Source organism: Nycticebus coucang, chromosome X, assembly GCF_027406575.1.
Source record: "Nycticebus coucang isolate mNycCou1 chromosome X, mNycCou1.pri, whole genome shotgun sequence".
NCBI classification, from domain to species: Eukaryota; Metazoa; Chordata; class Mammalia; order Primates; family Lorisidae; genus Nycticebus; species Nycticebus coucang.
Window position 1 is genome coordinate 7,330,751 of NC_069804.1, and position 72,089 is coordinate 7,402,839.

The following is a 72,089-nucleotide window of genomic DNA, read 5'->3' on the forward strand; positions in this document are numbered from 1 at the left end:
TCTGATATCCAGATAAATAAATGTGCACCTCATTTCGGTGGAAACTTCAGTTTCCCATCAAATATTCCTATAGATTCTGAGGCCAGACTGAGACTCTCTGGGCCATCACCTGCCACCCCTCACTCTGAGTCCCTGCTCTGTGCTTGTTTTACTGTGTGTGGGACCCTGTTATCATCACTGGGCTCAAATCCCACCATCTTCCAGGGACACTGCCCCTCTCCCCATTCCCAAAGCACCTCTAACCCAACCCTGTCACATCTAACAGAGCTTGCTAAAGATTTACAGATTTTTTTTTTTTTTTTTTTTTTGTGGTTTTTGGCCGGGGCTGGGTTTGAACCCGCCACCTCCGGCATATGGGACCAGCGCCCTACTCACTGAGCCACAGGCGCAGATTTTTTTAAACGGGAATGGTAGCATAGAATTTTAAAATTACTTAAAACTGAGTATCAGGCACAAGCATACTGATAACCTACCAACCATTCTCCCCCAGAGAACTCCTTTTTAGAATCTTTCCATATTTTTGGACCCTGGCCTTCCTCTACAAAGAATCTTTCATTCATCCAGCAAGTCTCTATTGGAAGCTTCCATGCCTGCCAAGGCTTGCCTCCAGGTGCCAGAGACTCAGCAGCACACAGAACAGGAAAAAAACCTCCACCCGCCGTCAGGAAGTTACATCATCTATATCCCTTCCTTTCTGAGTCTCAGATCTTCTAAAGCCCCAGGACCAAAAAGACCAAACAGACATGATAAAAAATTCACGAGCATTTCTCTCTCCCATTGTTATAACCTCCCCCTTTCAATCTAGGCAAAGGGATTTACTTTTCACAACCGACAGAGAAATTTTGTTATGGGTTTTCCTAAATAAAAGGGAAGCTTCCATCTCAGTATAGATTTATCCCTAAAATGCCAAAATGATTCTAGTCAAATTTTTAAATCCATGTTTCCTTCTCTCCACATTTGCCTTTTTAAAAAGTCTGCTCAATTCAAATTGTTCCTTCATTATAATGATAGTAATTGTCACTAAAAATATGTCTCTATCTGTTATGAAATATGGAATGTCCTACAAATATTGCTTAGTATTGAAGGGGGAGGGGGAAGCCCAAAATTCATATAGGTATGAATTTAGATTACACAAATTCACAACTTTAATTCCTAAGTTAACTGAGGCAAGACTATGTCTAAATGATGATTTTGTGCCCCTTTGCCAATGAAAATCATTAAAATAAGCCAGCAAAGGAAATAGAAATATGGCAAACCTTTGTAAGTGGACCACTTAAATGTTGGTAACAGACTGGTCAACATACGGAACAAAGCTCGCTGTACTAATACGTACATGTGGTGAGTGTCTGATCTATGAAAATTAGGTCAACTTAAGCAGGTGATCAGCTATAGAGGTTCTACTGTAATATATTACCATAATACTCTCATATTGACTCCTCACCATCCACATGACACCACAAGGCATGCTTTAGGGAAACCAGATGGGAAAGTGCCCTTGGCCCTATTTATAGACCCATTTCATCCATCTTCAGAGACAAGCTTCTTGGAAGAGTCATCATTGCAAGTCTTAATTTCCTCCCGTCCCATTTCTTCTCCATCTGTTGGCATCTGGCTTTAACTTCAACCACACTATTAACATTGCTTCTGTCAACACTATTGCTTTGCAGCCGGTACTGGAGCCGCCGGCTGCAGCCGCCAGCCACCATCCTTGCAGCGGAGGCTCCCGTCCAGAAGGAGAGTTAAAGAACAGAAATTTAGCAAGTAACCTCGTGGATTAGAGCTGCACCAAGAGAGAAGGTTGAAGAACAGACATCAACCCTGCTGAGGTGAGATGCAACCACAAGGATACAAACGAAAGGTACAAAATCCATCACCAAGCAACGGGAGTCCCCTCCCCCATGAGAACAGCTCGGAGTGCCCCACAAACAAACGAACAGAGTTCAAAGGTCCTCCTACTACACTCCACAGGAGAGCCCCTCTAAAAACTGGACCTACCTCCCCTACTAGGGTGCCATGACATTGTCCTGCCAGGCATAAAACTGTATAAAACTGTATATATTCTCTACCTGCAACTCTGAGCTCCCAGCACTCCCCTCCACTCTCACTCTGAGGTCTGGAGGCCTATCCCCCAGGAGTCCAGATTCTTGGGTGATTTCTTGAGGGGTGTGGACAGGGCCTCAACTGCAGCTGGTCAGTGCTGACTCTACGGCACGGAAGTGAGGACAGGATGGTCAGTTGAGAGGGAACCACACTGGAGCAGCGGTGCCACGAGGCGCAGAGCAGCAGCCGTAAGCCACACCCCCTGTCTCCCTGGGCAACCAGAGGAGGCTGGTCATCTAGTCAGGTGGCAACCACCATGGAACAAATCTGGGATGGAAATGCAGGCCCCGTGAGTAAAGGGTTTGCCTGAGGTGGTGCTGGCCTGGGTGAAATCAAAACAGCTTCTCTTCTGCAGCGGAATTTAGCAGGGACAGAAACAAATTCCCGCAAAGTAGTTTTGTTCTGTTCTATCAGTAACATCAAACAGTGGCCAGGCTGGAACTGAGTGAACACCCCCAGCCTCCATCAAGCGCCCGAGGTTGTCAGGCCTCACCTCCCCCTGCTAGATAGAGGCAGAGCACAGAGGCCTGGCTGAGCAGAAATAGATTTACTTGTGATTCAAGCAGGTGCAAACCCTTGGCGTATCTGTTCATAACAGGCAACTGAGTCACAGCCCTGCGGGGCTATCAGTGACTGGGTGTGACAGAGGTGCAAGGTGGGAAGGAGGCATCAACCTTCCCAGACTGATCTATTTTCTGGGTGGGTCCTCCTGACTCCACGGAGCACTGGGATACCTCAAAGGCAGTCCTAAGAGGGAAATTTATAGCACTGCAAGCCTTCCTCAAGAGAACGGAAAGAGAGGAAGTTAACAACTTAATGGGACATCTCAAGCAACTAGAAAAGGAAGAACATTCCAACCCCAAAGATCACCTCTCAGTCTACACAAGGATCACCTCTCCAATCTACACAAAGATCACCTCCCCGATCTACACAAAGATCACCTCTCCTATCTGCACAAACATCACCTCTCCAATCTGCACAACATCACCTCTTCAATCTACACAAGGATCACCTCTCCAATCTACACAAAGATCACCTCCCCAATCTACACAAAGATCACCTCTCCTATCTGCAAAAACATCACCTCTCCAATCTGCACAACATCACCTCTTCAATCTACACAAGGATCACCTCTCCAATCTACACAAAGATCACCTCTCCGATCTGCACAAACATCACCAGTCAGGACATATTTTTACTTCATAAGCCCAGTTGAATAGTTTCTAACCAGCCTTCTAGACCTCGTTCACATGACTAAGTAATATGAATCAATTTGAAAATATTTTATCCGTAAAATATTTTTGGATGGTTACAAGCATCTCTGAGTTCACAAAAGCTCTTCGATCTCCACTTTAGGATCTATTTTGTATAGTTTCTAATTAACCTGGAGGTAGAATTCCATATTCCTTGAATTCTGAGGGTTTGAGCTGTTAGTAACTGACCAAAGATTATCAAATCCATAAAAAAGATATGCCATTCAAAATGCCCTTCAACTAGGAGACTGACATTTCTTTAACTTTCTAATTCATTAAATGTGGAGGTGTCTACAGTGTGAAAGGGGAGCAGTGTCAGGAGCCAGTGGAGGACTCTGCCTGGTTCACTGGCTCCAATCTTCACAAACATCACCTCTCCAATCTGCAGAAACATCACCTCTCCAATCTACACAAACATCACCTCTCCAATCTGCACAAACATCACCTCTCCAATCTACATAAACATCACCTCTCCAATCTGCACAAAGATCACCTCTCCAATCTGCACAAACATCACCTCTCCAATCTGCACAAACATTACCTCTCCAATCTGCACAAAGATCACCTCTCCAATCTACACAAACATCACCTCTCCATCTGCACAAACATCACCTCTCCAATCTACACAGACATCACCTCTCCAATCTGCACAAAGATCACCTCTCCAATCTGCACAGACATCACCTCTCCAATCTGCACAAAGATCACCTCTCCAATCTACGCAGACATCACCTCTCCATCTGCACAAAGATCACCTCTCCAATCTGCACAAACATCACCTCTCCAATCTGCACAGACATCACCTCTCCAATCTGCACAAAGATCACCTCTCCAATCTACGCAGACATCACCTCTCCATCTGCACAAAGATCACCTCTCCAATCTGCACAAACATCACCTCTCCGATCTGCACAAACATCACCTCTCCAATCTACGCAGACATCACCTCTCCATCTGCACAAAGATCACCTCTCCAATCTGCACAAACATCACCTCTCCAATCTGCACAAAGATCACCTCTCCAATCTGCACAAACATCACCTCTCCGATCTGCACAAACATCACCTCTCCAGTCTGCACAAACATCACTTCTCCAATCTGGACAAATATCACCTCTCCAATCTGCACAAACATCACCTCTCCCTCCCTCCTGCACTCTGACAGGAAAAACCGATGTCCAGACTGTCTGCAAAGTATTGAAAATGCGAGCATGCACCCATGCTTTTTCTCCCACTAGGTTTCTCTGCCTCCCAGACAGCAGTGGTGTCCACAGTCCCCCAGTGGCTTCCTTCTTCTTTAACTCCATTCACACATGTATTCTACTTCAATGTCACTTCCAGCATTACCACTTATTCCCCTGGACTTGAGCAATGTAGCACCCAGAGTTTGAAAAAAGCTATAAGTTTCAACTACACGTCCCTCTGTGTGACTCATGCTATGCTATGCAATTTATATTGGTCTGTCATCCCAATGACATTAAGTTCCCTGCCTTGAGGGGAGCCTCTCTCATGCTGTGTGCATCAGAAACAACTAAGTAGTCCAGGAGGAAGGAAGTGTGTAAATTACTCACATACCTATTAGTTAACAGAGGTTATTTTTACATTTAGAAATATTGCAACATATGGAGTGCTGGCTTTCTGTGATGATAATTGGACTTGGAATAGCTTAGGAAAATATCTCAGTGTAATTAATCCGTCCATACAGAGGGGTGACCAACCGCGTGTCATTGTGGGCAGTGCTCATAGGACAGGATAATCCAAGAAGGATGGCAGTGTCACCTTGTTAATCAGTAGAGACAAAGCATCAAGGGCTCGCTCATTCGGCAAAGCCCCAACACGTGCCTCTTTGCCAAGGAATCCCTGTCACCTTCATCCCCTCAAAAGACAAAGCCAGATGCCCCTAACATACTCTGTGACCAGAAATCCAGGTCTGCTCTGCAACTGGGCATTTTCAGGGATCATCTTCACGGCCTTCTCCTTTCCTTAACTGCCTCATATTTTTTTTAATTTGTTTAAAATAGCACAAATTTATGGAAACTGGAAAAATACCAAAAAGTAGAGAAATTCTGATAATAAATATTCACACCATTAGTGTTTGCATATAGTTGATCCTTGCTATGAATATTTTTATGTATGATAATCACACGGCATATTCGAAATTGCACACACTTCTAAAAATTACCATCTATAATGTGATAAATGATAAGCTTATTGTTACATTTAATTCCCCAAAAGAGAAAAATTAAAGAAAAAAAGGACGAAATGAATGTATGCAGAATGATTTCAAGTATGAAAACGGTCATTCTGTGCAAGGGATGATTTTGCCCCCAGGGGACATTTGGTAAGAGACAAATTTGGCTGTCCTAGCTGGGGATGGGACACTGCTAGCACCTCAAGCTGGACACTCCGGACGCTGCTTCACAGCCCCTCACAGCAAAGAACCGTCTCCTTCCAAAGTCTCCAGCACCGAGGTGATAAAATGCTATCAGGTACCATCCCAGAAACCAGGCTAAGCCACACTCTCAGGGGTGAGGAAATGCCCTATGTTGGCCTGGCGTTAATGGTTCGCACGCTCTCTCTTTCTGCTTCAATGTTTCCGATAATGCCTTTATACCCTTCATCTCCCTTCCCTGTGTCTCAGGCTTCTGGAAGGTGTGGAGAGGATGACATTGTTTTTGTGGTTGGGTAGCCATTCCCTACCTTGTCATTTCCCCTTCCCTCCAGCCCTGGGCAGGGATAAGCTTCAGCTGGGATCCTACATCCAAACCCGTTTGCTCAGAGCACAACTTCCCGAGACAGCACGGTGGGGCCGAGGATGGGTGTCCTGGCAGAACACCTGTCTGGAGGGCCTCTCGTGGAACCACTCAGGAGGGAGAGATTGTCCTTTTCTTGCAGACTTAGAATTTGGAAAAAATGAAGCCTGAGAGGAACGTACCTAGAGATGATGCCAGTGCAAAGGCAGAGAGTGGGCCTGGGAACACTGTGTCCCCAGATGTGGCTGTCCCTGCTGCCTGTGCCCTGCTGAACACCTCAGTGTTCAGAAAGAATCAATGAAACCTCTTTCAGCTGCAGACATTGCGTCACAGGTTTCTGTCACTTTCCATTGAGGGCTCCAGTGGCTGTCGGTCTTCAGGACTCCATGACTTCTGCTGTCTCATGTCTGCAGCCTCTTTCTCAATGTATCGCACATGAATTTCTCAACCATGTCTCACGGTGCCAGCTGTCGCCAGATATAAAGGGTGGATGACAGGCAGAAATGCGACTCAACCTCACAGGTTCCTCTCCTCTTCCTGTCCCATCCTCCTGACTTGGGTGGGTGCCCCAGGCAGGAATTATGAGAAGGATGACCACCTCCGGCTTCCCCCAAGGGCTGTGGGCACAACAGGTGATCCAAGGCACCTCCAAGTCAGTGCCGATCTGTCAGCTGCAACAAGTCCTGCAGCTGGGGTCAGGGGAATAAACCGGGACTGGATGGTTTATTCAGGCAGGGCTCCTGCCCTCCACCTTTTCTGAATCCCCACATAGGGCTCCTGGCCTCCACTTTTTCTGGGTCCCCACATATCTATGGATACTTTTACCCAGAATTTACATATGGAAAAGTCAATTCATTTGATTGAAAAAAAAAATGTGTTGGTTTGAAACACCAAAACAGAAATCCACTCAGCAACCAGTATTTCAAGTTCACTGTAAACACTTGAACATGACTCACGCCTGGGCCTTCTAGAGCAGGGGTCGGTCCCCAGCCTTTCTGGCACCAGGGAGTAGTTTCTGGGAACACAGTTTTTCCACGTGATGGTGGTGAGGGGCTAAAGTGGACTTAGATTCTCATAAGGAGCAGACAACCTAGATCCCTCCTGTGCTCAGTGTACAGTAGGGTTTGCGCTCCTGTGAGAAGCTGATCCGGCAGGAGGCAGAGGGGCGGCTGTAAATACCGAAGAAGGTTTGCTCACTCACCCACCACTCACCTCCTGCTGCGTAGCCCAGTCTCTAGCAGGCCATTGACCAGCACCAGTCTGTAGGGTGGGGATTACAGACCACAGCTTTTCAGGGATGGATTGCTGAGAGGTCAGAGCCATGACCTGGCCCTTGTATCTGCACCACACCACTGACTCCCGGCCTTCTGGTCAACCTGGACACCCTGTGCACACAGCAGGGAACATTATTTCCAACCTTTTCTCAGTCCTTTCACACCAAAAGTTATGACTGCACTTCCTAATGTTGCTCCTGGATTTTCCACAGACCGTGTTTCCCTGTCTGGGTAGCTTTGCTCATCTGTGACTCACTCTTACCCTTCAACACAGTTCACTTTCCTTGCACTGAATCAAAGTGAACTTTTCCTACAGACACTCTCTGTAGGTCACTTTTAGCAGCATATCATTTTCTCACAGTCCTATTCAGAAATAAAATATATATGCAAATAAGTCTGCCTATCCCCAACAATTGCTTTTTCCCCAAAAGTTATCTGATTCCTCAATTTCCACCCTCTTGAGGGACTCAGTAAATAATGGGAAAGTGAAGATTTTATTTTTTTTCTCTGCTAAACATCACTATCAATTAACTTTTTTCTTGCTCTTCTATAAAAAGTGCTAGCTAGAATCTCTAATCAGGAAGTTAACATCCAAGGAGTGGCTTAAAGTAATGAGTGATAAAAACGCAGAGGAATATGTCATTTCTAAGTGAGTTTTCTACATTGTTTATTTCCAGAGTCAAAGGCTAGGCCGTGTTTCCCAGTCTTTGGTGATAAGAAATGGCTACCAGGAAAAGCAGTGTCACCCAGGAAATGACCAGCATACATTGCAAGACTGCGCTGAGGACAGTGATGTGGGGACCAGAGGTTTCAGGGTGGTGATTAGTATGCAAGCCCTGGTTCTCCAATCTGAGAACTAGTAACTACTGATTTTGAACATATTTTTATAGAAGCCATCTCAAATATAGTTCCACAAAAAATGCTTTGTTTGAATTGCCTTAACATTGTGAATTGTGTTCACTTGATGAGAGCTCGTGAGGAGATTAAAGAATAATGATACTCTAAAAATACCAATGATTTGCACATTCTTTTCCTTCTCAGAGCAATTGGATTTATTACACATTTTTATCCACTTGTCAGGTGTGGAGAAAGCGGTTTGCGTGAACTCTGCAAGTGCTATTGTGCTTTCAAAATAACACGATCAAACCACAATCTAAATTTATAAATCGAGCCACGCTGAGCGTGTTCTCAATCAGACAATGAAGTCCCTTCTTCCTTGGAATCAAAGGATCACTTTATATGCTGTAAGTTTGCTCATCAGCTTGCATTTCAGCCTTTCAGCAAATGGGATTGTGGCGAGGATCTTGGGCCAAGCGCTTTGGAGAATAGAATACATTCCGTGCATCTGAATATATGGATTGCCCCCTGTCACTGAAGAACAGTCTCAGCTGGACATTTCATCAACAGCACAAAGGCTTTCTCCCTTGTCACAAATCTTCTTAAATTTCTTCTAAATATAAACACATAGTAATAAATGAAAAGAACAAATGTGTATGTATGTGTGCATGCATGTGTGTGTGTAATCCCCAGTAGACAGTCCACAGATTGAATTCATGTGCAAAGTACAGAAAGCATCCTCATCTTTAAATACTGGAAAAACATGGGCGGCACCTGTGGCTCAAGGAGTAGGGCACTGGTCCCATATGCTGGAGGTGGTGGGTTCAAACCCAGCCCCAGCCAAAGAAAAAAAATACGGGAAAAACAGGGAAAAGTTACATAAGCTATTTATGCAACACGGCTCTCAGAATGGGTGACTGAAGTGCCACTGTTCACAGGACCCAAAAGGTGAGTCTCAATAGATTAGCCATTTATGAGAAGCTAACTTTATAGCACAGTCCTTTTCTGTAAGATTAGCTTTTTCTTTAGATTCTAAGAAAAAGGGATAATAATACTTGTGCCCAGGTGTGACGTTCAAGATACTTAGCCGTCATGTGGTACAGGTGCCACCCAAGGAGAAAGGGCGCTGATGACCCACCTTGCTGTACATGCTACCATGGAGCCAGCCACATGCAAGGTACATCAGGTGGCAACTGCCCTGCCTAGTGCACAGGACAGCAAGGTCAGAGGATCAGAAGGAGCAGGAGAACACAGGATGCATCCAGAAAATGTCAGCGTGAGCCAAAGCAAGTTCCCGGATGCAGCATGGCTATAAGCAATCGTGTGCATTGCTCCAGAGAGTCCCCCCAAATATAATGCTCACTACCTATGAAATAGTGTCTACTCGACACTAAATCATCTGGAAATGGGTCCTTCTCCTGACTCTTCACTTAAATCCAAATGGTAGAAACAGACAGAAACCTTCCATCACAGACACAAAAACCACAGTCAGAGATTCAAGGAGGGAAAAAGAGATGTTAGTCAACATGCAGCTTTGGCAGACGGGCCATTCACAGCAATCAGAAGGAAGGTGATTGGAGAATCACTTCTCTTCTTTCTTTCCCACAGCTACAGGGCCCTTCTTTAACCCCTGGGGAGTTAGGAGAGAACTGGGTCAGATCGCTGCAAGTGTACTTGGCTCTCATGTGGTGTAGTTTACGTTAGCACAGAACTGGGTGAGAGTTAGGACAGAACTGGGAGTTAGGATAGAACGGGGTGACATCTCTACAAGTATATTTGGCTCTCATTCAGTGCAGCTTACATTAAAAGGAAATTGTTGGGAGAATGAAGATATCCAATTTCATCTCAATCCCTCTATCAAGAGATTCTTCACTGAGCCGCTCTCAAAACCAAGAACTCCTGATGTGCACACATTTTACTTGATTTTTCAGGAATTTGGAATAACTGGTTTCAGCGATACATACCTATTAAATAACGCATTTTGTCTGCAATCCCATTTTCCAAAAGGAAATGCCAGGGCCTGTGGCTGCTGCAGTTGTCTCAATGGTGACCCAGTCCAGGCTGCCCCAGTTGCCATGGAGACAGCAACGATCTTGGATTGAGTTTGGGGCTGTGAGGCTCGTGAGCAGACAGCAGCTGCAGGAGTCAGAGCCCACTGCCACAGGGACTCTGCAGCTGTCAAAGCAGAGATCTTAAAGGGGGCAGGGGAGAGAGGACGTTTTTTTGGGGGGGGGCGGAAGGGGTTATTGAAATAAGAAAGAAAAACAAGCAATGGGAGAGGGACAGCCCTAAATGCCCTTGGAGTGCTGAATGAGTCCTCCATGGCTGACAGCAGCGTAAATCATCTCCAATTATTTGGAAATCAATCCCAGCATGACTTTAGTTGAAGAACATTACTTGATGAGTTCTCCCCATCTGAATATCTGTGGTTATCAGGTGAACTGAGAACAGAGAGATGGAACACAGGTCAGAGGTCCTAGGAGATAAATGTGTACCCCTCCCCCCACACATGGCTGTAAAAAAAAAAAACAGGCAATAGCATTTTTCTAATTGTTTTTAAACCTTTCTGCAAAAGCTCTATGTCTGTAAGTGCTGGCTGATGATAATTGCCTGTGACCAATTATTTTCTACCGCAAAAATAGTTAATACATTTCAGAGGTTTTAAAAAATTATTTAACATCAGAGAGGAGAGGCGCATGCTACAAGTGGAGTCTTTTGTGCAGCTCTATGATGGTGGTAGGTTTTTTACACACTAATAGAACATATTATTTATTTATTTATTGCAGTTGTTGGCCAGGGCCGGGTTTGAACCCACCACCTCCAGGATATGGGGCCAGCGCCCTACTCCTTTGAGCCACAGGCGCCGCCCCCACTAATAGAACATTTTAAGAAACAAGCTGGGAAATGATTCACCAAGCCACCCTCCTGTTGTTTAAAACAGCACTGAGAATTCAAAAGTTGAACTCTTGAGGCCTCTACTAAAAAATTTTCTTCTGTTTTTTGGCTGGAAGAGTTGTGAACTGATAGGAAGACATGTTGTCATGTGCTAGGCTTTTAAAAAAATCTTTAATTAAAAAGAAAAAATCCAAGCAAGTGGCTTTCCAAGCATGAGGTCGGAGATTGAGGGTGTCCTGGTTGGCAAACGGCCACACCATCAAATCGCTGCTGGGAGCCGGGCTGCTTCGGGCATTGTTTTGGGTTGAATTGACAACACAGCATAGCTCCTAAAATTTTTCCTGACTCAAGTTAAGGAAAGGGTCTTTGTACATAAGGCAGGGAAATCACAAAGCCAGAGACCCATTTCACGGTCTTCCCGTCTAGTTAATGCTGAATGACAAGTGGCCCTTGACTGAGATGAGTTTGAACTATGCAGGTGCACTTAGGCACACCTGTTTCCCATCTCTGCCAGGCCTGAGACAGCAAGACCAGCCCCCTCTTCCCCTCCTCCTCAACCTGCTCAACATAAAAGGCCATGAGGGTGAAGATGGCCATAAAGACCCACTCCCACTTAATGAATAGTAAACATACGTTCTTCTGCTCATGATTTTCTTACTAACATTTGCTCTTTAACTTATCTTATTATGAGAACACAGCCCACATACCATAACATGTAAATGTGTGTATGTCACTAATAAGGCTTCCCGTCAATAATAGGCAATTACTAGCTACATTTTGGGGGAATAAGAGCTTATACACAGACTTTCAACTATGCGGGGACTTGGCACCCCCAACTCTTGCACTGTTCAAGGGTCAGTGTAATATGCTGTGGTCTCTTTGACACCTTGTCAAAGGTGTTACGAAGCCTCTACAAATTAGTAGCAATGAACTAGAGCTGGGGAAGGAAAGAACAAAAACTGAACCAGTTCTCTTGTCTCAGACAGCCAGGGATAAAATTTGGTTTGAGTCATTAAAGTGGGTGTTTGGAAAGAAATCCAGCTGCCCTGTTATTAGCAATAGAAAGGCTTGGAATTGTAGAATGTCAGATCTGAGAAAAGACCTCAGAGGCAAAACGTACCGTTCCTTATTGGTGCACAGATGGCAAAGTTAAAACTCAGCCCACTGAAGTGACTTTCTCCAAAACCGTTGCCGTCTAGTCACCGTAAAGCAATGTGTGTTTTCCCGGCATGGTAGAAAAAAGACCAGCTCTTCATGCCCTCAAGACTCGCTGCCCTTGCCTGATGGGGACTCCATGGAGAAACACCTTCTGCCTGCTGTGGGGCCAGGGTGCTGCTCCTGAGGATTGAGCAAAGTGGAACACAGAATGGCAACCCAAGGAGCAAAGTTTTGCCTCTGTTTTTACTAAGCAAAAATCTACTTGAAAGATTAGTGCTTACCTGAATTAGAAATAGTGGACAGGCTCGGCACCCGTAGCTCAGTGAGTACGGCACGGGCCATATACACCGAGGTTGACGGGTTCAAACCCAGCCTGGGCCTGCTAAACAACAATGACAACTGCAACAAAAAATAGCTGGGCATTGTGGTGGGTGCCTGCAGTCCCAGCTACTTGGGAGACTAAAGCAAGAGAATGGCTTAAGCCCAAGAGTTTGAGGTTGCTGTGAGCTGTGACATGATAGCACTCTACAGAGGGTGACAAAGTGAGACTCTGTCTCCATAAAAAAAAAAAAAATAGTGGACAATTATAATTATTGAAATTTTCCTACTCAACGCTCCACACCAGCTCATCAGCATGAATTAACAAGCTGCTTTTCATATAAGTCCTCAATGAAATGCATTTATTGTACCACTTTAACCAAATCATGGATTTTAATCACCCACCCAGGAATAGAGTGTATACTGCAGTCCCCTCACATCATTTTACTGTGATTCTTATTACTTACCAGTTATTGGGCTCTTGACAGACCCCAGACAGGATTTCTCTGCCTTTCTCCTCTTTCCTGCCCACTTTTCTGTCTATGTCCTTGACTTATTTCCCTGGAAACTGGATTCATTGCCAATAATACCGTCCTAATCATTTTTCTTCATGAGCCCATGGCTTCACCATCCAATTTCTTTTTCAAATCCCTCCCCAGTGATGCTTTACTCCCCCACATCCACTTCTGGAACCTTCCTCCTTCTTGGTCTGTGAATGAACTAATAAGGGCAAGCTTTTGGAAGAGCCCTTCAGTTCTGTACTTAGACCATAAGATAGTGGTTAAGGAGAGCATCACAATAATACAAATTTAAAAATAGCCAGGTTGTAAAGTAGCATTTTTTTTTTTTTTGCAGTTTTTGGCCAGGGCTGGGTTTGAACTCACCACCTCCAGTATATGGGGTCAGTGCTGTACTCCTTTGAGCCACAGGGGCCACCCCAAAGTAGCATCTTTAAATATTTAAACAAATGACTGGTGAGATCTTAGTTTGTTAAAGTCTTTTCAAGCCATTTGAGCACACTGGCCTTATGGCAATGTTTCTGAGACAGAAAATAAAAAAAATTTTTTTATAGGGTCTTCCTTTAATAGAAGTTTTGTTGTTGGTGTTTGGGGGGGAGGAATTATGTCCTCAAAAATTGCTATAAATGCTGTTCTAGGATTTCTCTTTTTCCTTGAGATCAAAATAAATATGGCAATGTCTACATTTGCCAGAAAACGTGTAGTATTTTCCCTCAGGTTTTGAAACCCTTGAAAACCCCTGTAACCTGCTGGGTTTTTTTATAGTAATTGAATCAGGGCTTAGAGAAAAATGAGAAAAAAAAAAAAAAAAAGAAAGCATATAACACAAGCTAAGGAGTCCACAGCCGTGTTGTACAGTTTTTCCAAATACTCAGTTTTTCTCCCTGGTATAAACATGACCTTTGTCATGAAATTGAACAAATGCTTTTCTAAATTTGTCTCTGAGGAGCAAACCCACACTGCACATCACGGAACATTTTATCCTTCAAAGATCGGCTGAAAGCTCTAAATTACTCATTGTGTGGCTTACCCAGAGAAACTCATTGTTAGTTAATTGGAGATAACGTGGCCTTCTTCTCTGACGCAGATATATTGAAATTGCTGGTTATTTCTGTAGTTAATGTCTTCTGAAAAAAAAAATGCTTGGTCATAAGATTTATCTTCTTATGATAAAAAATAAGACAGCACAAAATAAATACTCAGTTTGGAGATAAGAGGACACCAGATACTGAAGAGAACTATATTTCTGAAAAACTTGCAACCTGTCAGCTCTTTAAAATGACATAGGACCCCGTCATATTCAAGAAGAATACTTCAATTGGTTGGCCCCTACAGGGCTGCAATTTGGGTGTGGCAAGTGCTTAGGGTGCAAAATGCAAGGGGCTGATCAAGGTGAGAGCTTCACTAGTGTCACCTGGCCATGACCACAGATGGACAAACCATCTATATGCCCTAAAATGCCATCTCATTTCATTTAAAAGGAGTCACTAAGCCTTCTTACTTATTTGAGGACTTCTCTCCTATAATTATATTTATTTTGCTCCCTGGAACTCTTATTCAATCTGTTATAGCTTAAAACACAGGCGACAAAATCCTACAGATCGTGGGCTCTCTGGAGAGTATCCTGAGGACATAAAAACCATTGAGATATGGCCACAACATGCGGGGCCTAGACTCTAATATGCACGTACAGAGGAGATGTGATTTGTTCCTTCTAAGGAAAACCCCATGTGGACACTCCCTTCAACCCCCTACAGGGCACAGCTACTGTGGCCATGGCCTATTTCATTGATGGAATGAGCATTTTTCTTAAAGCATCTCATGACAGTTATCTCAGCAAATACAGGTTATTTTTGATACTTTTCCAGATAGTGGACACCATAAAAATTCACAGGAAAAAGTAAATGAATGAACAGATGAGACAGGAAGGTACTTCAGGCAGGAGCTTGGTGGAGCAGTGCAGTGCTGTTCAAAACAGTATTATCCAACGGCATAGAATACACTAAACACCCACAATCCTAAAGTTTAAATGGATCCACATTTAAAAAGTAAACAAAAAAGTGCAGCTACTTTTAATGATACATTGTACTTAATCCCACATCTCCACTATATGATCACTCCAATGTGTAATCAATATAAAAAGTTGAGGATGAGACAGTTACCATTTCTTTTGCAGTAAGTCTTTGAAACCCATGCGTGTTTTTAGCGCTTACATCCCACCTGCATTTGGACTCAGCCCTTCTCAAGCATTCGATAGCCCCACAGGGCTGGTGGCTAGCATGCTGGGCAGAACAGGGGTGGAAGGCATCCGCTCCGCCGCCTTCTGCATCTACTCCAAACTCACTGTGTGAACTTGGCCCAGCCACTTCACCTTTTTGAGCTCAGTGTGCCTCACCCGAGTCCAGAGAGGTGAACGACATCTGCGTCCCGCATGGGAAGGGGCGATTCTGAAGACATCAGTCTTAGAGCAAAGAGACCAGCGTTCTACACACACCTGCTTGTGTCAACAAGTGAAATCACACTGACTATCGTCCTGAAAAGGCCGATTTGGAAGTATCTCCCCACACTCCACAAGGACAGAAATACAGCTCTAGACGATTGCTAAGGCTATTCAAATTCCCACGTTTTGTTTTCTTAGTTGTTGTTGTTTCACAATACCAGGAATGGAAGCTGAAATAAAGTAAGAGCGCACACATCAGTCACTCCACAGGGACCGGCGTGACCACTGCACTCAGATGGTAGGAGCCCAGGCCCCCTTCTGCACTGTTGAGAGCTGACTGAAGAGTAGTCACGTCTTTAAACACAGAGGCACAAGTGTCACACACCCTGATGGGCTTTCAGCAAAGGTCAGCCCCACTGCTTTCAAGAAAAATGGGAAGGAGTCCACGTTTCCTTTCTTCTCCACATCAAAAGGTGTATAAAACATCCTTGATGCTCAGTGGCTGAGAAACTGTTTCTGTTAGTTTCTTTCATTGCTCTGGTTTAAGGTTCTCTTCTAAATTCCAAAGAAATCCATGAGTGAGTTAGAGGCAAGGGTTCCACGGTACAGGGCTGCGTGAGCCCCGCATCTGGCAGGGTGCCTGGCACCCAGCTGGCCCTCCATGGGTGCTTCTCACTGGCAGGAAGTAGCATCTCAATTCCCACCCGGGGTTTGCAGATATGTTAACTGCATGTGGCCAGTGCTAATAATAATACCGAAGCAGGGCTGCTGCAGGGGCTGGGCACAACCCTCCCTAGAGGAGGGGTGTGTGCTTGAGGTTTTCTCTGCTATTACCAGGTATGGGTCAAGGCTTGGAAGGCTGAAGGGAGCTGGGAAAATTCCAGAGGATGCTCCTGTACAGCCCACCTGGACTTCAGCACCTGGGAAGCTCCGAGATGGGAAACAGCTTGTGGCTCATTCCCCCCAAGGCCCAGGCCAGTCATTGTGGCACTTTTCCGCTACCTGAAAGAATGTCTTTCTGGACAGTTTATTTTATTTTAAAATCTTTCTATACATGTGCACATAAACCTTATATATATTTCCTCGTTGTTTCAGCAGGTCCTCTGTGTACATACTGGGCCTATTTTGCTTCACACTTTGGTCCTATACACATACATGCGTGCAGAATTTTGTCCTTGTTTTACTAAAATGGGGTACTATGTCCATCTTTCTGTTTCTGCTCTGCTTTGTAGAGATTCCTATGTGCCCATGGATATATAGGAATCATTGAGATTTCTTCTTCTGAAGGGCTGAAGGATATGCTGTGTGGCCACTATATCCTAATTACTCAACAAATCACCTGTCAAGGGTGTTGCCTTCATTCCCACCGTCCTGTCAGTGCGTATCCTGAAGCATCAGTCCTTACACACTGAGCTTCATTTCTTCAGGATGGATGGGATGGCTAGACCACAAAGTGTAGATGTTTATTAATTATTGATGTCGTCATATCCAAAAGCGCTATAAAACATGCAGGTTCCCGTCAGCAATATATGAAAATCCCATTTGTCCACATAGCTTCTAGTAACAGGTGCCATTCCTTTAATGTCATTTTATAATATTCCTGTACCAGGGGTAAATGTCAGGGGAGTGATAGGTACCCACAAGGTGTCCTGCTCTTTGAGGAAACCAGAAAGTTTTGCTTAACTGAGTCAAGTAGGAAGGGCACTCAGGGGATTCCGCAGACCTGGTTAGCGATTCATACTCTGCCACCCTGATCTGTGAACTGCAAGTATCCCATTACCTCACTGACCCTCTTTCTGCATTTTTTAAAAGGATATAAACACACGTGTACATACGTGCATTCTAATATCAAAGGTCTGACAAGTTATTGTGAACTCTCAGTGAAGTCAAAGGATAGTCGAATAAATACCAAAGACAATTTTCCCTAAGGGCGTTTGGTCAATCTTGTCCATTTAAGTTTTAGATTCTAGTTCTTCATAGGGTGCAGGAAGTAAAAACCAAAGCCAGGGAACGTGGGGTGTGAGAAATCTAACAGAGGACACTTCTGTGCCCCAGTCTGGGACTGCCAAACACCATACCGTCAGCGTAAGTTTGAGGGGAAACAGAGTCACACCAAGCCTCTTCCATAAAGGGACTACAGGGACACTTTCCTAGGCCTTAAGGAGAGCAGTGAAGGAATACAAATTTAAAAAGTCACAGCTACTTGGGAGGCTGAAGCAAGAGAATCACTTAAGCCCACGAGCTGAAGGTTGCCGTGACCTGTGATGCCACGGCACTCTCTACCAATGGTGACATGGTAAGTCTCTGTCTCAAAAAAAATAAAATAAAATAAAAAGTTACCAGAGTGTCCAACCTACAGCCTGTAGGCTACATGCTGATCCTGTGAGGATTTTTTTCTTTGCTTATCTGTGACGTCATATATCACCAAAAGTATGCATAGACCTTTTTTTGGCTTATCAGCTTTTGTTAGTGTTTGCATATTTAATGGGTGGCCCAATGCAACTCATTCTCTCAATTTGTGGCAGATGGAAAAAAAGGCTGGACATCCCCAGTTGTCACAGAAACCAGTCCACAGGTGCACCTGCAATCCAAATTCACATCCCTTAGGAAGTCCAAAGCTGTCAACTGAGTTCTATGCAATACCTCTAAAATGATTGTGGGGAACATCTCAGCTGTTTATTTCATTTCTAACCCATAAAAACTCTCATTCTTTTGTAAAATGCAATTAATAGTGAATTGTTCAAAACATGATATGAAAAAAACTAACATGGTACAATGATGCTGTAGCAATGCCAAGTCACTATAAACATTTTCCATTCTTAACATAAAAAGGGTTGCAAGCATTTTGCGCAGCAACACCTGGCCCCAAGTATTTATCAGAACAAGCACAAGTCCTCTCCACGAAACACACCTCCCTCTGAAGCCTTGGAGAATTCTCAAAATAATTGTACATGGAAAAAGCACTTTTCACCAGGAGAAGAAAATCGGTAAACAGACAGAGAAAACATGAGGGAGACTTAAAGAGACCAAAGCCAGATTTGTAAAGCCTTCAGATATTGGAATCATCAGACACGTTTAGTAAAGTCAGTGAGTAACGGCAGATGAACACAGCTGGAGAGAGACTCAGGTAACAGGAACACAGGGCAGATTGTATTCAGAAGGCAGCCCTGTGGGACAAAGTGATGAAAAGGAAATGAACAAAGACAAGGTTAGAGCCACAGAGATAAAGAAGGTGGACTGAATTGACTATGATGTTTTCTCAGAGTCCCAGAAGAAGGGAAGAAAGAGAATGGAGCGGGAGAAATAATTCAAAAGAGAAGATTTTTTTTTTTTTTTCGGAACATATAAAAGACATCAATCTATAAGCTCAAGAGTTTGAGCGAATCTCAAGGAATATTCGTAAGTAAAAATGCACACACCTAGGCAAATCATAATAAAATTTGAGAATACCAAAGAAAATGTTTGAAAGAGTAAAAAAAAAAAAAAAGAAATATTCTATTCTCAAAGGAGCAGCAGTCCAAGGGCAGATTTTCACCAGTAAAACCAGAAGGCAGGACGAAGGGTCTGGATCCAGCCACCAGCCTACAAACAAGCAGGCTCTGGAAACAGGTCCTCTTCCAGTGGGGCCTGGAAACTTTTTAGTCCAACACGTCGGTCGTAGTCCATGAGAGACCCAGAGCCAGAGAACACAGCTAAACTGCACTCCTGGAAATGGTAAGATCATCAGTGGTAATAACAAGATGATGAGTGTTCATTGCTTTCACCTGCTAAGTTGTGGAGCAAACTTCATGCTGCAAAACAGACCTGTGGCAATCAGCATCTGTTTCTTTGCCTGCCCGGCATGGAGTGGAGCTACTCTTCAGTTCTGTTCTTCAAAAGAGATCTCATAAGCCGAGTGACAAGAAGGCACCGATAATTCATACCCCAGCCCATTGTCAGTGGAGAAAGGAGAATGTGCCGTAATGCACTGGCTTGCTATGGCTGCAGCCCAAAGTACCCCAGCCAGAGACACCTCACAGAAAGGTGTTGTCTTACTGTTCTGGAGGCTGGGCTGGTTCCTTCCACGGCTGCGGGAGGATGGTCTACTCCAGGCCTTTCCTCCTGGTTCATACAAGGCCACTTTCTCTGGGTATCTCGCCCCCTCACTATCCCTCCTTACAGGCGTCTGTGTCTGAATGCCACACTGGGGTAGGACCCAGCTGGATGTCCTCACTTTAACCTGATATCCTCTGTAAGAACCCGGCCTTCTTATCTGCAGATCAGGTCACATTCTGATTCACTGGGGGTTAGGACTCAGACATGTGAATTTGTGAGAAGGGGACACAATTTACCCCACAGCACACAAGGAGGGAAAGAATAAAGTCACCAGATCTTCAGACAGAGACAACTGTGTTAGGAAACATAGGTTTGTTCCAGCTGCAAACAATTCCTGCACACCATTTCGCTCGATTCAAACTGAGGCTGGCACTCTAACACCCATTCATCTTGTCTATAGGTGACACAACTGTGGGGTCTGATATGGTCGAGGAGGGTTCTTTGTTATGGTTTGTGACTTTGTTATCAGTTTTAGAAAAACATAATGAAAACCAAAATGCTGCAAATATGTCAACTTGGCGTTGGGTGCCGCCGGCTCAGCGCCGTCCTGCACTAGTTCAGCCATGGCGTTGTTTATGGTGAACTTCTTCAAGCAGCCTCATAAATCACATCTAAGCTAATTAAAGTCCCAAATGGAAGTGATATCTCAGTTCTCCTGGAGCCCGGCTCGCCGCCAAATCTCTCCATAATGAAATATGAAGATAATAAAATTATTCTAAGGGTCACCGTCTTGTATACAACAGTAGAAATGGGAGCAGTGAAGCCGAGGGCCAGGCAAGATGTCCCTCCTGAACACGGCCCTCCAGCAGAATTAAGACCTCATTTCCCCCAGGGACAGAAATACAGGGATCCAGCCCATGTTTCAGAAACGGCTGCATTTCCATCACGTCTGGGGAGGCCGCTGTTCGCACACTGCTCAGATGGGTGACTGTGCATGTAGTTCACTGCACGCCCCACAGCCGATGCCCCCATAGAAACAAAGCCCTTTAAACCAAAGACTCAGGAACAAGCTGCAGAAGCCTTTGCTGCACAGGTCAGGCTTGCAATTTCCACTGGGCTGGAGTTTAGGGAATGAAACCAAATAACACATTCAGCCCATCAGAAAACACCATGAAAGGCTGGGCGCGGTGGCTCACGCCTGTAATCCCAGCACTCTGGGAGGCTGAGGCAGGTGGATCATTTGAGCTCAGGACTTGGAGACCAGCCTGAGTAAAAGCAAGACCCCGTCTCTACTAAAAATAAAAAAAAAACTAGCTGGGCGTTATGGCCGGCACCTGTAGTCCCAGCTACTTGGGTAGCTGAGGCAGGAGGATCATTTGAGCCCAAGAGTTTGAAGTTGCTGTGAGCTGTGATGCCACAGCACTCTACCCAGGGCACAGAGTGAGAGTCAGTTTCAGAAAAAAAAAAAAAAGAAAGAAAGAAAAGACCAGGGAAAGGATGAGAGAAATAGATGAAACAGGTTGTAAAATAACAGGACCCACTGAGTTCAGTGAATAACAAAAAGAAAAAACATGCAACATTGTCTGAAGATTATTAAAGACCTAAACAGGAGAGAAAAATAAAAACAATCAACAATAGCATGATTGCAGGCCAGGCAGCATATTGAAGCAATGAGCCTTCCAAGTAGCATGCATGTCACAAAAATGAAAGCTGTATTTAAAATCTAAGTTTCTTAGCTAACATCTGCCAGACTCCAGAGGACGGGCAGTGAAATAAATGAGGGGGGGGGGAGAACAGAAACAAAGGCAGGACGGGCCTTGGCTGGCAGAGAAAATTGTTCCATTGCTCTTCAAAGGAGCTGCCTGAGGTTTTGTTCTGTTCAATTCTGGGGTGTTCACTTAGTTCTCATTTGATGGCAAGAGAAAGCTGGTTTTATAAAGTATCCAGGATCAGCTCCTGAAAAAGAAATGACCAGCACATTTTAAACTCTGCTCCACCAACGAACTGTTGAGCTTCACCAAGGTTTCAAAAGGGGGTGTGGGGTGCTCTCCATAGCCGTCAAGACGACGTAAAAAATGTAAGTAAGCTGGTGAGAAAAATGAACACCGCTGCGTATCTCCACACAAGATGTACGATATTATAATGACAAAGAAGTTTTGCAAAATAAGATGATTCCAAACTTTCTTCATCCTTAAAACCCGTCTGTATTACTGCCTCACCATCACACACACAATCCAAAACTCTCTCCATTTGGGGGAGGGGCATGGCTAGGTAAGTTTCATTTTATATCCTTATATACGAGGAGAAAAACAGAAATTAACCTGCATAATCAGCAGATACTAACTACAGAGACATGAAATGCATTCTGGTTATGCTGAGAAGTGGCAATAATCCCTGAAGGAGACCGATCGATGAGCTGGGAGGCGTGTTGGTGACCCTCCCCTGCCCTGTGGACAGCTGAGCCAGGTCCTCCCACCAGGACATCCACTGAGCGCATAGTCAGTAAATATTTATGGAGAGCCTACTTTATGCCAAGCCGTGCCCAAACTATTGGGGCCACAGTCAGGAAAAAATAGTCAAAATTCTCTGCTCTCCTGCCATCCACATTCTAGCCACTGAAGCAGCCAAAGTAAACAAAATAGGTAAAATAATTTAGATGTCAATGTATTCGTAGCCTGTGGCTGCTGTAACAAATCAACGCAGACTTAGTATCTTATAACAACACAAATGTATTCGTGTAGCATTCTCCATGTCAAAGCTCCAAAATCAGCCTCGTGGGCTGAGTTCGGTGCCGGCAGGGCTGTGTTCGTCTGGAGGCTCTGGGGGAACCGCTTCCTTGCCCTTTTCTCCACGCTGCAGCCGGCACCACATCGGGAGGAGCCCGGCTCTCACCCTCACATCTCCTCTGGCTCCAGGCCTCCTACCTTCTTCTTCTTTTTTTTCTTTTCTTTAACATCTAGTTTGTGGTTGCACTGGGCCCATGTAGACAATCCAAGCTAATTTCCCCCACTTCCAGACCCTTAACTTAATCACACCCCAAATCTTCTTTTGCTGCATAAAGTATGTTTTCCCGGGCTCCAGGGAATAGGATATGGACGTCTTCGGGGGGCCTTCATCTGCCTGCCCAAGGGGACAAGTGCTCTGGAGGAAGTCAAATCAGGGACTCTGTCAGGCTCTAAAGAAATGTCAATTGTGTGTTTTCCTTGCCTTTCTAGAAGCTAGGACATAGAGGTGATGCATTTCCACCTAGTGGCTTCTGAGGCGAAGGTGTGGAGCGTGTCAGTGCAAGCAGGATGAGCTCCTAAAAGAAATTTTTCTTCCCTAGGAAAGACTATGATTGAGCTGAGAAATGTCTATCACCTGGTGACATCACAGCATGATGCATTACCTTTCTATTTTTAGATTTGTTTAGGTGCAGAAATACTTACCACTGTGTTACTGTTGCCTACGGAATTCAATATAGTCACCTGATGTGCAGCTTTCTAGCACAGAGCGATAACAGCTTAGGCATGTAACAGGCTGTACAATGATCATTTTCCCTAACAACGTGTTTCTCAGACCTTATCTGCATTCTGAAATGATGCATGACTATATACAGAGTGTTGGCAGCCGTCTTGTCACCATGAGGGAAAGCCTGGCAGTTCAGTCTTTTCTCTTCCCTGCTACACATTGGACAAAGAAAAGTTGTGTTGGGCCACACATTAAATACACAAACACCAAAGAAAGTTGACAATCAAAAACCTAAAAATAAATTTTAAAAAGGCCCATGCATAATTTTCAGGATATCGACCACCACACATAAGCAAAACATTCTTCACAGGATCCACATGAGGCCCACAAGCCACAGGTTGGACACCCATGGGAGTATCAGAGATGTCAATCCCAAGATGGTTTTGTCACCGAACTGACCATCCCTAGGACCACCACTTCTGGAATTATCATGTGAGATTTACAAAAACAAATAGTAAGCAATTAACTCACTCCATACCTGTGATCGAACAAAGCACAGATCACAAATGCAGCATTTGCTAGATGCGGAACCCAGAGATACAGACAGCCAACACTTTGTACTTGTGGGTTCCATGGGAGAATTGCAGGACTCAAGCTTGAAGAATTCGGGTATCCTGCAGGCCTTGGAACCAACTTTCTGTGGACACTGAGGGATGCTTACATTCTACTCCACATTACCGGAAGGCAGTGTGATTCTGCTGTTTGCCCGTAAAGGCACCTTGATTATTTAGAGCCAAACCTTGTACATTAACTGTTGGGTTTTCTTTTAAAAAGTGTTGTCTTGACAACACGGAGCCCGTTGCGGCTGCCTTAGGGAGAAAGCAAAGCAAGGACAGTGACTCCAGAACACACACTGTACCCCGGGTCTCACTGGCCCCTCACCCGCTCTGACCGTGTTACTGCGGCCGCTGCTATTCAGCATAGTCACCTGATATTCAGGTTTCTAGCCCGCTGACCACCCAAGGTCGACCACATATGAGCAGCCACAGACCTGTCTTGTGGGCCTGCCGTGGGAGCCTCGATTCACCAAGCTCCCTGCTGCGCTGCGATCTTTCCTCCACTTTCTGGGCACCTGGCAGTCCAGCTGGTAGTGGACAACTTCCAGAATGCCAGCATGTCACGACTTCATCATTTCTGAACATTGTTTTAGGAAAGGGTTGGTCCTCGAGCAGACTTTGTAATCCAACTGCCCAGATTGAAATCATTGCTTAATGACAGCACCCAGCTATTCCCCTTCCTAAGCGTCCGCTGGGGTAGATAGGAATTAAAGTCTCAGTGCAGATTCAGTGACCCAGTGAACACTGCTAACCCATGTTTCAGCACCTTCCTGTGCTTCATCCTTTCTTGTTCAGGAAGACCAGCCACAAGCTTGATTAAGAGTCTGCCTGTGACTTCCTCAGACACTCACTGTCTGGAGAGCCATGGCCCTTTGCTCTGTCTGCTCTGAAGAACTTAATTTCTTGAAATCACAGTGCACCATCACCTGACTTCAGTGTCTGCAAAAATTGCCGGCATTGTTTACTGCATTTTTCTGTTTCTTTGCAGACTCCACGGTAGGGGTGCAGACCTGCTAAAGCTCTGTACAGCTAGTGAAAAAGTATTGCCCATCTGCAGGATTGGGGCGAGGTCTTACTGCCGTTCCCTGTGATGGCCAACCCGTGTTACAAAGCCTGTCATCTGCGTCTCTGTGTGCCTCCTTCAATGACCCATTCGCGAGCCCCTCCAAGGGCAGACTGTCCCTGTGCTAGGTAACAATCTCAAGACTATTGGTGCAACTCTGCAGATGCTGAGCTTCAGGGACAGAGCTGCTTTACAGAGGTGAGCATCTCGCAATCTTAAACTGCATGAACGTACTGCTGCGTTACAGAAATGGAAGGGGTTTTCAATCTCCATCTCCTAGACAGGTCCTGGTTCACTGGGAGCTGAAAATCAATGTTCTGCTGCAGACAAACCCTCAATGGGCATAAACATACAGTCCTTGCCACACACCGGTGATGCCTTTGAATGATCCCTACTAATGATAGCATCTCTTCTCCACTAGCAGGTGGCACTGGCAGGTTCTGAATTCAGGGGAGGATACAGGGTTACTGAACCCAAGTGTACCTTGGAGGATAAGAACTGAGCATTTAGTAGAATAGGAGACATAGCCTTGGGTCTTATGAGGTGACAAAGTAGAACTAAAAGCCTAAAGGAACTGTCTGTTCATAAAAGATTGACTAGAAGAACTTCCCACAAAAGGAAAAATCCTATTATCTCTTCTGGAAACCCCTAGGTTGGGGGGATATTACTCCTATAAGACATCACGGTCAAAGTTTGGGTAACCTGTAAAGTGTGAGACTCCAAACACAAGAAAACTCATTCGTCGCAGCCCAGCAAATGCAAAAATCACTCCATAACATCACTCCTAAGAGGAGAGAACCCAAACAGAAAAATACCAGCCCTACTGCAGATAAGCTCAAGATAAAAAATATAAAGGCACACAGTGAAAGAAGCCAGTGTGAAAGGGACAACTGGCCCCCTGAAAACCCGAGGTAATCACTTAATATGTAATAGATATTTTAAGTTCTTTTTTTGTTTGTTTGTTTGTTTCTGCAGTTTTTGGCCAGGGCTGGGTTTGAACCCGCCACCTCCAGCATATGGGGCCAGCACCCTACTCCCCATTCCTTTGAGCTACAGGAGCCACCCAGGTTCTTTTTTATATTTAAAATAGGTTATTGTTTAAAGGGAAAAAACTGCAACAGAAGGATGGGGCATTGTGTAAAAATGACTACGATTATTTTAAAATAAGTCAAATAACTTTCTAGAAGTGGGAAAGTGTAGAGATACAGACGCTGGCAATGTACAAATGAACACTATGCTGGCCTCCTGGGCAGTTTTTCTGAAATGAGTGACAACCTTGCTGTCTTAGGGACTGGGACTCTCTTTATGACACTGTATGATGTGTTTAAGGCTACAACTGATGTGCCCTCTGCTCTGCAGGGGACAGCCAGAATAGCCAGGAAACCAAAAGTGAAGTTTACCTTTTCCAGTCATCACGCGAGCCCAATTTCCCTGTGTCCTTTCCAGGGCTGTGTTCTTTCCAGAGCTTCATTTATATTCTCTGGTGTGGGTGGAAAGCCATATTCAAGGTTACGGAAACATTTAGTTCATCTTGGCACTCATTTCAGAGTCAGAGAAAGGATGAAGACGCCAAACCCCCAGGGCTCCTGCTTCTTTCTGGGACCCAAATTCGTTCTTTTGCACAGACAGCAGCCACAGCTCTCTCTTCTGTTCTGAAATAATATAAGCAGAAAAGCTTGTTCAGTGAACCATGTTGGACACAGTTTCTATGTGCTCTAATTAGAATTTATATTTATTCTACAGTATAAAAATTAAACATTGATTTTTGTGGTACAATTTGTAGTTATATATGCCCAATATAAAATAAAAGATGTTTGTAAATGAAGGGATGAGCTAGCTGAAATGACTCACCTAAACAAGATTCAAGCTAAGTAGCCACAGGCATGGCGATAGGATTGAAAAAGACTCCTTGAAGCAGGGTGTGGTGGCTCATGGCTATAATCCTAGCACTCTAGGAGGCTGAGGCAGGTAGATTGCTTGAGCTCAGGGGTTCAAGACCAGCCTGAGCAAGAGTAAGACCCCATTTCTACTAAAAATTGAAAAACTGAGGCAGGAGGATCACTTGAGCCCCCAAATTTGAAGTTGCTGTGAGTTATGATGCTATGGCACTCGACCCAGAGTGACAAAGTGAGACTGTCTTGATTTAAAAAAAAAAAAAAAAAAGGAAAGGAAAGGAGAAAAAAGAAAAATACATCTTGGAGACTGGAGTGTATTCCCTAAGAATTATAATTTTGTTAGCAATAAATATTTTGATAAACCATTAATGATGGAATAACATATTATCTAAACAAGTATTAACTCTAGATATTGTAAACCTTTCACATTTTAAAAATAATGCCCCCAAATGTTTAGCTCAGACCTCTTCCATTCAGTTCCAGTGTAATACATTTTTCTGGAAATGCACCTTAGACCCTGAGAGTACGGACCAGGTCTCAGCCACCTATTGTACCTTTATGCTGTCTGATTTCAAGTTAGCACAGAGAGTTGGAAAGAATAGTTTGTGATTCAGCAGATAATATTTTTGCTACTATATTTGCAAGTATGAAGCCAAATTTCTGCTAAAAGGAACCTCCTGGTAGGATTAATCATCAAATTCCCATTAGAAAGACTTTCTGGGGGAGGCGCCTGTGGGTCACAGGGGTAGGGCACCGGCCCCATATGCCGGAGGTGGTGGGTTCAAACCCAACCCCAGCCAAAAAATGCAAAAAAAGAAAGAAAGAAAAGAAAAGAAAGACTTTTCTGTTAAATATAGGGTGAGAATAGCAGTGGCTGTCCCCTAGGGTCTTCCTTGCCACTCCTCATGACACATCCAGCTCTGCTTATTTTCCTGTTTAAAAGTCATGGGAAAACTAGTGACTGGATTATAATCACAGAAATTAGCCCATCTGAAAAACGAGACAAAAGACCAAAACATAACACAGAAAGGGAAGGAGAAACACAATATCAGAATAAGATCACGTCATTTCTTTCAGATAAATTTGCAGTTCTGAAACTATAGAGTCAGGAGAAAATTCAGACCCACGGCCTTGCCACTTCACGTCTAGTGTATGAATATTTTAGGAAAAAGACTCGCGATGCAAATATCAGGACAAGAGAAACATTCCTCTCAGCCCCCTACCCACACCCTCTTCATGAACTTCCCACCCCACTCTTGGCCAGAGAAAGAACTGGGAACATCTGAGGCCAGCGGGAGGGTTAACTAAACAACAGAGCTCCTCGCGTCTCACCTTCAAGCGCCCTTGACTGCTGCTAAGTCAAATGAACATCCCCAGGGCCCTGGAGATAGAAACCAGAGTAATTCTACCAGTCCGAATTTTAAAGGAATTGAATTTTTGTTGTGTTGGTAAAATGTGGTTCATCTCAAGAAATGAATGAAATTTTTGCCTGGTAAGTCGTTATATAGCCAGGTGAGTTTCAGTGTGTCTTAGAATCTGAGGATGTTTTAAATTACTAGTCACCATGCCAACTATCCCTACTATCCCTGTAGAGGGGTTCCAGAAACCCCTCTACATTTTTTATAATCCTTTCCTTTAACTAACTACTTGACTCTTTGAATTGTCTCCCAGAAGCAATGGACTGAAACTCCAAGCCTCAAATGATGCTCCCACCTTAGCCTTCTCATAGTGCTGGGATTATAGGCTGAACCACAGCACCGGGCTTGAAATGAGGGCTTTTCTACAAGACCCAGGAGCGAAGATTGTGACGTCCCCAGGGCAGACTTCCACATGTCAAGATTCATCATCCCCCACAACTTGTCCCTCTGCTCCTAGTCCCTTGGGAGAAACACCACCGCCTTCCACAAGCACGGAGCCCCTCCTTTAAAGCCCATGCTATGCTATCCCCAAGGCAGACACATGAATTTGAGGCAGCCCCCCCTTCTCCCGTCTGTTGTGGTAAAGATTCCAAGATTCCTTCTCCCTTGGCAATCCTCATCGTCTCAATAATTGGGATTCTGTGTGACGAGCAATTGGGCCTGAACCAAACCCTCCTTGTGGTTTTGACAGCACTGTTTATCCTGTGGCTTTTCAGATCCCTGGCACACTTCCTCACATCCCTGAGGGGAACCTACCTGTCAGGGTAAGATGAGAGGTTAATGGATTTTAAAATCTGCCGGCTCCATGTAACAACTCGGAGTGTTGAAACTCACTTTTGACAGTTATGAAAGTAGAATTCAAAAAAAAAAAAAAAGCATTTTGCCAAAAATACTAAAGGAAAGGAAGTGCTTGAGTAAGCTAAATCAGCTTTCCCTTCTATAATCATGGCGTCCTCCCCACATCCTGAGCAGAGATCACACCTTCTCCGCACCTTCATCACTCTGATTATCTAAGTTTCATCTCTCACCTCTGACTGATGGACCCAGTAAAGCCAATGACTGTGCCTTATAATGTTTTGAAGACCCTACAGTCAGGAAAACGTAGTCTCAATAATATGTGATTAATACTGTTAGGGAATTGGTTATGACAATGACATTTTCTGTTTGCTTGGGAACTCACGGGTTGCAGTAAGAGTACAAAGGCACCTTCGAATCAAAGCTGCTACTCTATCCTAGGGAAATATTTTACCCTGAAATACGTTTGTCTCTTTGACATCTTTTGAGGTGGCTGCCATGAGTATCACAGACAGAAGTGACACTGTGATGCTGTCTTTTGTAGAGGACAACTTATGTCTGTAGAGAATGCACCCAAGTCTATCCTTTCTAGAAAAGATTAACTGAAAGCCTGACAGCTGTATAGGTCTGAAAAGAAATATTTACCGTCTATTCTCTCTGAGAGCTGCTACACCTGTAAGCTTTCATCTGTATAACAAGCCCATCTTTGCTACCCAGTCAACCTTCTTTCTCTTTCCCTCCCAAAACCTGTTTTTCTGATTTCAAATATGCTTTGGTTTCTCTTGAGAGTGTATAAATCTTTTGCCTTTTCTGATTTCAAGCCCCCATTCTTAAAAAAAACAAAAACAAACAAACAAAAAAAAACACCTGTGTACTTCACTGGGGAGTTGAATGCTATTCTGAGGGCTCTGTGTGTACATGTTAAAATACTTTTTATTTTCAGCTTTTGTCTTATGAATCTGGTTCATAGTGAGTTGAGTTTTTAGTGAATCTTCTGAGGGTGAAGGCAACGTTTCCCTTTTGCCCCAACAGCAAGGAATGTTTAAGCTTTCAAAATTGACTATAATCTCCTGCCAATGTGTCTGAAAAGAAGGTAAATTTAGAAAATAAGAGAGGAAGATTGTACAGGCAAACCTCTACACACAAACTGCTTTGTTTCAAATAATGAGGAAAAAAATGACCAGAGCATGCCTCATACCACTTTTGAAGCTCAACGTTTCACCTGCTTATAGCTAAAAACATATTACAATCATCTGTATTGTGGTTTAACATCCAAGTTTCCTTCTGTATAAGCAATGCCTTTGTTCAGGAATTCCTTCTGCTCCCTTGATGAAGTTGTGAGAGTATACGTTCCCTAACACTGCCTGGGGGCAAAACAGGTTCATCTGAACAATTCCGCCTGAGGAACATTCATGACACCTGCAAGACTTAAGGAATCTGGTCTATTGCCTAAGTGCAAAACAAACAAACAAATAAAAAAGTGACTCACCCCTCAGCACAGATATGTCTTGGGCATTCAGAGAGAATATGGCAGACATCAAATGCCCTCACTGAGTTTGTATTTCACGCTTCCGCCATGAATGAGTTAGACAGTCCCACGCACTGGAAGCTCAAGCTGGATTTGCCTAACCCGCATATTTCTTTTTTGCCTGAATTCTATTTTAGAAAGCAAAAACAAAACAGAGGCAATCTCTGAAATTCAGTCTTGACTATCAGAAGTTTTATTTTTATTTTGTTTCAGGCTTAACTTTTTTTAAATTGTTTTAGGTTTATTGAGGGTACAAAGAATTAGGTTACAATACTTGCATTTGTTAGGTAAAGTTCTTCTTATAATTGTGTCCCACCACCAAGAAGTGTGTCATATACCCCAAAACCATGCCCATTAAGTGGGAGCACCCCATCCCCCTGTTCCTTCCCTCTCCTGACTCCCTCATTCCCCCACGCCCCACCTTGAATTGGTTTGAGTTTGCCTCTGTAGTCAATTCTAATATGAAGCCAGTAGATGATCTAATACACACACACATACACACGCATATACACAAACACACACACAAGGCCATCAGAAGTTTTGAGGCCCCTGACCAGGTACTCATGTAACAGAGTAGGGGCTCCTCCTCCCATAGATATGGAAGAGAAAAATTGACAGTGGGAAATATGTAACAGATGGAATGGCCTAGTAAAAAGAAAATATGTCTCCTGTCTCTTTAAACTTCCCCCGTCCCTTTTGGAAAAGGCCAGTGGTCGGAGGGGCCGAGGAGTGTCCCTTGTTCTCTGCGGTGCAGTAGCTGGCTCAGGGGAACTGTTTGCAGACGGTCTGGTCAGAGGTCGGGAGATTGTCTCCCCGAGAAATGAGACAATCTGGGTCATGAACAGCAATTGCCTGAAGCTTTCAAAATCTCTGTTTCTCTGCTTATGATTAGGAAAATTGATACTTTATGATGGGCTCTATCATTTTTCTCATTTGTGGATAAATGAATAAACCTATCTTTCCACTTCCCCAACCACTTGTCCTCAGTGCTCTTGGAACCGGCTGCCGGTCCCTGTGTTTACTGCTTCTGGGTTCCCAGTGCCAAAGAATGGTTAGTAAGTAGTCCAGACAGGCCCCAGGTAGGCCAAGCCCGTGTGAGCAGGCAAGCTGCCAAAGTGTACTCCACACAGAACACTCCCAAGATGGAACAGGATCTACTCCCAAGAGGAGAAGAGCCCTCCAGTTTTTATCAAGAATGTCCCTTCTGGGGGCAGCACCTGTGGCTCAGTCGGTAAGGCGCCAGCCCCATATACCGAGGGTGGTGGGTTCAAACCCGGCCCCAGCTGAACTGCAACCAAAAAATAGCTGAGCGTTGTGGCGGGCGCCTGTAGTCCCAGCTACTCTGGAGGCTGAGGCAGGAGAATTGCTTAAGCCCAGGAGTTGGAGGTTGCTGTGAGCTGTGTGATGCCACGGCACTCTACCGAGGGCCATAAAGTGAGACTGTCTCTACAAAAAAAAAAATTTTTGAGAAGAATGTCCCTTCTGTGCTATTTCCCTAATTTTGTGTTAAGTGGGGGCAGAGGCATGATATTCACAATTTTTCTTGGGAAGGAGTTGGAAAATTTCTGGAATTGAAAACTCCCCTTTTCTAGACTTGTGAGACAATTTCTGGTGGTTGCCATGGTATTTGTAAACTGTCATGTCATGGGCTGTATGGTTTTACTATGCTAATGAGGGTAGGTCATTTGGGGACACTGTTACCTCAACTGAGGCTCCCACATCTGTGTGCCATCTGTGTGTGAATGCTCCAAAGACCCTCTTCTAGGCCTTGATCCTAACTCCACTTGGTGGTTTTTCTGCCGCTCCTGGTTGGTCAGTCCTAGGAGACCCCCCTATGGTAGATCAAACATCTGTTCAATCCTTGGGGACCTCCTTGGCACATCATCTGTTCTTTCTTGGGAGCCCCCTTCTGATGGCCAAAGCCTCCCCTAATACCCTACGTTCCTCTCACTCCTTATCCCTACCTAGCATTCTGAGGCAGCCTTGCTGAGCTTTTGGGGCTCAGCACACCACACACCTGTTTGGAGCTTAGTGGCAGCCGCCACCCCTTCCACAGAGCCCAGGATTGGGCTGTTTGCCGCACTTCCCACCACTCCCTATAGCCCTCTGCACCAGGGTGGAGTCTCAGTTGCCATTCATCATTGCATCCGAAGCATCACTTTTCCTAGACTAGAGAAACATTTCTCTGCTACAGTGTTTCTAGTAAAAATGGGAAAACAAAAGAAAGAACAGAAGAGACAGATATTTCTATTCATACATGTTTTCGATGTAAAAAGCCCACTTTGGTTAGCCTTCGTATCTTCATTCCACTAATGCCTCCATCCTGAACAAAAGCAAGATTCCAACGTGGAACCACAAAGAAAATCGGTTTGTCCTCTGCACTAAGGCATCACCAGCCTCTCCCCAGAATATATAAAGCTGGAGAGAGCATTATTCTCATTTCAATAACATAGTTCTTTTAAAAGCCAGATCATCTGGGACATTGCTAACTTCCTTGGGCCCATGAGAGTGTTACAGTCACGGGGCAAACCATGAGCATGAACATAAAGGCACACAGATGCGGGAGCCTCTGCAGAGAGATGGCACAGGGGCCCTGGGTCACACATTACAGAGCACAGGAGCAGGACAGAGCCAGGATAAGAGTCAGTAGGAGAAATCCAACCAATTTTTAAAAATAAATTATCAACAGCCAAGGGTGGGCTTGAATACTTGGGTCCATGGACACAGGGATGACCCCTCACCCTGAACAAAGGCTACTACTCCAGGAATGTGAAGGTTTTGGATTCATGCGATTTATACCACAGCAACAACAATAAGGAATAAATTAAACCCAGCTACTCTCCTGACTACACTGATTCAGGCCCTAGCATTAGCACTAGTGTCATGCTTCCAGCCATAAATATTATTTATCTCAGCCCCTATTTTCCTAAACAAATACTTTTGCCTGAGTCCCTGTTTTCCTATACACCATGTCCAGCATTCAGTAAAAATTATGGAGTACACAGAAAAGCAAGAAAATAACAACCCGCATTCAAGAGAAAAAGCAATCAACAGAAGCAGACTGAGAGATGACCATGGTGGAGAGTTTGAAGCTCCAAGGCGGGAAATAACTACAAATATGTATGTATGTTAAAGGTGGTGGTGGTGGAATATAAGAAAAACATGCACAAAGAGATGGAGAATTTGGGCAGAGATATGAAAACCCTTAGAAATAGTTATACAGAAATGCTAAAAACACTTTTTTTAAGTGTGATAACAAAAGAACACCTCCAACTGGTCCATCAGCAAATGCAGCCCTGCCAAAGGTAGAATTAGTGAACTGGAGCATAGGCCAATAGGAATAACCCAGATGGAGTATAGGCCAATAGGAGTAACCCAGATGGAGTATGGGCCAATAGGAATAACCCAGATGGAGTATGGGCCAATAGGAATAACCCAGATGGAGTATGGGCCAATAGGAATAACTCAGATGGAGTATGGGCCAATAGAAGTAACCCAGATGGAGTATGGGCCAATAGAAGTAACCCAGATGGAGTATGGGCCAATAGGAATAACCCAGATGGAGTATAGGCCAATAGGAATAACCCAGATGGAGTCTAGGCCAATAGGAATAACCCAGATGGAGTATAGGCCAATAGAAATAACCCAGATGAAAATACTGAGAAAAATGGAAATGGAGGAAAAAATAAAACAGAATGGAACAAAGACTTGTGGGAAAATATCAAATAAAAATGATTGAGATCCTAGAACAAGAAGAGAGACAAAACATAATTAAACAAATATTTGAAAACATAGAGGCTGATATTAAATTTTTTTCATTAAAAACAATAATGAAAGGTATCAAACCTCAGGTCCAATACCTTCAGAGAACCCAAAGCACATGCTTGTACACACACACACACACACACACACACACTCTCTCTCTCTCTCTCACACATCCCTGAACACAATATAGGCAAATTATAAAACACAGAAATAAATAAAAAATGTAAAAGGCAATCGAAAGAAAATTTTAAAAGATGCAATTACACAAAGGAATGAAAAAAGAGTGCAAACCCAAAGATGGTAAAGCGAAATCTTTGAAATGCTGAAACAAAAAAAATAACAATCAACTTACATTCTGTACCTAGAGAAAACGTATTTCAAAATAAAAGAGAAATGAAATCAAAAAACAAGAACGAAGAAAATTCATTAGCAATCAACCTGCACTAGAGGAAACATGACAGGAAATTCTTTAAATAAAGAATAAGATAGTTGGGCAGTGCCTGTGGCTCAGTGGGTAGGGCGCCGGCCCCATATACCAAGGGTGGTGGGTTCAAACCCAGCCCCCGCCAAACTGCAGCAAAAAAATAGCCGGGCATTGTGGCGGGTGCCTATAGTCCCAGCTACTCGGGAGGCTGAGGCAAGAGAATCAATAAGCCCAGGAGTTGGAGGTTGCTGTGAGCTGCATGATGCCACGGCACTCTACTGAGGGTGATAAAGTGAGACTCTGTCTGTCCAAAAAAAAAGAAAAAATGATAGCTAATGAAAACTTGGTTCTAAACAAAGAAACGAGGATTTCCAGAACAAGCATATTAAAGATAATTACCAAAGGTTTGTTTTTTCTTATTTTCAATTGCATGAGTGAGTTTCTAAATCAAAAATACCAACCTAGGCAACATGACCCAAGTGTGGAGGTATACGTCTGTGGTCCCAGCCACTCAGGAGGCTGAGCAGGAGGATCACTTGAGCCCAGGAGGCTGCAGTGAGGTATGAATATTCCTCTGCACTCCAGCCTGGGTGACAGAGCAAGACCCTATCTCGGGGAAAAAAAAAAATCAAAGAGACAAGCCACGTATTATTGTTTGTAGCAAATGTAAAAGTAAAATATATTCTAAAAATAGGATAAAAGGTAAGAGAGAGGAAGACAGTATACTGTTGCAAGGTCTTTATGGCACTTGAGGTAGAATAACATTACCTTTACTTAGACTGTATAATTGAAAAAGAATTTTGGAAACTATTGCACAACTAACAACATTTTAAGAGGAATCAATAACAAGGCAATAGTAGGATAAAATTCAATTATGAAAAATATTGACTCAAGATCAGTCAGATAACAGATACAGTATAAGTTAAGGAGAATTGGAGCTTTCTAAATGTCTAATAGTATATTTTTTTAAAAGCAGAAGCACATATGTAAAACCAGCACATTGTACCCCATGATTGCATTAATGTACACAGCTATGATTTAACAATTAATAAATAAATAAATAAATGCCTCAAAGATAGACCTAGGGGGGAAATAAAAAAGAGGCCTAGAAACTAAAGTTCTAGGAGAGGCTCTAAGTCCCTACCAGCAGTGGTCGCCAACCGTAAAAGTAACCACTTTTAAAAATCAGGTTTCAGCTATGAGAACAAAGACTAATTACACAGACATGATTGAAGATTTGGAAGAAGGAGCCAGGACACAGGGTAACTTCTGTTTGGAGAACTAACCATCTAATCGATGGGTTCCCATTATCTCTCCAGCAGCTTAAGCTATCGATTTAAATTCAGTTTCACGCTGACTCACTCATTCCTGCCCTGCATTTTTAAGGCTTTCTTCTCCTTGACCTTTAATTGCTGGCAGAAAAAAAAAAAGGAGAACTTCTCTAGAAAAGCTTAGTAAAACCAATGTCATTTTTTTTTACTGGATCTCAGTCTCTGAACGTAAGAAAAATGCATCAGCACAAAAACTTGTACTGGACATCACAAGATGTGGTTTCTAAAAACATGGAGAGCTGGGCAGCACCTGTGGCTCAAAGAGTAGGGTGCTGGCCCCAACCCAGCCCCAGCCATAAACTGCAAAAAAAAAAAAAAAACATGGAGCGCTCTCTCTATATGGTTGTGCTTTTGGAATTAGTTCTATAATTATAAATTATATGCTATGAAATTATTTTTATTATATTCATAATAAAATAAGGGAACAAAGGAGCCATGATGAAGTTAGTGGAGAACAAAAAAAATAATAATAATTTAATTTCCAAAGTATATTTCAATGCACTAATTTGGGAACTGGCTATATTAATGCCAACTTCAAACATTCATTAAGGGCTTTGATTTTTGTTTTCAAATAGGCCCATTCTGAGACTCAACCTGCTATAGAAATACAATTCCATTTGGAGAGTTGTGAGTTTTCAGTTAACCCATCAGCAAATACTTACTTTACGATGGTGTCGGTGGAAACGTTCCCCTTGAGACGACGTTATGGGGAAGACAAGATGTGGAACACGCCCCACACAACATTCCCTTCTTGGTTCAATTCTTGAACGTTTAAGTTGAACGCGTTCCAAACTGTCAGCATTGGTCTAGTTTTGACCTCCAACACTGGCAACTTCCTAAGATTCAGTCTGTTAGTTTTATAGCCATGAGGATAAGTAGCTTAAAATCCTTTCTTACCTCTAAAACTAAATTATCGGCTCACTAGATTTTGAGATTTCTTCAGGTCATAAAAGTATATATTTGAGATCTTGGCAAAAAACACATGGAAGATTAAAGACCTCAAGACTTTAAACCTAGGGGGTTGCAATCTATTCTGATGTGGATGTCAAGGAAAGACCTAAATACCACAGTCGTTGTCAGAGCGAGGTGCCTGTAAGGGATATTTTAAAAGATTTTCCATAGAAGTATTGAAGCTCATAGGTGAAAGCTAATTAAATATTCACATCTTCTTTCTTTTTGTCATACTATTTTCTTCTAGCATTTTCAACGTTTAGGAAAATCTGCCAGCGATAAACTACTAAAACACGTTTGCTTAGGACACCTGACTCCAATAATAAGTAATTCGACCCAGTTTACTCTAGCATCTTCAGCAAATATGTTCATTTTCTGTATAAGCAGTACGAGAAAAAAATTTCAGGATATACTGAAGTATTCTGAGGGTGGCAATTTATGATGCCTGGGTCTGGGAGGTAATCTAAAGATAGTTCCTTGTAAAACAGCAGAATGTATGTGTGCAAAGCATCTTTTAACCCAGACACTAAAGGTAGGTACTTAGCATAATCAGGAATTCACACTTCAGAGCTAGCTTGAGGGAATTTTGAGTATTGTTCCTGAAATGGGTGCCAGAGGCACATCAATTAAAGCCATGAGTTGTACCCAAGGAGGGTGTGAGGAGGGGAGGGAATCTGCAGGCTGGCAGGCAAATTGCCCCCAGAGAACAGTTCACAGTGCAGATCTGATTTCTATTCCCTCGCCTTACATTAAAGCAACCCTACGTGGTCTGTCTTAACTATCAACTCTGGGTTCCATCTGCAAAGTACCGTTTTGCAAAAACTATATGCTATTATAATGCAGAAAGCGTACACACATAATTACTTAGAAAAGTACAGAGGGAAACATTAAAAGATTACATTAAGCTAAAATCAGGTGGTAGAAAAGAAAAGGAGACGGAAGAAGAACTTGCTATTTTTTCATTACTTGGAGTAGAAAAACAGTAAATGATGTATAAAGAAATGAGGGATTAAATTGCTTCTACAAAGGCAGCCATGAGACAAAAATACACCGCTTGTAAGATATCAGAAGTATGCATGGGAACCAAAGCACACAAACCACATAGTGAAAGTCTTAAAAAGAAAAACTACTAATGTAGAAAATATCGCATAAAATAATTTGAGAGAACACAAAGAAAGCAGTAGTCGTTAATAAATGTCAGACAGGTCACAACTTAGTAAACCCATATTAAAATCCTCTCAAACGCACACTGTTCCAGTCATCTATGACTGTGTTACCACAGTCAACCCTACACTTAGTAGTGTAAAACAAGACTTTGTTACTATTTTCACAGCTCCGTCATTAGACCAGGCTCTTCTGAGAAGGTCTTGGGGTGTCTCATGGGGTTGGAGCCAAATCGAGGCTGGAGCTTGGTTCGCCTAAAGGCCCAGCTGAGCTGAACCTCCATGGTGCTGTCTCCCCCTCAAGTCTGCTGTCTCAGCAGTGAAGGGTGTAGCCTCTGGGGGTTGGTCAGGCTTCTGTCTCTCTCTAAGCAGCTCGCCACATGCACAGCTTGGGATTCCTCACAACATGGTGGTCTCAGAATAGTCCATCTTCCTAGACAGCAATGGGCCTCCCTGGAGTGAACAGGTGGAGGGACACAGAGGAAAGCTTGAGCCTGGGTGCCCTGTGCTGTCACTTCCACCCACATTCTATTAAGCAAAAGCACGGTCCAGGCCAGCCCAGAATTGAGCAGAAGAGACAACAGCAGGGGTGAAGTCCAGGAGGCGTGGTACCTTCACTGCTGGGGCTGTGGTTCCTGGGGGACTCATGACTGATAATATCACACATAATCAATGTGCTTCAAAAAGGAGAAAATAAAAGACCAGTCAAGATGTCGGATGTGTGCCAACAAAAAGAAAGTGGAGTCTGCCACCTGGGATAGGAGAGGAGGTGGAATTTGGCAAAATGGCCTGCACAGAACAAAGACAAGCACTGTGGAATGCCAGCTGTTCCAGGTCTTATATAATAATTGTAAATGTCAATGTACCAAATAAGTATTCTTCACAAAACACAAATAACAGGGAAAAAAACACTCTAGGAGTCAGAGGTAATGATTTATTCGACTCAGCCCATGACAGAACAATATTAATGCAGTATATATTTTTAAAGACCTCACTAAAATTATTAAAAAGTGCCTGAATAAAAGACATCAAACTTGGCAGCCTAAAATTGGAAAACACCATCTTTTCTTTTCTTTCTTTTTTTTTTTTTTTTTTGAGACAGAGTCTCATTATGTCACCCTTGGTAGAGTACTGTGGCATCACAGCTCACAGCAACCTCAAACTCTTGGGCTTAAGTGATTCTCTTGCCTCAGCCTCCCAAGTAACTGGGACTACAGGTGCCCGCCGCAACGCCTGGCTATTTTTGGGTTGCAGCTGTCATTCCTGTTTAGCAGGCCCGGGCCAGACTCGAACCTGCTAGCCTCAGTGCATGTGTCTGGCACCATAACCATTGTGCTATGGGCGCTGAGCCAAAACACCATCTTTTCAGCTGCCCATGGGACAGTCACAAAGATGACCACATATCGGGCTATAAATAAAACTTCAGATGCCACAGCACTCTATGAGGGCCATAAAGTGAGACTCTGTCTCTGCAAAAAAAAAAAAAAAAAAAACCTTCAATTTATTTTTAAAAATAGTAATAATACAGAAAACGCTCCATAGTCACAAGGTGAATAAATCAGAATAAAATAAATAAAACTAAAAAAAGGACATAGGGAACTAAAAATTTTAAAACAACTTTTAACTCTCTGGTCGCCTAGGAAATTCAAAATGAAAATGCAGAATTTCTAGGACACAATGATATGAAACCATTATTTATCAGGCCCTGAGGGATACACCATGATGTTAAAGGAAAACTTACAATCTTAAATATTTATTCTTTTTTTTTTTTGCAGTTTTTGGCCAGGGCTGAGTTTGAACCTGCCACCTCCGGCATATGGGGCCAGCACCCTACTCCTTTAAGCCATAGGTGCCGCCCTACTCTTTTTAAATATTTATTGTTCAGAAAGAATAAAAAGAAATAAACATCATTTTCAAACACTCAGAACGAGAATAACAAGCTGAAGGAAATCAGGGAAACTATAAGAGGAAATGCCAAAGAGTTGAAAACACAGCACAAAGGATAAATAAAGGACAAGGGTAATTTTTTTGGAAACAAAACATTTAGAAAGACTACCTATCGCATTTTTAATAGAGAATAAATTTTAAAAAAAGTAATGACCATAACCATGGAAGAAATAAAAAGAAGCATTAGAGTTTAATATTTCTTAACGCTACAAAAATTCTAAAACCTGGAAAAATTAAATCATTGGTAGAAAACATAAAATGTCATAACAAAAAGAAAAAACAGGAAATGAAATCATTTTATTGAAAGTCCTATAGGAAGTAATTAGAGCTAGTCACACACAGAGTAAAGGCTTTCACAGAGTCAACCAAATCTTTGAAGAAAACATAAATCCACCATACATATGTACAATTTTCGTCAATTTTAAACAAAGAAATCTAAAATTATTTAAATTGTTCCTGGGCATAGAAAAAGAAGGAAAATTTCTAAATTATTTTTAGGGAGGGAATATAATACTGATACCAAAGCTGGCAGAGGCAACCAATGATCTTGTTTACAAGTGTTAATACAAACATTACAGATAAGGCTCGGCACCTGTGGCTCACTATCCACAGACACGTGAGCTGGTGGGTTCGAATCCAGCCCAGGCCCGCCAAACAACAATGACGGCTGCAACCAAAAAATAGCAGGGCATTGTGGTGTGCACCTATAGTCCCAGTTACTTGGGAGGCAGAGGCAGGAGAATTGCTTGAGCCCAGAAGTTGGAGGTTGCTGTGAGCTGTGATGCCACAGCACTCTACCCAGAGGGACAGCTTGAGGCTCTGTCTCAAAAAAATAAATAAACAAACATTACAGATAAAATATTTGCACCAGAATTCATTAGCAGGTTATGAAGTAATACAACATTACCAAACATGTTTTCTTTCAGAAAAAAAAAAAACAAAAAAACGATAGTTAAACATCAATTCTATTCTAGGCATGTATCTTCGCATATGACCCTAAGTGGAAAGACCAAATGATGTTTTTTATAGACACTGAAAAGGGCATACTCCAAACTTCAAATATCATGCTTTGTGGTAAGAACTCAACAAAAGAGAAACAAGGAGATTCCTTAACTGCATAAAATGTTACCATCTTAGTCTAACTATTAATGGGGGGGATGAACAGGCACCTGATACTTCCACCACTACTGTATTATATTTTACTGGAGGTATCAGCTCATTTAACTACAGAAGAGAAAGCATTTCAAGATGTAAAACTGAAGAATACAGGTGAAAGCCATCTTTGTTTGAATATGATGTAACCATTTGCCAGAACAGGTATCAAATCAGCTGAAAAACTACAGTGCAGGGGGAAAAAGCCTGTGCATAACAGAGCACAGATTAATACTCAGAGATCAGTAGCATTCAGATTTATACAAAGACAGCAACTTGGAAAAAATACTGACTGAAGTGATCATATAACAGCAATAAAAGGTAAGATTTGTAGGAACACCCGAGGAACGTGAGCACCTATTTGTTGGAAGCTTTAAAACTCCATGCGGAGACCTGAAAGAGGCTTGAACAAATGGAAATTACTTACTGTGCTCTTGGCCAGAAAAATGCAATATTATCAAGATTTCGATCTACCCTGTCTTATTTACAAATTTAACATCCCAATTTAAAAAAAAAAAAAAAACTTTAGGGGCAAGGGATGGAATAGAGCAGTGGTGACCAATTAGATAAGATGATTCTGAGGTTTATGTGAAAACAGAATAGCTGGGAAAACTTTCAAGCAGAAAGATAGAGAGTTCTGGGTCCCATCAGATATATAAATATGTTATGAAGCTGCCACAGAAATGAAAAGAAAGTTGTACTGTCTTATCCAGAGATGAAATAATAATGGTATTAAATAGAAAGTTCAGATACATAAGATTTAGTGTATAATAAAGATGGTGTCTCGGGTTAATAGGGAAAAATGAATTCTTCCATACACAGTGTCAAGACATTGGGTAGCCATGAGGTATATTAGATTTGCCCTTCACACTGCTACAGGATGGATTATAAGCAGATCAGAGATTTATCTAAAAAATGTAAACTGTAAAAATACTAGAAGAAAACATGACTAAATGTCTTCCGAACCTACTTACTCTGATGTACAATCAAGACGAACCCTTAAAGAAAACAAAAATTATCAACTTTATCCATACAGGCAGTCCCCAGGTTCCAAGCAAGATACTTTTCTAGGTTTGCTCTTAAGTTTAATTTGCAGATAAGTTGGAATGGGAACATTTAGCTATTACCTTTAACAGCCTCCATTCCTAAGTGCAAACAAAGGATGTCAGTTGGATGTTTGTAACTCAGGCACTTATTTTAATAGCCTCCATGCATTAAATACGGAGTTATATGCAAGTCAGATGTTTGTAAATTGGGACTGCCTATATACGGCTAAATTCTCTTGGTGACAAAAACAAAGCAAAGCAAACAAAAACCACCTCCAGGCAAATTCAAAAGACAAATGCCAAAGTAAAAAAAAAAATTCTTGCGACTCCTGTTATAGATAAAAGGCTATTCTAATATATGAGAAGTTAAAAAGAGTACTGTCCATCAATATGGAAAAAATAAAATAAACACAAAAACCCAGTGTTGTTTCAACATCTTAAAGCACATTCAGTCTCAGCCATGAAAAGAAAATGCAAATTAAAACACCTCCTTAGAAACCAGATCTCACCTAAATCTCCTGTCACATTATTTAAGGCTCTTTCTCAGCCTCTGGAATTCCCCCCACTCTCTCCTTTTTAAATTCTATTCATTCATTCATTTCAGTCCACTTGTTTACAAGACTAAAATCTAAATGTGCAGATTTCTGGCAAGCCCAACTTTCTGGCCATCTGTGAAAGGATCAGTTCATAAAGGCACGTCCCATTGCCCTTTGCTGATCCTTTTTACATGAACCTGTCTTGGCTTTAGTGAGTTTATCTATTTCATTATTATGTTTTCAGCCCTCCACTTTACCTTTTTGGAGAGTTTCATGAAATGCCCAAATCGATTTTGTTCTATTAATGCTAATTCCCAGAGCTCCTTTTCCCAAACAGCTTTCTATTTGATGTCCACGTGCACTCGCTGCAAACCTTTGAAAATGTGAACTGCTGGGTGACTTAAACCCTCTGCTTGCTGCTCTAACATCAGGGCCTTTTATGCCAAAGGACTTATCTCCTTCACAAGCTACTCGTTGAAACCCGGTCCATGGCATGAGGCCTTTTCTCTTCCCTCTGTCATCGTCCCCACTCATCCCTGCGGGCAGATATTTCTGCCATGTCAGGGATGTGGACTCTGCTTGTAGCCAGGGCAGAAGCTGAGTGTGGCCGCTCTACCCTGTCGGAAAGTGCAGGCACACTCTGGGGCCTCTCACCCTCTCCTGGAAGCCTCTCGGGCTGGGCAGTGGGTGGCCCGCCCCTCCACACTGTGCTGAATTGGATCAGACCCCCACCTAACTGGATGCTCCATTCATGCAGTTGCAACACCCATCCCACCAGACCGTGGCTTCAGATAGTCCCTATTTTTCTAAGGTTGCATAGTTTGCTGAAAGCCTCAAGAATTTGAGCCAAGACACCACAAGTTGCAGCCGATCTTTTCCACCCTTGCAGAGTCATCCACCTACTTCAGGATGCAAAGACTTGTCAGCTGACACTGCAAACGCAGATTCAGGGGAGAGCTGTACACTAAAGGCACACCACAGCACAGCTATTTGTAACTCACTTGGACTGCCAACGAAACTCCTCAAGATGTTTCTTCATTGGTGTGAACAGCACCCCCATAACCGACAGAAGACATCTACTCACCGAAGCATCCTGCCAAGAGCTGCTCCTGTTTGCTTTTGGGAACAAAGTGAAGGGAAGACCATTAACTTTACCATTTTTCCCCTAAATTCCTTTTATGATGTGCATTGTCTCAGAGCTCCAAAAATTAAAGTATTGTAATCAATTATTTAACCATCTTCCATGAAATATTGCACTTCTGTTTCTTAGTCCCCGACTTGTGTGAGCCCAAATGTTTTAATGTCCCATAAATTTTCTTTTAGTAAAGGTGTCATTAATATAAGGGACTATATGAATGTCTAAGGGAGAACTTAATAGGTCCTGTATGTTGTCCGTCTGAGTTATGTGCAATTATGATCTCTTGACATAACCCTGTAGCAGGTGGGAGAGGTGTATCGTGTGCCTTGTGGAAGGGAAGCAATCCGTCTCCGAGAAGTCTTATCCACTGGAAAGTGTAGCCACCATATATGTCAGCAAAGTTATTTATTTAATGACAAGGCCAATGTCAAAGATGTCTTTTCTATTGTCTTACTTAATTATAGATAGTCTAGTATAAGTTTCTGTGATCCTGTGCCTTTGCTAATCATGACCTGCGTAATTGTAGTGCCTTACAAATTAGCCCTGTCTCTTCCAAACCTATGATGATCTGAAAGTCTGCAAATCTCTCTGTTTAGCTCTAAGTGTTAACTGTGTACTTAACATTGGGTGGTTTGACAGACAGCCACCTACCCTTATTCACAATCACAAGAGTCTCAAATCTGTCTCCACCCAATGGCAAAGGGTGTTCCCCAGAAAAGCATCCACGTGGAGTGTGTATTTAAATGCACTAGTTCAGACTGTTGTGTAACACACCTGGGTTCTTAATGGTTTAAACAAGACAAAAGGTGGCTTGTCCCCTGAACAAGTCCCAAGCTGGCAGCGTGGCCTTGATGCAAAAGGTCACTGGGGACTGAGGTTCCTTCTATAGAGCTTTTCTTCCATGATATAAAAGGTTGTTGGGAAACTGAGGCTGCAGCTGTTTCTACATTAAGATCTTGGTTTTCACGTGCAGGAAACGTGCACACTTTGTGTAGCCAAGGAGAGAAGAGAGCTGCGTCCTTGGGGTGGCTGCGGCACCTACAGGGAGAAGCAGGCGCTAGTCCAACGGTAGGACATGTCTCACCTCCTTTCATTAAACTAACAGAATCATCGACACACACAGAACCTCATGGCTGTCAAGGAGAACCACCTGAGGGAAGCAAACTCAGTGTGTAAAAACAATCCCCAGGTGTTATACATGGCGTGGCCTTTCCGATTACACTCTGGAATGACACATTTATACAGCCTCCGAACAGACTAGAGGATGCCAGGGGTAGGAACAGGGAGGAAAGCCCTACGACGGCCATTATTACAGAAAATAAAGGCAGCTTCACGTTTGTTCCTTTGCAAATCAAGACTCTCGGTGCAGCCCGGGGCCTTCTTTACCGGCTGCACACAGAGTCATGAATGCACATACACACACACACACACACACACACACAGTCATTGCTCCTTTTTGGAAAGAAAACTGGGAGCAAAAACAGTGAGGTTACCAGGGAGCTGTGTCTGCTGAGAAAAATGTTCCTAACAACCAGACACAGCATCTTGCTGACCCTTATAATTCTCTTTGTAGAGGTCCTTCACCTCTTTTGTCAGGTATATTTCCAGGTATTTCATTAGCTTTGAAGCTACTGTGTAGGTATTACGTCTTTGATTAGCTTCTTGACATGGCTATTATTGGTGTATACAAAGGCTACTGATTTGTGGACATTGATTTACACCCTGAGATGTACTGCATTTCTTGATCAGTTCCAGTAGTCTTGTGGTTGAGTGTTTGAGGGACGGCAGGATGCTGAGGCTGGACGGCCGGAAGAGACTGTCTACTGAGCACCATACAGCCGTGGGGTGGAAACCCTCTTGAGTCCTTTCTAAGTCACGGTCTCTGAATTCAGCATTACTCCTCTCTGAACAACACCCTTCAAACCTTCTGCTTGCTTGTAGGTAAGCTTGCCAACCAAAACAACAGCAATGTGAACGGATCCCAGACCCCTCTGCTACTGGACTTGTGCTGCCACAGCATTTTCTTGGTGTAGAATACTCGGACTGGTGCTCACTTTTCCTTTCCCTTGCAGGAAAAGGAAGTCTCCCGTGCAGAATGAAGGAAGTCTTCCTTCCAGAAGGCAGAGGATGGAGGCCTGGCCATCTTCACGTCAACCATCCTGCAATGGAGAAATGCAAACCTGTGGTTATCTCCCTTACATGCAGCGTCAGGAGCAAGGCAGCAGTTTATCGGGAGCGATGTGAAGAGACAGGTTCACGTCCTTGCTTTTCTCTTAGCAGAGCACTGAAGTTTCTCTCTTCTCCCTCTTTGTTAAATGTGGAACAGGTAAGGTCCATCAGTTTTGCCTTTTACGTAGTTAATTTAGGATCAAAAATGAACCAGTTCTCATCTTCCAGCAATGTCAGCAAGTAAAAAATAAGTGAATGAAAACCACAGTAATCTTTACTGCTATTAAGCTATCACTTTGTCTAAAAAATTCAAGTGGGCTTCAAAGAACATAAGTTGGTGGCAATGAATACAACACAGGAAGCATGATGCTTCTAAGAAATCTCTTCTGACCCTAGAAAAAGGCACAATATATTGGTTGTACACGTTGGAGAAGACATGAGTCTTTGTTCTCAAAAGGACACCCAGGTATATTTTGACCGTAGGAGAGTGACCTTTGAAAGTGGGTGAAAAGATTCTTGCAATAGACAAGAGGCTCCCTAACGGTCAAAGGGCACACAGAGAATGGACTGTTCAGCCTCGAAAGGGGAAATGTGAACCCTGGTGACCATGGGATTGAATCTGGTGGACAGTATGCTGAGTGAAACATGCCAAGCACAGAAAGACAAATACTGAATGGTCTCACTCCTATGTGGAATCTTAAAAAGCTGAACTCAGGGAAACAGAGTAGGATGGTGGTTATCAGGAGCTAGCTGGGCTGGAGAAGGGAAGAGGGTTGGGGAGATGTTGGTTGGAGGGTACAAAATTTCAGTTCGAACAGGAGGAATAGCTTTATCCTACAGCGTGGTGACTGGTTAATAACAATGTATTGCATTCTTGAAAATTGTTGAGAGTAGATTTTCAGTGTTCTCACTACAAAAAAATAATGGTAAGTGAAGGCGTATGTTAACTATCTCAATTTAAACGTTCTCAATGTATGCACATTTCAAAACATTGCATTGTACATGATAAATATGTTTAATTTTGTCAATCAAAATAATTTTTATGAAAGGAAGGTGACAGAGAAGATGACAGATAGGGCCCGGAGTAGCACACCTCTGTGGATGGCAGGCACAGGTGCCATCAGCATTCTGGGGGTGTCCTGATCCTTGACCCTGGGGAGGAGCAGCGCTCGCTGGTGGATGGCCTCAAGGGTGGCCTGCAGAATTCTGACCCTGGCTTCAGCACCTTAAATAAAGACCCACCGTGGTGCGATTTTCAGAGGCTTCTGCGTTAGAACATCCATCACAGAACCTGGCATGTCTACGCAACAGTCATCACCAAGCAGCTGAGACACCAGCCACCTTCCTTCAGAAGACCAGCGCCAGGAGGAAGCCGTCGGCCTCTGCCGCCAAATAGTCTTCTCTGCCACGTGTCCTGGCTGTCTGCATAACTTCCACCTCCTGTCATGTTGCCACAGGAAGACGTGAGTAACTTGGATCTGGACAATCAGATCAGAAAATCCAACTTGAGTCTGCAGTCTGTCTCAAAAACAGATGGCCTGCAAAACGATTCTCATGTTTCTGTCTGTCCTTTTCATATCTGTGTTCTAGGATTTTTTTCTTAATTTATTTATTTTTCGTTTGTGTTAGCTGAGGATCTGTATCTACACCAATGTGGGCACTGTTTTGTTCCGGATCGTTTGGGTGATAATAATGTGAACCCCTCTGCAGCCTCCAGCTTAGAAATCAAATGTGGATGGTGTGGGACAGGCTGGTCCCGGTCGTCAGGACCACATGCTCGGCTGAGGTCACACAGGAGATGCAGTCTCATCGCTGAGCTGGCAGAGACGCAGACAAGCACGCCAGAAAAGCAATAAAAGTATGAAATGGAGACATTAGGGATGCCAGGGAGCTGTTTACCACAAATATTGTCTCCAGGCTGTCTGCACAAGAAGCTTGCCTAGAGCTACATTTTAAATGCAGCCAGGACTGACAGGAGAAAATTTTAAATGTCAAGCAAATTCAAAAGAAGACAAGAAAATGGTTTTAAACAAAGTCTCAAGGCATCCATTTGAAAAGCAGCAGGGTGAAAATGAGAATTTCCTGGAAATTCAGCTGGCAAAACACCCCTGCACCAACCATCTGAGCTCCCCCGAAGGGTCTTACCTCTGCTGCTCCAGGCTCCCCCAGAGGGGAATGGGTGTGGACTTTGGAGTTGATTTCTATCTGTGCCACTTATCTGCATGACCCTGAGCTCATGGTCATGGTCACTGACCCTCCGCTTCCCTGTCTATTAAAAGGACATCATAAAAGCTGTGTCCCGGGACTCTGGGAAGATTAGACAAGCTTTCAAATACACAGCAGGCCATAAGGCAGCGGTACACTGATTCAAACACCTGGTCTCTCTTTCTGCTTCTGTGCTCTCTCACAGATAAAAGTGGACTGCCTAATGTGACCAAAATCCCAGGAAACAAGCATGCCTCTTTAGAAAAACATCATGAAGTTCAATACCACATGTCAGGAAACTTCCCCCATAAAGGCCACATCATGAACATTTCGGGCTTTGTGGACCACGTGGCCTCCACCACAATGACTCAGCTCCGCCATGAGAGCATAAAAGCTGCGGTAGACAACATAGAATCCAATGGTTTGGCTGTCCCAATAAAACCGTATTTACTAGAGCAGGCTGGAAGGCATACCTTGCCAACCTCTGATCTATAGTTTATTGCTAAAAGTTGACTGTTGGTTTCTGGTTTATTACAGGAGGTGAATTCTTTAATGGCCAAGGATTAGAGAGTAAAGAACACTGAACCTGGAAAAATCAAATCTGAGTCCTGGCTTTTCCACTGGGGGCTCATTTACCCTTGGGAAAATTGCGTGATGTCCTGGAGCCTTGCTCCAAAGGTTGTTGAGAGGCTTAAATGGAGAAAACACAAAGTGACTTTTACGCATTAATGTTATGTGTCAAATTGGCTGAGCCGTAGGGGCCCAGACAGTTGACTGAACATTTTCTGGGTGTGTCTGTGAGGGTATTTGTGAATGAGTCTAGACTGAGTTAAGCAGATTGGCCTCTCCAACGTGAGTGGGCCTGGTGTAATCAGTGGAAGGTTTGACTACAACAAAAAGGCTGTCCCTCCCACAAGAAAGGGGGACCGTTTCCTGCCTGACAGTCTTTGAACTCTCATCTTTTTCCTGCCTTCCAGTCTCCAGCCTGCTAGCTTTCTTTCTTTTTTTTTTTTTTTTGTAGCTTTTGGCTGGGGCTGGGTTTGAACCTGCCACCTCTGGTATATGGGGCTGGTGCCCTACTCCTTTGAGCCACAGGCACAGCCCAGCGTGCTAGCTTTCCAGCGGGAAATACATTGTCACGTATGAAGGCTCCAGGTTACTGACGGCAAATCTTGTGAATTCTCAGTGTCTCCATAATCCTGTGAATCAATTTTTGGAATCAATTGATAGGTAGACAATTGATATCAACTGACCCATATCTATAGGCCTCTCCGTCATCTATTTCCTATTGGTTTTGTTTCTCTGGAGGACCCTAATGAATACAGACGGTGGTGCCACTTACTAGTTAAGACTGTGGAGACTTTATGATGTGGTCTTAGGCAGGCACCTCTCATTCTGTCTTCCTCGTCCGCAGACGGGGTGATAACAGCACCCACCTCAGACAGCTGTTCCTTGCCCTTCAGGACTCAGCCAATATTAACTAGTCTTGATGTTCATATTAAATAATCTGTCAGAACATATTCTGAAAATGATAAAGCCTTGAGAAATGCAAATCAGTAATCTTATGGTACTGGCAAAAGGAATCTCAAATTTTCATGAGGACAGCAAAGAACATTGTCCTGGGTAAGCCAGCTCTTGGATAGCAGAGCTGAAACCCAAAGCTGGGCCTGCTGAGTCCACCGTTGCTGACTTTCCATTATATTAAACCAGCATGGGGATCAGTCTACCGTTTGCAATTCTAGGCAAGAGCAACCCCACCAGCAGAAGCTGACACACTCCTATGACTCATACCTCTGTCCCCTCCCCTCCACAAGCTCTCTCATCTCATTCTGAAGAGTTTTGCAAAGCAATTATACCCACATACACTCCCTGACTCCAGGGAAAAAGCCAGGCAGTCTTTGTTTAGGTAAGCCTAGCCCACATGGCATTCTTCCATGATTATCTCCTAAGCATCTCTGATGATCAGCACACACAGCAGGACCTGGTGTGCAAAGAGGAAACCACATACACCGTCCAAACTTAAGACTCAAGTTGAATGTTATTTGAGCCACAAAATTACAGCCCCAAAATGCAGACCCTAGAGCCTAGAAGGATTTATTTCTGGTTGGAAAATCTTCACGTCACCACAGTTAAGAATTATATATCGTATTGATGGATAATTCTCTATTCAAAGAATGTCATGCCCTACGTTTCCTTTGCAATCAGCCTGGAATTGCTTAAATACCCAGCTTCCTCTGCTTTGCTGGGATCACAAAAGCCCAACCTCAGCCTTCTCAGCACCACATCCCAGTGGAGGAGCCCCTTCTGGCCCCTGCCTCGTTTCCCTTCATGCTCTCCTCCCCCACTGCACCTGCTCCCATGCAGAACACCTCTGACAGAGGAGACAAACATAACACAGGCAGAACAGTCCAGAAACAACTACAGCCCCACCAGGTAGCACTACAGCAGGACGCACACTGCATGCATATTGCCTGGAGCCCAGTTGGGGAGTTTTGCCACAACAATGGGGCCAAGTCTGCCCCCAAACTGGTACATGATGCTCCCTGAGCCTCCTCCAGCATCAGCCAACCATCCAACCCAGCACTCCAGTGTCTTCATCAAGAGTGATCACTGGCTGGGACCCCAACACCTCACAACACCTGCCACAGGCAGACAGCACCCTCTGTGCCACCCGCAGCAGAAGGCCGGGCCAGGGAAAGATCTGCTTTCAAGCTCTTATTTGTTGTGCAAAGCAATTCTGTGAAGTCTACTTGCCTGAGGGCCTCAGTTTCTAGCTGGCTCCTGTCTGGGGGTGTGTGGGTCTCAGTAAGGAGAGTAAGGAGAACAATCCATTCTCCTTACAGGTGCTCATAGTTTTTGTTTAACTGACAATGGTGAATGATCAACAGAGCAGCCCCAAGAATACTGCTTTGAAATGCACAGTCCAATCCTGTCCCAAAGTCACCTTTCTTTTTTTTTTCCTGTGTAATTTATTTTATTTATTTTTTTATTAATAATAAATCATAGCTGTGTACCTTAATGCGATCACGGGGCATAATACACTGGTTTTATAAACAGTTTGACACATTTTCATCACACTGGTTAACATAGTTATTGTATTAAGACAATTATATTCTACATTTACTAAGTTTCACATGTACCCTTTTAAGATGCACTGCAGGTGTAATCCCACCAATCACCCTCCCTCTGTCCATCCTCCTCCCTCCCTCACTTCCCTCTCCCCCAGCCCCATATCCTTAGTTTATAACTGGGTTATAGCTTTCATATGAAAGCCATAAATCAGTTTCATAGTAGAGCTGAGTACATTGAATACTTCTTCTTCCATTCTTGAGATACTTTACTAAGAAGAATATGTTCGAGCTCCATCCATGTAAACATGAAAGAGGTAAAATCTCCATCTTTCTTTAAGGCTGCATAATATTCCATGGTGTACCTATACCACAATTAATTAATCCATTTGTGGATCGATGGGCACTTGGGCTTTTTCCATGACTTAGCATGGCCAATCGCCATTTTGGAGTTTCTGTAGAAGTTTTTTACCTAATTGTTGTGCAACCTCAGCTGCTTTGTTCCAGACAGCACTCCTATCTGACCTCCCAACTCAGTGCAGGAGTCCACGCTTCACAAATCTTTCCACTCTGCTCCCGCGTTCTCCTGCAAACTGGCAACTACAATTGGCTGTGGGGGAGGGTGCTGGCTGCTGCCGGGTCTTGCTGCCGCCACAGCTGCAGCAAGCAGAAACCTTATACTCAGTTTTTTGTGGCTCAGAGTCTCAATTTGAATCTGGAATTTTGAGTCCAGCCACCCACCAGTTCGCCGCACAGCCTGAACTGCCAGCCTGCACCAATATTCCCCACCAGGAATGGTCCGGTCTATTTAATCACTCCTGTTGTTCTGGGGGAAGGTGCCCGCCATTTCGGACAATCCAAAATGTCTGTTTCCTGGGCGGGATCCCTTCCTTTCAATTTTCCATCGGGTTGCTTAGTTCCTTGTGATTCTGAGTGGCTCCCCTTTCGGGTGCCAAACTCTGCTCAGGAATAAATTTTCGTCAGTTGGGTTTTGCCAGGAATTGCAAGCTGCTGTCCTCCATAAGGGAGGGGCCTGCCGGCCAGCACGTCTAAGCAGAAAAAATCTCTACAACAGAGTCCATGGCTTTAAATTACACCTCATATATAGCAATCCGCCAATTCACTGCGTGTCTCCAGCTGTCTGTCCACACCAATAATTCATGCAGGGAAAAGGTCCAAATCCCCCTTCCTCTCACCTGATGACTTGGGAGAGGTGGGCTACATGTCTGTCCCATCCACCATCATGCTCCACCTCTTGGTAAAAAAAAGCTCAAAGTCACCTTTCTATTCTCCACCTCTGTACCTGTGAGTTCTGCACACCAGCCTTGACATCATCTTCCTCTTCCCTACTCACTATTCCATGTTACTGAGATCCACGCTGCCTCAACTCCAGAGACAGTCCCTCTGTGCCTACCTCTTGGCACTCACACCTTCAGGTACCCCCCTCTCTTTGAGTTGGGACTGGCTAAGTGACTTGCTTCTGACCACAGGATCCATCAAAGATAAGACACTTCTGTAATTAGATGATAGAGCTGTAACTTCTGTTTTTCTAGCTAACTTTCAGTAGCCTTCCTGACTTCTACACTTTCACATAGTGAGCTCATATGTTGGAGAGGCCCTTGCATCTCCAGGTGCCCCAGACAAGAGCCAGCTAGAAACTGAGGCCCTCAGTAAGGGCCTCAGGTAAGTAGATTTCAGGCCCTCAGGTAAGTAGATTTCACAGAATTGCTTTGTACAACAAATAAGAGCTTGAAAGCAGATCCTTCCCCAGTCCGGCCTTCAGATGAGACCTCAGTCCTGGTCAACACCCTGATTGCAATGTTGACAGACACCCCCAAGCAAGAGAACTAAGCTAAGCTGTTCCTAGATTCCTGACCCACAGAAACTGGGAAATAATAAAAGTTTTAAGCTGCTAAGTTTGGAGCAATTTGTTGTGTAGCGATGGTTGACTTAATACAATGCTTTCTCATCATCTGCCTAAAATTTATTATTCCCCACTTTTCCTCTTTGCATTGCTTCTTTGCTTTTTTTCCTAAACCTTATCTCTACCTCACTTTCCTCCTTGCCTCAAAAATTCCCAGGCCTGAAGTCCCATTTCTTTCACACTAATTAGTGAGCAAGCTATGCATCCATCAGAGGTATCAGGCAATAGAGGCTGCTTTCCTGTCCTTGTCTGGCATGTCCCTTATCTGTGATAAGCCTATTGGAAGTCTGAGAAAAATTGCTGCAGGTGTTAACAAAGGAGTCCTGAATTCATAGGCTTTTTAGCACATCTGAGCTTTTGACAAATGTCAGGAATAACATCTAGGATTGGGCCAAGCCATGAGAATCATCAGCCACTCCACACCATGCCTGCCCTGAGCTCTGAGGTCATGCCTTGGGTATTTGCTGACTAGAGGAAGAACGTTGGAGAATCTTTACTTCCTTCTAACTCTACCTTACCTCTGTCTCCTAACCTGGCCATCAGCCCCACCCGTTCCTACCAGTTACCTTCAGAGGAACATCATAAATTCAAGCTCTCCCAACTTGGTTATAAACTTTAAAGACTGTAAATCTACACTGCCCAATTTTGGATCAATAAATGTTGAATGAAAACATAAATCCCTGGGGAAATTCATGCAGCTGTAATAACAACAACAGTGCAATGATTAAAGATTCATGAGCAAGAAAAAGAACTCCATTTGCGACTTCTCAGAAAGAGGTCTTGATAGGCATTAAAACTTTCTCTTGAATTGGTATAGCTGAGTGTTGCATTATATTGGAAGATCAGAAATGCATCGATGCATTTGTATTGATGCAAATGTGTCAAGAGTATGGATACATCTCTTTATCTTGTTCACTAATACAGTGTATAATCAAAGTTTGGACACCACCATTTTCAATAGCCCAGAGGAACTTCAGCCAGCAAGCTGCCTACTCCTCAACCCTACATACTAGGATTTTAATAAATTGTTTGTAAACAAAATATTCTAAGAGCAGGCAAAAGGATGAACAACAGAGTTGTCTGTTTCCTGAATCTCTCACTTCCTGCATGCCCAATACATAATTAGCCTTTAAGGAAGTTTCTATTATTTTTCCATTAGGTAATCACATGGGCTTCTCAGTGTAAGAAAAAGAGTGGGAATACAGTGGTGATCCCCTTTCCATCACCACTCCCAAGGATGTGTACACAATGAACATAAATTTCTTTACATGCTAAACTTCAAACAGAGCACCCAGGTGCATCTGAAGCAACAAGAAACTGAATACTTATCATTTTAACATGAAGTCATTAAGTATTTGCCAAGAGTCTTGAATTACCAAAATACATTGAAATGTGTAAAAAGTGCTTCAGAAAAGGACTTAGAGAAACAAGTGTCCTGCCTGGCCAGCTTTAGGGAGCATGCCTTCTGCTCCTAAAGCGATAATCCTCTCTAGTTCCCACAAGAATAGTAAATGGCAGAGCTGTAGCTCAAATCCAAGACTTCTGACTTTAAGACGACCAAAACTTTCTGACACCCCAACCCATCTTTAACAAAGATAGAACTCAGCTATTGAGTTTATACCCAGTGAGTTTTCTGTGGCCAGTCATCTATGCAAAGAATGCAGAAGAGGGCATTCTGACAGGCAAATGGGGGGAAGTCCATTGACGGTCTCAAGAGCCCTTCTGAGCTTAGGGTCCCTTAAGGAGCCCGAAGAGTTATGTAGTGCAGAGAGGCGACATGGTCCATTTAATAGAAGAAAAGACACAGAGCTACTGAGATCTGCAGACATAAAAAGCACCTGTACACTCACAGGACACATCTATGGAACATACGCAGAAGTAATCATTTTGTTTATTGCAGCCCAATTCATAATTGCTAAGTCGTGGAAGAAGCCCGGTGCCCATCAACCCACAAATGGACTAGCAAATTATGGAACATTTATACCATGGAATATTATGCAGCCTTATGTTTCCTTGGGGGGGTGATCTATTCTGGTTATTCATGTTACCAGAGTTTTTCTGCTGATTCTGTCCCATGATTATTTTATACCATTTGACTTTTCCCCTGGAGCTTTGTCAAGGACCCATACAGTGCTATGGCCTGAGAAACTGGGGACCTGTTTGGTGTGGTGGGGCTAAGTGGCTCTGTCTTGTTTTCAGCTGGTCTCTGTACAACCCAAGTGAAACAGTTACTCTGAGTTGAAGTCTCAGCTGTGGAGAAATACCAGCAATTAAGTCACCCCGCCCCCCACAGGTAACAATTGGAAAAGGAAAATCAAACGTGCCTACAACCACACACCCAGAGCACCACTTGGATAGTCCTTGGGCGATTGGCTCAGTTCAAAGGTCCAAATCAATTGTCTCAGTCAGCACCTGTCTCAGGTGGGAGAGTTTAAAAGGTCTCTGGCAACTGGATTGCAGGAGTCTGGTGACAACTCAAATATGACTTGTTACGGTGCTCCGTGAAGTCAGGAGGACCCACCCAGCAAATAGATTAGTCTGGGAAGGTTGATGCCTCCTTCCCCACCTTGCACCTCTGTCACACCCAGTCACTTATAGCCCTGCAGTTGGCTGACCCAGTTGCCTGTAGTGAACAGATACTCCAGGGGGGTGCACCTACCTGAGTCACAAGGAAATCTATTTCTGTTCAGCCAGGCTGCTGCACTCTGCCTCTATCCAGCAGGGGGAGGTGAGGCCTGACAACCTCGGGCGCTTGATGAAGGCTGGGGGGTGTTGTCACTCAGTTCCAGCCCCACCCCTGATTGATGTTACTGACAGAACAGAACAGAACAACTTTGTGGGGATTTTGTTTCTGTCCCTGCTAAATTCCCCTGTAGAAAAGAAGCTGTTTTGAGTTCCCAGAGCCTGCGCCTCAAGCCCTGTCTTTTCTCCTGCAGGTTTATATTTGCAGCCTGGTTAAGTGTCAGTTCTAGCCTCCTGCCTTCCTTTGTCTATAGGCTGACGATCCCCTGAGGGCTGGGTGCATCTTAGGCTCAGTAAAGCCATCCTCAGGGTCAGCCCTGCCCTGGGAATCTCCCGGCTCTGCGTGTGTGTTTTCTACTCCCTGCGCTCCACCCAGGCCGGTACCGCCTCAGGCAAACCCTTTACTCACGGGGCCTGCATTTCCATCCCAGATCTGTTCCGCAGTTGTTGCCACCTGAGAAGATGCCCGGTCTCCTCTGGTTGCCTAGAGAGACAGGGGGTGTGACTTTGGAATATCCAGGGATGAGCCCTATTGTTGCCATAAACGGCTGCTGCTCTGCACCTTGGGGCACCACCTCTCTGGCCGTGGTTCCCTCTCAGCTGACCGTCCTCTCCTCACCCACTGCCCCCCCCCCACAGAATCAGCACTGACCATCTGCAGTCCAGGCCCTGTCCACACCCCTCAAGAAATCACCCAAGAATCTGGACTCCTGGGGGACAGGCCTCCAGACCTCAGAGTGAGAGTGGAAGGGAGAGCTGGGAGCTCAGAGTTGCAGGTAGAGAATATATACAGTTTTATACCGTTTTATGCCTGGCAGGAGAATGCCATGGCACCCTAATAGTGGAGGTAGGTCCAGTTTTAGAGGGTGTCTCCCGTGAAGTGTAGTGGGAGGACCTTTGAACTCTTCTCATTTGTTTGTGGGGCACTCCGAGCCATTCTCATGGGGGAGGGGACTCCCTTCCACTTGGTGATGGATTTTCTACCTTTTGTTTGTATCCTTGGGGTCACAGCTCGCCTCAGTAGGGTTGATGTGCATTCTTCAACCTTCTCTCTTGGTGCAGCTTTAATCCACCAGGTTACTTGCTAAATTTCTGCCTTTTAACTCTCCTTCTGGATGGGAGCCTCTGTGGAAAGCTGGCTTCAGTCAGCCATCTTGTCTCCGCCCCCTCATCTATGATTATCTTAACAGGGATTTTTGTTATTGATTAGATATCATTTACTTGGGGTAAAATTCCATTGCAGATGGCACATTCGTGAGCCGTCCTGTTATGTACATAAAATATACAAACAAAAGCAATTTGTCTTAATCCAGCACAACAAATAACTAGATGGTTGATCAGAAACCTGATGCCAACAGGTGAGTTAAGAAAGAAAAACTAATTTTGTTCTCAATATTTTTAAGGAACTAATGTATGGCTCTCTTTATGTTTGTTAGAACAGCAACACATATTCTGATATTTTTGCCTTAATGATTGTTAAAACTTGGATGACCTTCTCAGACTGTTTCTCATTATTTCTAGAGATTTAACAGCCATCAATGTGTTTCCCCACATAGGAGAAATTACATGTCTATGATAGCTTCCGGTAGTTTTGCATTAGAATGAGAAAATACAGTGAGGAGAAAGCAATAAGAGTTTGTTTTTCTCACATAACAGGCAGTCAGGAGGTGGGTAGGCAAGAGCTGGTGAGACAGGTGCCTTTAGGGGCCTTCAGAGACCTGTGCTGTTTCTGCGTCAACCCCTGTACCCTCAGCATCTCATTGTGTGTCCACTATGGTCTCACGGTCACAGCAGCCAATTCACATCTGTGCATAAAGGAAAAAGAAGGGCAAACACACAGGGCCTCAGTGGAGCCTCTCTGTATCAAAAGAAAAGCTTTCCGGGACCCCTCTTGGCAGGACCTCACTCACATGACATGGGCAGGAACATCACGCCGTAACTGTCATTACAGGTGACCAAAGAGACGCAAGCCGTGGATGGAGGCTAGGTCCACGCAGTAAACATTTCTCCCACAATGTGGAAGTCTGATGATTAAAACTTCCAATAAGTTTGTTTTGGTTTTTTTTTATCCTTCTAAACTCACTAATGTGTCATCCTAGACATAAGAGAGAAAAAGGAATGTTAGGTCATCTCCTAACCCCTCCCACATAGAGCTTACTCAATATCTCTTTCAGGGATCTAGGGGAAAGAGCCCCTTGGACACTTTCTCAACCATGCTTTGAAGCCACTTCTGGGCAAGATGTTGTCTCACACTGGGTGAGACCACTTTCCAACATGTGCTTTGAGTCTTGAAACCACTTGAGACCACTTGAGACCACTTTCCAACATGTGCTTTGAGTCTTGCTCAAAGTTTGAAATTATGAAGACTCCTCAAACAGCTAAAATAGAACCCCAGACTCTGAGAAATTAAATTATTTCTTTGAGCACAACAGGCCCTAATCTCCATGGTGAACTGGGCATCTGCTTCAGGACCACATGGAGAATCCCAGATTCGAAGTAAATAGACTTGGGTCCTAACAGCAGAGCCTTATGTGAATTACAGATCTCTTTTGAGACTCACGTCCTTGACTCTGTGATGGCATAATCAGGCCCATCTTATATTGCTGTTTTGAAGATATAAGAGATGATATATTGTCATCCAGGACTGACCTGGCCTATTTTAGTTTCATTTTTTCTCTTTTTAGCTTTCTTTCCTTTGCATCACATCAGAAATAGGAAGTGTGGGTGGCTCAGGCAAGAAGATCAGTTAAGTCCAGGAGTTTGAGGCTGCAGTGACCTATAACTTCACCATTGCACTCCAGCTGGGCAACAGAGCAAGAGCCCATCTCTGAAAAAGAAAAAACAGTGAAAGGCTAACATAAAGAAAAATGTCATTTCAGAGGGGCCTTCTAGACCCTTGCATATTTGCACAGAAAGTGCAAAGTTTTCCAGTTTCCATGAAAGTTAAATTCATTTGTATGTTTCTCAAAATTACTTTTAATGAATGAAGAGGAGGAACCAAAAATACAGACCATATTTCCTATTTCAGGAAGCCTGTACAGGATAAAAATAAAAGTGATTACTGCAGAGAGGGGATGTGGCAGAGAGTGTGTGGAAGCCATACTTTTCACTATATATGTTTTGTGTTATTTTTATTTTGAAATATGTGACAGCATTACCTATTCAAAATCTAAAACGGGTCAGACACAGTGGCTCATGCGTATAATCCCAGCACTCTGGGAGGCTGAGACAAGAGGATCACTTGCGCTCAGGAATTTGAGACCAGCCTGAGGAAGAGCAAGACCCATCTCTACTAAAAACAGAAAAATTAGCCAGGCGTGGTGGTGGGCACCTGTAGTCCCAGCTACTTGGGAGGCTGAGGCAAGAAGATTGCTTTAGCCCAGGAGTTTGAGGTTGCTGTGAGCTAGGCTGATGCCACAGTACACTAGCCTGGGCAACAGAGTGAGACTCTTGTCTCAAAAAATAAAGAAAAAAGAGAAAATGTGTCGTAGTTCCTCAAAGTGGGCTTTTGTGCTCAATCGGGGAAGGAGGCAGGAATCCTGGCTTGTGCCCAGTAGTGCCCAGCTAAGTTCAAGAGGAAGGCGGGCAGGGGGGAGAAACATGATTCTGACAACTGCCATATATATGTCACTAGCTCACTTTTCTGAAGACCAAAGAGCTCTAATCTAAAAATTTGACTGTTTTAAGGATATTGCAATAAATAATTACTTCCTTTGATTTATCCATGATATTCACTCTAGTTATTAATTTTTTAAACCTAGCCTATTTGAGGAGGAACCATGGGAGAAGGGTTTTGTCCAGATGCGTGCTCCTCTGTTTGGGGTATATTTACAACCATGAGAATCTAAGTGAAATGCCCACAAGCTTCCTTCCTGAGCTTCTCCCCCCAAAGAACTCTGCAAAAACTTAGCACTTTCTTATCTGATTTATGCTGTTGTTACAGCTGATGGTGATGGTGGTTTATCTTCTCTTGTCTTCCTTGGGTGAACCACTACCTTATTTTGAAAGCAAACATAAACCCATCGAGGGAAAAATATGGACCATGAAAAAGGCACCAGTATTGTCAATAAATCCCAAGGGGAAATATCTTGCCAGAACGGGGTGCGTAGTGAAGGTCCTTGCCAGCCCTGACCTTGCTCTGCTGTCTCTCTTTAGCCAGAAAGAGTAGGCATCATCTTGAAAATCAGGTTCTACTCCATGGAGCTGGATGTTTGACATCTCTGTGTTGGTTTCATCATTGAAGGGGTGAATTAGCAGATTAATGGATTCATGGGTTACCATGGGAGGGGGGACAAGCAGCTTTATAAGAAGAGAAAGGGCGCTTGGGTTTACCCTGGAGGACGATTCAGCTGTAAGAAAACATGGAGATTTGACATTGTTTGTGATTACCTGGATGCAGTTGCAACACATTTTTCTTAGGAAAGCAACACAAGGATGAAAAAGCAAGTATTCAATGTATTCAATACTAATATGGAACCAATATATGAACAACTACACATCCACATGAAACAGAAACCTAAGTATAGTCTAGTGAGGGGGAGGGAGAGGCGGGAGGGTGACTGGCGGGATCTCACCTATTGTGCAGGATGTGAGGGTGTTCAACACGTCCCCAGGTGAAGGGCTCAACTACAGCTTAAACTTTGCCTCAGAATTGAAAACAATGCAACCTAAACACTTGTACCCTCATGTTAACATGAAATTTTAAAAAAGAAGAGGAAGAAGAGGCAGGGAGAACTGAGCTCCCATTGGCACACTCAGCCCCATCATCACCAGCAACAATACTCCCCCCAGATTTGGCCTCTTGCCCTCGGACTCAGCCTCCATAACTGTAAGAAATAAATTGCTGTTCTTTGTAAATTACTCCGTTTCAGGCATCCTGTTATAAGCGACGGATAACAAACCAACACTCCTTTTGTACTAAATCAAAGTCTACCGATGCGTGACCTAATCATAGGAGTCACAGCCCACCGGATCCAAAGGCTCTGCCCTGCCCAAGGTTGGAGATTACATAGGGTGTATGTTCCAGGAGATGGGAATCTCTGGGCCCGTCTTAGAATTCCCAATTTCCATTTTCTTCTACAAGTACACTATCCAAGTGGTAAACACAGAGTTCTGGCTTCAAGCCTTTTAGTTTGCTTGGCAGGAGGTCAAAGTCGCAGCCCTGCACTGCAGACAGCTCGGGCAATGGACGCTATCTGGGTGCAGGGGACTCAGCAGGTCACGGAGCTCCTGGGGTGAGGGAGGCTTTGCTGGGCTCTTTCACAGCACTGCCTGGTGGTGTCCCATGGAAGGTCCCAAGGATCGTCAGTTGTTCCATTGATAGAATGAGAGAGAGAGCAGAAAGAAGGGATGTTAGGAAGGAAGAAAAGGACAGAAAGGGAAGGAGAGAAGTGGGGAGGTAGGAGGAGGACTACGAATAAATTCTGAAAGCAGTTGCTTCCTGTCTCCATTAATTAAGCACAGGTTCAAGGAAGACCTCCAGAGCCCGGAACTGGGTAAGGCGCTGGGGACACATGCAGGACAAGTGATGGTACATCCTGTCCTTGTGGAGATTAGACTATGAGAAGGACAGGCCACCCCAATGAAAGTAAACCAATGCATAAAATGGCTATAGTCTGTCACTGGCTCCGGAAAAGAAGCTGGGCTTAGAAGCTGTGTGCTAGAGAGGAAAGCAGGCAATCTTTCCTTTTGACACACTAATGGCACCCTGATCACTACACCACTTTTGCCAGCCTTAGTCTGGCTTTCTGAGGGTCATCGAAGGGGCTTTGTGTTGTGCAGACCGTGCCTGAGGAAACTGCGGTGTTTCATGTTGATCTAGGATTCGGGCCACGAGCTCCTGGCCCCACGTGTGCAGACTCTGAGCAAGCAGCCCCAGCAGGGCATGTTGTGCAGGGCGACAGGTCTCCCTAGTAAGATACAGTCTGGGTGTACTCCCAGCCTGACAGCATGGCTTCTCAGTAGGTGCAGAGGCATCCCTGTGGGCAGAGCTTAGACGTGTTTTATGCACCCCTTCTCCCCTGCACAGGGAGTTTCTTCTCCCTGAGTCACTTCAGTACACTAGGCTTCTGATTACCTTCCTCTCCGCAGTTTCCTGTGCCTCCCACCACACTAACTGACTCCCTTGCACTCTCCCTGAGCTGGCTCCCTCCCGCTGTAGCCCACCTGTGAGGTCCGCCTGCTGAAGGCGCCAGCCAGCTGCACCCGGCTTCCTGGCTAACATTCTCCTAGCTGCAGGCCTGCTAACCTCCATCACCCCAACTTCAGAGAATGTTAGCATTTGTCAAATGCAACATTTGGGATGTATTTTAGGCTCCTGCCTGGCATTTACATGCCGATTTCTGATTTTTCGGGAACGGAATGCTAATGCTCATGGCGGGTGGCTGTCAACGTGCAGGGTCTCAGCCCCACTGTGTCCCTGCTGACACCTCCTAGAACCCCCTGGGTCAATTACCCCCTCGGGGCTCTGGTGCAGCTAGCCTGTGGGTGTGGCTCGCTGTCAACATACCGGGCAGTCCTGTCTGCTCCCTGACTAAGCAGGAGCAGCTGCTAAGACAAAACACACTCTGCAACAAGACAAATGCCAGTGTGGTGAGGAAAGATGGGTGTGACACCCTCGAAAGGGACTTTTTGACAATATTATCTCAAATGACCTTACTAAAAAAATTAAGGGTAACACCCACCCTGTGGCCACAGAGGTAGCTCTGTAATGAGCTCAGTTGTGAAGGATGTGAGGAAAAGCTGAACGGGCGCAGCCTTCAGACCCAGACAGGCAGAGGCGCAGGGAGTGAAGGCTTGTGAGGGTGGCAGACCCTGCTGGGGAGACTGTACAGGGTGTGCAGGAGAAGCCACAGGCAGGAGGAGCAGATGGCTTGTGCGGTGCAGGTCGTACACCAGCCCGTGACAGCGGGGGACGGCTTAGCATTCAAAGAACAGTGTCACACTGGTGACCAGGATATCTACTGCTATATGACAAATCACCACAAGCTTAGTCCTTCAAACAACACACACTTTTTAGCTTGCCCTTTCCAGGGTCAGCCTGCAGACTTTCACAAGCCTACGATCAGGGCAGTGTCCAGCTGTGGCATCCAGAGCTGGGGCCCTCTTCCAAGACCAGGTGGCTGTTGGCAGAAATCACTTCCCTGTGGTTGTAGGACTGAAGTCTCAGTTTTTTCAACAGCTGGCAGCAAGGGTCACTGTCAGCCTTCCTGGTCCCCATAGACCCCAGCTCTGTGACCCTTTTACTACATGGCTGTTTATTCATTGCCTTCCAATTTTTTTTTTTTTTTTTTTTTTTAGGCAGAGTCTCACTTTGTCACCCTGGGTAGAGTGCCATGACATCACAGCTCATAGCAACCTCAAACTCTAGGGCTTAAGCGATTCTCTTGCCTCAGCCTCCCAAGTAGCTGGGACTACAGGCACCTGCCACAATGCCCAGCTACCTTTTTTTTTAGTTGCAGTTGTCATTGTTGTTTAACTGGCCCGGGCTGGGTTGGAACCCGCCAGCCTCAGTGCATGTGGCTGGCGCCGTAACCACTGTGCTACAGGCACCAAGCCACCTTCCAATTATTTTAATGCCAAATCTCTCCGCCAGCCTGATGCAATGGGGTCTGATGTAATATAATGCTCTCCAACACAAGGGACAGCTCTGAATCCTTGCCCACGGAGGTATACCAATCAAGAGGAAAGCATTCATTATATTCATGGGTCCTTTGCGTGCCCAGGGGACGAGGATTCCACAGGCTCACACACAGGGTACTGCCATCATAGGCACCAGTTCAGGACGCAGCCAGAGCCAGAACCAGAAAGGAAGCCAGATATGGTTACTTTGGCACCAAAGCCAAGGACAGTCATAGGAAATGATCCACAGTCCGACCTGGACTCAGCTGAACATTCAAGATCCACCAGAGTTTCCTGAAAGAGAGTGCCGGAGGAACCGCCGAGAACCACCTTTACTGATCCTGGAGCAGAAGCGGGTTTCCCAAAATCTGCAGGTGCCACCAACTCTACAACAGGGGGAAAAGCAGACTCCAAACCAAGTATTTATGATCTGGTTATGAATTCTAAATACCGTGCACGATCTTTTACAAGCTCCTAGAGAAAGTTGCACTGGTTACCAGGGGTTGGTACTGACTTGGTGAAACAGCTTCATCTAAACCAGTCCTGTCTCCATGGAGCCTTAGGTTGGTAGTTGGAGAAAATATTGAAAATATGATTCCTATTGGCTATAGGGTAAGTCACAGATATGCTCCTTATGGGGAAAGTGAGGAAATACTATCTCAAGTAAAGTGCTTTGTTTTAAACTGCTGTACCCAGAAGGGGGTCAACTAAAACAGGACAGGCGTTAATCTGAAGAATGGCATTTTGCAGGCCAAGGCAGTACAGTGCACTCAGCACTGGCCTGCTCAATATTGGCACTGCTGTGTTGAATTGTTTGCAGGTTGCCTGCTTTTGGAACAACAGTCCCTGAAACAAATCACAGTCTGCAGAGCCAGTGTCATCGGTACAGGCTCAGCCAGGAAGCCACAGCTGAACCAGCTGAGCTGCCCTGTCACGTGCTGCCTGGCACACAGCGGACCTCTAACCCAACAATATTTAAGAGAGATCAGAGTTAACCTCTGCGTAGGCACAAAATCCACCTAAGAAAATTCAGTGCAAAGAATCCCTGACAGTGTTACCAACACCTCTAGTTCCCATTGTCTCAGTGAGCAGCTCTAATAAAAGCCGTCAGGTAGAGCCCACGGTCTACAGATTGTTACAACAGCTTTCTTTTTGTAATCCCTTAGAGAATGTTCTGTGTATAACCCATGCCCCACAAAGCTAATAGATGGATAAATGGTGGGGCAAATGTCTCATGCCAAGTACATCTGGAAAACATCCCATCAAATACAGTTAAGCAATTGTCTTTACCATGAGCCTTCAAGATGTCAGGGTGCATTTTGAGTATCTTAGAACGGACAGTAGTTTTGCAGAGAATCTCATGGCGCTAGCTTCTGCAAGTACTCAGGAAAAGGTATATAATCACAGTCTCAGGCTGGCCTAATCAAAGTGCAACGTCTATATTTAAACAGCTGAGTGAAAGTGTTAGCTGCCCTGAACGCAAGGCTTGTGGATGGTGGGGTTCACCTTGGGGGGCCTGATGAAATCACAGTTACTCTGGCCAAGCGCTATGTTACGTTGGGTTGTATTTTTTTTTTTTTTGCATATTTAAACTTACGCTTATCCAACTGGTATTAATTGTCACTGCCAATCGCCTGCCTGTTGTAATGTTGTATTTACTCCTAATTAATCACCATGTACATATTCTTAGTTTTCTCAAATGCCACCTGAGTCTGGCCACTCTAGCTTATATTCCTCCCCTTGCATGCTGAAGGGGGCCCTGCCTAGCACCTTCAAATGGATTTTCACGAGACTTACTACTTTTCTTGGCCTGAGAAACTTATGACAGTTTTTAAAGCCTCAAACTTATTACCAGACAATTGGTAGCAAAGGGAAATTGGTTCCAGTTTTTGGAGGCTCTAGCTCAAGATGAAGTTCATTTCATCCAAGGTTCCTCTTTAGCATCCTTGGGTGAGATGAAATTTATGTGCAAATGTTCTCACAGATAAATAAAAACTGACAGAATAGAAAAATGAATTGTGATAAGATGCACTAAGAAGTTAATAACAAGGGGAAAACGCTCGAGAAATCTTTTCCAGGCTTAACACAGCTGAAGGCTGGCCAAGGTCATCACTTGGTCATTGTTTACATCCTCTCTCCGTACACCCCATGCTCAAGTGACCCACAGTCTGATTTACGGATTATAAGCCCAGATACATTCCCATAGAGGAGCTAGTCTGATGTGGCTCTAATGTAAAATACTCTTTCAGAAAGTGGTTAATCAAATTTAAGAAAGCATAATTTGAAAGATGATAAATTTATTTTTCACAGCTGACGTTTTCAAGGGCTCTTTGGCTCGTAAGATCTATCCCCTACGATGCCACCCATTTAGATCCAGTTTGCATTCAGATTACTTCCAAAACAAATGAATGGGCACTGATACAGCCCACAAGAGAGGGGTTATATTGTAACATTTTATGCACTCACACACACACACCCCAGAGGTCATATGGTCATATCCTACCATTTTTGTTAGGAATTTACTCTATACTTTATGGATTTTCTCCATACCTACTATTTGCCTATAAAATATATAATGGAATCTTTTTACACACACACACACACACACACACATTCTCTCAAGTACGAGCTTTTCTCTCATAAACTCTCTGCAGGGTTTACAGCACATCTCCTGGCCCTTCAGCTCTTGTGTCATCTTCTCAGTGACGCTAAACAGGGGCAGCTGCTCTGCAGAGATAAAGCAGAATTTCCTTGGGCCGTGAAGGACCGCTCTGTGCTGACTGTCCAATGGGTATTCATGTCCTTCCTGGCTCTGGCCTTGTGTGAAGGTCAGGTCGGGTGTGCATCTGTCTCCACTCTCCTGCCTGCTGACCGTGGTAAAGTAAGACTCCCCGAGGGCAGCAGCTTGGAGTGGACCCTCCATAAATGTGATGATGCCCTTTGCAGTCCCATCTTGACCTTCACATAACTCCTTGTGAATCCCCTCTGGCAGGGTTTGGCGTTAAAGTGCAAGTAACTATCAAGACATGAGGGCATCTTCTCCTAACAGCTCTCAGGAGGAGAGGCAGGGATTTCTTTCAAAATTGTTTGCCATTCCTGAAGCTTGTGCCATATTAATGACATATCATAAGTTGTCAGTGAAGTAATAATTCATTTCCATTCATGAATTCATTAAAGAGGGCTGACAACAGCCAGGACTGAGCTGGTGATGGCACTCACTGGTCATCTCACTGCAACCCAAAAAGTCTGGTTTCCAAAAGTATGGGTCTGCGAGTGTTCCAAGCCCGTGGTGGGGGCAAACACGGGAAGTGATGGCAAATGTTTAGAAAGCTTTCTGAGAATTGGACGTTACCACAATATTCAGTTATGTGCACCCATCTGGTCGAGCAGGACAACCAACCAGTTCAAACATGACTCCTGCTGCATGGAAAGTCATAGGATGGTTGGAAAAGTTGAAAACAAAATCAAAAATGACAGCTACTGCCAAGCTCCATCCCTTAGCACAGGGAGCTGGAGAAGCTTGGCTGTACTGGGCAGTTCCCACACAAGCACAGAAGTCTCTGCTCCCAACCCTCCAGGAGCCCTCACACGATCACCCAAAGAGCCACCCACACTGCCTGTCCACCAGCCTTCTCTGCCGTCCTGTGTCTCCAGGTCTAAAAAGGTCTAGGCACGTAGTTAGATTGTCTCTTTGTGAGCCTATGGGACAGCATCCCACCACTCACAATCAGCCCAGGCTGCATGGAAAAGGACCCTGTGTGGGCGGGATGGAGGCGCTTAGCTTGCTCTCTAAAATGAGAGAGAAATATCTCTGGCGATGCTGATCCCTCCGTTTCTGTTACATGCTGGACAGGGCACGAGGACTCCTTATAAAGCAGAACACAGGAGACTAGAGGAGGAGGAGGGATAGGAGGAGGTGCTGCTCCATCATAACGTAATCATAACGGCAGCCAGTTCTGAAGATGCATTCTGCACTAGCCGCTAAGCTGAAGACTTTGTGGACCTTGCCTCACTCTACGCTCAGAACTCCCCTGTGAAATGGGCTCAAAGTCCAATGCAGCCAGCAAGCTCCTTGTTCTGCCAAGCTTGGTCAGGGAGTTGTGGAAACTAGTTGCAGTGGCTCACACTTATAATCCCAGCACTCTGGGAGGCCGAGACAGAAGGATCACCTGAAGCTAGGCATTCAAGATCAGCCTGAGCATCATAACCAGATCCCGTCACTAAAAAAAGAAATTAAAAGCAGGGGGTAGTGATAGCAAATTCCCAACTGTGACTTAATCCTAGGACTAATGAAAAACACCTTTGCTAGAAATCAGTCTGGGTTCAGCTCAGATAAGCTACAAGAAAATTGTACATCAGGAACATACCTGTGTAAGGATACATAGAAATACAGATGCAATTAGAAAGGCGAGCACAGATATCCATATATAGATGTAGACACCAAGTGCTCAAAGCATTGAAATCTATGAAATTCCAGAAGATCACTTTGACAGAGTATATTGTTTCCTGAGCAAAATCTAAAAATGTTTGCTCTTTACACTACTAGATAAAACTCTGTAAGGCATGCTCATGTGCATATATAAAATATATAGTGCAATCTTGCCAAGTGGCTCTGTCATGGTGACTTGATGACTCATTACTCTAAAGAAAGAGGCAGACCAGACCGTGCCAAAATCAGTAGCACACACACTCACATAACAGCAGTGGTGGCACAGAGATCTCGTTTAAAAGGAAATGAGAACGACATCTGAAATAAAAATAAAATATCTTGTGTATATAATAGGAATGAATGTGCCTCTGTCTCCAAATATTAAAGTAGCAATCATCATGATACGCGCTAAAGCCTCAGCAGGGCTTAGAAACCCAAGAGCCGCTCGAGGTCCATTAACGGGGAGAGACTGAAGTTTGACAGATGATGGTATCTGCCAACAAACTGATTTATTAAGAAAGAGAGCAGTTCCAGGTGGCGCCTGTGGCTCAGTGAGTAGGGCGCCGGCCCCATATGCCGAGGGTGGCGGGATCGGACCCAGCCCTGGCCAAACTGCAACAGAAAAGTAGCCAGGTGTTGTGGCGGGCACCTGTAGTCCCAGCTGCTCGGGAGGCTGAGGCAAGAGAATCGCGTAAGCCCAAGAGTTAGAGGTTGCTGTGAGCTGTGTGACGCCACGGCACTCTACCCGAGGGCGGTACCGTGAGACTCTGTCTCTACAAAAAAAAAAAGAAAAAGAAAGAGAGCAGTTCCACGTCCTCTGTTGAAGGGATTTTGGCGCGAGGAACAAGGAGGCTTGACCAGGGACTGATGAGCTCAGGGAGGAGTCCTCTCCAGCAAATCTTGGGTCCATCTTTGTCATGCTACAACAGGAAGAAGAAGATAAAAGCTGCTCAACACACATGGGCCCGGAGACGGAGAACATGAGAAGATGAGATAGAAGGTCGCCACCATGTTTTTGCAAAACCACAGACCTTGAGGGTAACCTTTGCCTCCAGCGTCAAGAGACCTTTGGAATACAAAGAACCTTTCTGGCCACCCCTCACATATACACTCTGTCTTGGAGGTCAACTTTCTGCCCTCCTGCACGTACACAACTCACATGCCATCCTCATGACTCTTTATGTCTCTGAAGCCGAAAGCGAGCCTACGCTCGAGGTCAGGGGACAATTTCCCCTACACTCTGTCACAAAAATTTCTACCAGCAAACGCCATGTAAAGTGCAGTGGCAATTTATGTTCATTAGCTAAGAAATCTGTTAGGCAGCAAGTAAGCACGGTGTCCACGATGCTGAAGCAAACTCTAAGGAGAAATTGGTATTTATTTACTTACATCCTGTCTCTCTTCCCTAGGGATTTAAGACTTGGTGGAAGCTGCTAAGGAGAGGGTCGCATTTTTTCACTGTTATGCTCATGTATAGCACAGCCATGGCTGGAGTCACCAAGGCAGCCACTGAACCATTGGGAAAGCCAAAGGGAGCCATGGGCGATACGGTAAATCCAGCTGACACAAACAGGGCTGCTTCTGCTGCAAAGACACTCAAGGTCAAAGAAAATATATGCCTGTCCCAGCTTGGAGCAGGAGAGACGCTGGAGACCGTCCCCTGCGGCCAGACACGAAGAGCCCATCAAAGTGAAGAGCAGAGCTTAGCAAGGCAACCGTGAGGGCCTGCAGGCTCTCGAGAACCCAGCTGGTGTGCACTTGGGCCCACACTGGGTGACAGCCAACACTGGCCTCTTAGGGATACCAGAAGCCCAGAAGTGCTGCAGCCCCCATAAAACCAGAGATGGAAGGTGGCTCCCCAGCCCCAGAGCCTGGGTTGAGCAGGTGAAAAGAAAGAGGCTTCATGAGACACAGAAACCCTGAGCTTGTGCTGGGCTGTGGGCCCAGCTTGATTAATCTCTTGGTTTGGAACCTGAATCCAACAAGTTAACATAGGAACCCAAGGGGAACGGGCAGGAGCGGATACAGCGTTTCTCCGAAAGACACTTTTGCAGCCTGGAGAGGGCACCCAGGACTGACACCAAACATCTTCTTAGAAACCTTTGAAGATGTATCAAACTTGCAAGGATGAGACAGAGCACCCAGGTGCAGCAAGAAGGAGCCGGGCAGCAGAGGACTAGAAAGAATCACACCACCTAAACAGCACCGAATCAGCTCAGAAAGGGGTCCGAGGAAGGGCGGTAACAGGGAACTCCAGAAAAGAGCCATTTGGAGGAACCATGCATGGCTCTGGCGATGCACGCACACACGCAGAAACATGCATAGATTCCTTGGGATCAAAAAATCCCTCGAGGAACACACGGACGAGTTCCGGTTTCCCGTGATGCCAGTTAAGCTCAACCTCCCCTGGAAAGGAAAAAGAACTACGTGGGTAACACTGTCTAGAATCACCTGAAGGTGTGAAGGGCTCAGAGGCCACCGGGCACCTCCCAGGCTGATTTTCAGGTGAACACCTGGTTCTAGAGAAGAAAGTGGGTGTCAGTGCCAAAGCCATTTGTCACATTTGTCCACAAGAGCAGGAACTTAAACCTGGCCTTTGTTCTCAGGGCACATCTAATGCAAACCCATTTTAAGAGCGACCTGGTAGGCCTCACAGAGGGTCCTGCCCTGTGCACTGGTATTCCAAAGGGTGACATTTTTAAGACAAAAGCAGAGGCAACTTAGATCTACCTTCCCCTCCCCAGCTTAGGGGACTTGGATCTGAGTGGGGAAAAAAGGACAAAGACACACAGGAAGGTCATGGCCAGAGAGTCACCTTAACTCACTCAGAAGGAAGAGGCCATGGAGGCCTCCTACCTCTTTTTCTATTCCCCGTTGTTCTCGGAACCTTAAAAAGTCGGCTTTGATGACACACACAGGTTGTCCACACCAAAGTCACCCCTAAAAATGCCGTACGTGTGGAAAATGGGAAATTATAGCTAAATATAGCTGTATTTACAAAACATTCACTACAAAATTTTATAGTTAGCCAACACAGGAGAACATTTTATAAACATGTCATGCCTGAGCCACCTCACTCCTGGCTCTCGCCCACAAAGGTCACTCTCTCAGTAAAGTGTCCCAAGTAGGGTTTGTCGCAGCTCATCCTCTAGGAATTTTAAACCAAATTAGCCTTCACGGAGGACTCACATTTCTCAGTCCAGGCATTTGGGGAAGGAAAGAGGCTTCTTCCTCAACTCTGAAAACATGTCAGGTAACTTGAGAACATCAAGTCCGATCCTGCCCTTCGTTTCTGGGCTCCTCTTTGACCTGTGGTGCTCAAGTCTTTTGCCAAACACAGTTTTCTTCCAAGGCACGCACCTCGTGTGCCCTGATTGGCAAAAAATCACCAGCCAGCCTGGGCTTTTGTCAAATGACCAACATAGATTTATTAAGACATATTTGTGCCCCCTCCCCCTGCTGGAGGCTCTGTCCCCCTCTTTTGCTTATCACGCCTATCAATCTTTCTCCCTGTCAATAAACTGTCCTGTTGCTAACAGAAAAAAGAGGCACATATTTGTACTTTCTGGATTTTTTTTTTTTTTTTTTTTTTTGCAGTTTTTGGCCGGGGCTGGGTTTGAACCCGCTACTACCGGCATATGGAGCCGGCACCCTACTCCTTTGAGCCACAGGCACGGCCCTACTTTCTGGATATTTTAATTTAGACCAACTCTACTTAAGTTATGCTGCCCGGTGGGGGAACCACTGGATCCATGCTTTCCTGTGCTTTTTTTGTCCTGCTGACAGGCTTGCCTTGTGCCTCCAGATTTACCCAACAAGAGCAAGGAGGAAACGTTGGTTGCACTCCTGAGAGGAGGAGGCTGCAGCCAGAGAGCATTAGTAAAGAGCACGATGGTGCGGGAGACAGGCGAGGTGGACGTCAGAGGCTTGGCACAGGACCCAATCCTGATCTCAAGGGGGAAGCCCAGGACGGCCTCCTCTGACTTGGCACGTGGGCACCGCGCCCTTACTTCCTGCCTCAGCCGTGTCCAGGGAAGCAGTGCATAGAACTAAGTATCTTTCAGAACATTTTTACAGCCGCGTATTTTGGGTGCCTCCTGCCCTCTTATTCCGTTATCTCATCAAATGCCAGA

General features: G+C 44.4%; 1 long non-coding RNA gene across 1 annotated transcript; it reads right to left on the bottom strand.

The window, feature by feature from the left end:
• Positions 1-12,348: 12,348 nt before the first annotated feature.
• Positions 12,349-30,414, bottom strand: LOC128578497 (uncharacterized). Its single transcript, XR_008377725.1, has 3 exons — positions 30,308-30,414; positions 26,111-26,362; positions 12,349-12,449 (listed from the first exon to the last, which is right to left on the bottom strand). It is a non-coding gene; the product is annotated as an uncharacterized LOC128578497 (long non-coding RNA).
• Between the last annotated feature and the right edge of the window lie 41,675 nt (positions 30,415-72,089).